This window comes from Hemiscyllium ocellatum, chromosome 18 (genome assembly GCF_020745735.1).
Source record: "Hemiscyllium ocellatum isolate sHemOce1 chromosome 18, sHemOce1.pat.X.cur, whole genome shotgun sequence".
In the NCBI taxonomy this organism is placed as follows: Eukaryota; Metazoa; Chordata; class Chondrichthyes; order Orectolobiformes; family Hemiscylliidae; genus Hemiscyllium; species Hemiscyllium ocellatum.
In genome coordinates, this window is record NC_083418.1 from 69,527,061 (window position 1) to 69,588,008 (window position 60,948).

The following is a 60,948-nucleotide window of genomic DNA, read 5'->3' on the forward strand; positions in this document are numbered from 1 at the left end:
GAGGTGAGAAAGCCGCCATTTTTCCTGTCTACAGTGTTTTTCTTAAATGAATTTATATGTGCTTTGCATTTCCGTTATTATTTCCACTGTTAAAGGCACTTGTTTCTTACAAATGTACAAAATGGAAAGACCAGTGCTGAACAGGGTAAGTGGAGACTGTAAAGACTAAGGAAATCCTGATATAACACAAGAATAAGGAACAAGTTTTCCTCTGAAGTGATGTCACTAGTTGGGCCAGTATTTATTGCCCATCCCTAATCACCTTTCAGAAGGTGATCTGAATTAGAGTGGTGCTGGAAAAGCACAGCAGGTCAGGCAGCATCCGAGAAGCAGAAGATGGTAATGAGTTGCCTTGTTGAACTATTGCAGTCCATGTCATGTAAGTTGTTGACTACAAATGTCCTTGTGAAGGGAATTCTCGGATTTTGACTCTGCCACCGTGATGAAATAGTCAGGATGGGGAATGAGTTGGAAGGGACCTTGCGGGAGGCGGGGGGGGGGGGGGTGGTTGGGGGAGGTGAGGTGTTCCCATGTGTCTGCTTCCTTCCGTATGGAAATGGTTATGGGTTTGGAAGGTACTGTCTCGGGATCTTTGGTGAATTTCTGCCGAGCATCCTGCAGGTGGTACTCACCTTGACAAGATTTTTTTTATATAAGTAACAGCTCAGGAAGGAGGAACGGAGGAAAATTAAAGTGGCCTTTATGTTAACTCTTCATGTTATGCTTTTTCTAGTGTTGTGCAGCGTGCCGTTAGCTTTGGAAGTGTGACCACTATAATAATCCCTCTTCAGAGATTGGGAATCAATTTGCCACAATATCTCACAAATAGTCTATATAAATAAATCATTCTTTTATTTTAAAAAAAAGCCTATATAATGGCCCGGAGATAAATGAAGACCGGGAGAAATCGCCTCTTGTTTGGGTGGTGTACCTGGGTCTGTAACATCCAGGAGAAAGTGAGGAGCGCGTTGCTACAAACTCCATCGCTCTAGACCTCCCCGCTCTCCCCCACCCCTCCCCCATCCCGTGATGGAAATTACTGGTGAATTTTGACCATTTATGGTACGTGCTGGTGAATAAGCCCAGTTAGCAATAGAGAAGGAGACCAAACGAATTCCTGTCGGCTAAACAGGAATTGGCTTTAATATCGGGATGTCTTTCTGCATCTAAAGCAATCGGCTCACGGTCAACATCCATCCCATGAGCAGATCCCATTCCGCTGTGGGAGACAGGGGTCGAGATCACGTGGTAACAACATCACGTGGTGAATGATCGACAAAAGCAATGTTATTTGCTAAACGTCAAGTCTTGTTTACTGCACAAGTCGAAATGTTATGAAACACGAATCTTTGTGTCTGATTGATTCCGTTTCAGATCTGAACAGGATAAATTGACGTTGACACTGATGTAACCGTCCCCTTAAATTCACCTTTTGTTTTGCAACTTGTTTGTACTAATGCCTGTTTAATGTCAGGATTCATCCCATGTCAATGTTCCAGAAGCAATACGGCGCAGATGGAGACCGTGCGGTCCATCCAAATCCTGTTGGCCCCCGTTGGCACAACCCAGTCAGCCCCCTCTTCCCCCGGGTACTGCAGGGTAATTTCCCCCAAGGGCCCATCCCAATGTCCTTTTCAAATTATTAACCGCGTTATTTCCACCCCCGAGTGGGCAGAAAGCCCCGGGTTATTACCACTCTCTGCTTTAAGAAGTTTTTCCTCACGATCCCCCTGCTCAAAATATTAAGTCGGTGTCCCCCAGCCCTGCACCAACAGCGAATAGGAAGAAGTTTCCATTATTTACGCCTGTTATCATTACCAATCCCCTTTCAATCCACTTTGTTCTGACGTGAAAATAAAAACTCAAGCTTTTCCAAACCGACGCCCCCAAGAACCCCCTTTGTAACTGACGCCCCCATGAACCCCCTTTGTAACTGACCCCCCCCATGAACCCCCTTTGTAACTGACGCCCCCATGAGGTAATATCCCTTCACCCCCACAAGGATCTTCACACTTTCCCCATGTGTAGTGACCAGTATTGAATTCAATATATGCCCTTGTTATTGGTTCATAAGATGTGGGTCTCTCTGACATTGCCTGCCCAACCCTAGTTGCCCAGGGGAGAGTTAGGTATCAAGCGTGCTGTTTTGGTCACATCTAGGCCACGCCAGACAGGGAAGATGGATTTCCGGTCACATGTCACCATTAGTCTTTTTATACCTGTTTTGGTTTATTCTTAAATTCCAATTCTGGTGAGATTTGAACCCATGTTCCCAATGACATTACCCCTTATCCATCGCCTCCCCTGGTATAACAGATCACAGTTCCTTTTAAAGATTAAGTTAACGTTCCTGCTTGTGCCCCCTGTGAACGACAATAATGACTGAAACCCAAGAACCCACGTAATTTTGCTAACCGTCCTCATAATGAGTCCAACGTTTTCAAATATCCGGGTACTGCATCTCGAGGTTCCTCTAGAACTGGCCCATTAAGTCTACATCACATCTCCGGTTCCTTCTTTCAAACAGTGCATCACCTTTCTCTCCTCAATGCTGAAATCTATCTGCCACTTGTGTTTGTCCAAGCTGCAAGCCTATCTATGTCCCATTCCAGTCAATTCGCATCATCCCTACCGTCCCCATGTCTACAAACTTGGTATCACGAATGAAAGGTATTATTGGACTCTGCATCTTAGAACGACGGTTTCCCGTCTTATGTTGTTGTTTTGCACAAATATTTCATTCTGAAAAAGAAGTGAAAATAATATATTTTAAGAGGTCATAAACCCAGACAAGTCCCCCGAGTTATCTAGAGCCGAGTAGAAACAATGATCATCGGCGGACGGCTTCAGCTGTAACGCGTTTACATTTCATTTTGGCAAACTTTCCTGACTCTTGTTAGGAACAATTTCTAGCTGGGCGTTCAAACCAAGATGTGTGTCCAATTCATTCCCAAACTGAAATCTTGACTAAGACTTGACAATCGAGTAAATTAATCCCATACATGGTTTTATTTCTCCTGCTCTTGAACCAAGCCCATGATAAATATACTATTCTCTCTTGTGTTCTCAATGCTGTTTTCGTTAGAGAGAAGGTTGAGGGGTGACTTAATTGAGACATATAAGATAATCAGAGGATTAGATAGGGTGGACGGTGGGATGTTTTTTTCCTTGGATGGTGATGGCGAGCGCGAGGGGAATTGAGGGGTGATAGGTACAGGATAGATGTCCAAGGTAGTTTCTTTACTCAGAGAGCAGTAGGGGCGTGGACCGCCCTATCTGCAACAATAGTAGACTCGCCAACTTTGAGAGTATTTAAATGGTCATTGGATAAACATGTAGACGAAAATGGAATAGTGTTAGTTAGATGGGCTTCAGATTGGTTTCGAGGGCCGAAGGGCGCTGTAATATTTTATGTTCTATGAGTTAGTACCAGCGCACAGTAGTCTTGCCGAATTAACTAGTGCATTTCATCAGCAGTTCTAATTTCCTGTATTGATACATAGGGATAGTGATACATTCAGAACACATACACAGTTGAGGAGAACATTGAAGTATCACAATTAGCCCCTCACCAAATGTGTTAGTGTGTCAGTCATTAATCCCTCAATATACATTTTTTTCTCATCTGGCTCCTCTTTGTTAGTTTGTGGATGAGCTTTGACAGTCTTGACATTGTTGATGGTCCATTTAGTAAGAGGGTAAAAGAGAGATAACCCCCTTGTATATTTTCCTCTCCTCCCCAAGTAACCGCCTGGATATGTGTCGAGCAGCTGGGGCTATGACCAATGCTCCTCTTTGTCCCAGCGCAGGCTCGGGGGCTGAAAACATCCAGATGCACTTTGGCCACAAGTCAAACCGTGCAACCTTCCTTGTCTCTCTATCTCAGGAGATAATAGACCACACTGGCTAGTGGGCCATATGGTTCCCTGAAATACATTTGTCAGGAGTACCCAGGGCATTGTACCAAATCATGAATATTAGCATATCCATACCTGGAGATGATGTGGAAGCAGACAGATTGCCAGTTGTAAAACTGCAGCATCTGCTCAAAGTATAGGACAGGATGAGGAACTCTGCGGCATTGCTGTGGACATGTGACAGCTGTCGGTGCAAGGCTAACTCTCTTTCACTATTACAGGTTGGTCAGTTTCGGTGGAAGGTCGGCTTTGTGTGTGTGTGTTTGTGTGTTTATGTGAGTCTGTGCGGCTTGTACATGTGTCTACTTGTGTCTATGTACAGTATATGTGTAGCTGTGTTTGTGTGCGTGTGCATGTGTGCCTATGTGTGAATCTGTGTGTCTGTGAGTCAGTGTATGTGTCTGTGTGTGTATAAATGTGTATATGTGAGACTGTGTGTATGTGAGTCTGTGTCTGTGTTTGTGTGTGAGCCTGTGCGTCTGTGTCTGTGTGTGTATGTGAGTCTGTCTGTCTGTGTTAGTGTCTGAGTCTGTGTGTGTGTCTGTGTGTGTATATGTGAGTCTGCATGTGAGTATGCGTGAGGGGTTTAAGGGAATCGGGGATCCGGCGGATCCGAACTGATTGTAACAAATGGCGGTGTAGGGGTCTCGGGCCCTACTGACCCGCTCTGGCAACACTTCCCGCACCACGTAGGAGAATGTCAATAAAACCATGAAGGAATAACAATAGTTACAGGGCCCAATTCAAATGTACGGGACTTTGTGATAGTGTTCCCACCTCTGACCCAGGAGGTCTGCGCTCAGGTCACCTACTCTAGAGGTAATTGCACTTCGGAATAGGTTGATTAGAAATTGCCGACAAAGGAGTGCAAGGCATTGGTTATCGGCCCCGGGTGGACAATCGCCTGATAGCTGTTCGGGGAGCCTGCAGTGTCCTCCAACCCAGGGCACCCTGATTACACTGTGAAGCTTGGAGAGCCGGGATCTCAAACAGCTGTTGTCCCAATTGACTGTGTTCACTTTTCATTCTATCCACATAATATATTTCCCCAAAAGATTCTCAGCTTGATTCTAAAGATCTTCGCCACCTATCACTCGAATGCTTCGCTTTCTTTTTTCGCAATTCCTCTGTGAATCTGAACTGCAGACCCTGGGAACGGAGTCACACCCTTGAATCTGACATTGAATCTTACTCAGAAATGGAAATAGGACATCAGCAAGGTCTTCGCTATGAGTTTAAGTAGATTAACTAAATATAGTGATGTAGCACTGCAAAGCTATGTTGTTAATCCATCTTCACAAATACATCTAGAGGTTTATAGAAAGCTGGGGCGAGCGCCCCTATCTTTCGGTTAAATTATTAATGCAGCAAAACATTAAAATGGGATTCTGGGGACCGCGGGGAAATAGAATCAGGCTTGACAATTTCATTGTAGGTCATTGACGATCAACATCTGTGAATGCAGGATTCAAGAGCACAAACTATTGGTTGTTGGAAATTGGCTGCAAATTAAGTCAACTTGTTGTAAACTCTGAATTGCTGTGATTATCCCTACTGAAGGTTTATTAAACACATCATTGTACAGAAAAAAAATGCAAGAGCAACATATAAAGATCATTCCCCTTCCACTCTTCAGTTTTACCTTTAAAATTGTGATCTCGGACAAGTCCTTAACGAGTTTTGTCTACGTCTAAAGTGCGCGGGAACATATTTATTTTTCATACAGTGTTTCTGTTGTTTGAGCAGCAATGTTCGGCTGCTCAGTGTGCAATTCTATCCTGACAACTTCTGGGCAAGTCAAGACATCAATGCTCCCCCAAAATCCTACCGGGATAAAGCTTCTACCGTGACACCCGTTATATCCTACCAAAAAGTGATCGGGTTCTGTATGTTACCACTAGAAATCAAACACAGAAGACACCATTTGCCAGAACGCCGAAACACAATACTTGGAAACATCTTGCATTTAAAACCCAACAGAACAGTCTGGGGAAGTCTTTACTATTGTTGTCATTGGCTACAGTCTTGTTTAAGCGATAGGCATTGTAACATTGAATGTAATTGCTAACTAACGACAATGATTCGAGTACACAGAAAGTCAAATCTATCCCGAAATATTAACGATTTATTCACACTAATGAAGCAAACGTCTTTAGAAGGACGTTTTCAGCTACTATTAGTGAACCTAAATTATCTAGAAACTTCAAAGTAAAATATTGAAGCATGTTTTCTATAATCCTGTGATCTGAAGGCTACCTGGCCTTTAGCAACGGAAGTGAACTTCAAATGACACTAGTGACCATATTCCAAAAGAGATAATCTGCAGGAAATCCTACAGGAGGGTGATCGCTGTTGAAGCCACGCCGGTTATTGTTTGACAATATATGCAGTACTTGTGTGTGTGAATTCACTGATCAGGATTGCCAAAGTAAAAATATAATAATGTTTATTCTACACAGACAATTAGTTCTGTGAAGTTGGTCTTTTAACAGTCAACAAAACAATGGACTCTTGAATAAGAGTCTCCAGACAGTTCCAAAGTCAAGGTATTCAATTTTGGATGTAAAAACAAGCTTTCAGAGAAACTGTTTGGAGTATTAATATACAAGCCAAAAATATCAACATTTAATTTTCATGTAAATATTATCTGCATTGTATTTATTGAATTGGTTCTGGTATATTTTTTAATCAAAGTCCATATTACTTCATTTGACAGTCAAACAGGTATGTTAAGGATGAGGAATACTTCACCTTATCCCAATCCTATGTCCCCCCCATACATACACATAGTCACAAACACACCCCCACATACTCACAATCATACACACACAGAATCATACATCCCCACATACACACACACATACACATACACCCCCACATATATACACACACACACACACATACACATACACCCCCACATACACACACACACATACCTTTCTCCCAGACACACATCCACACGAATAAGGACGAAATTTAATTTTACTTTCGAAATGTAACACACTGTGACCTAGAACAGGGTCCCTTCCACCACAGTCTATTTTAGGATGATTTTGTGATCTGCAATTCGGATTTTCAATTAGCTTATTTTCGCCACTCGTCATGAGCAGCCATGATTGAAGCCTGGGCGCGGGCTGTGTGCTGGAGATACCCCCAACTTCACATTCTAACTCACGCAATGAGCGTGATAGAGAAGTAAATAATGATGGAAAATGCGATTCCAAATTTTCAAATGCGAACAGTAAAACAAAATAATCGCCGGATAAAACAAGGACTTACAATGTGATTTCGTCCAGCAGTGTTCTCATTATTTCTAAATATCTTCCTGCCAATTTCATGAGGACCACAATCTACATTTTTCCATGCGGTCTGTTCTAGCAGGTAAATTCCAACTTTTCAGTGTTCCACTACAGACGTGTACAATCTTAAGAGTAAACATTCATTAAACATGAAGGACGCACACCATCAAAACCCAGAATAACTATATGCCAGTTTCCAATATTGATCAGATTAAATCTTGATGAAAGCTTGTGTAAATAAATCGTCAAGAAAATACAATCACTTGACGTTTGAAGATTCGAGGTTATGTTCCAATAGTCATGCCGTTTAATCGAAGTTTGTATATTTCATTCCCTCCTAACACGTATCATTAACCTGTTCTATTCCTGTCCCATTGTAATCGCACTTACAGAATCTTTAAGATAAACAAGTCTTCGAGGATCTTTTAAGCTCCGATGACAGTTTGGTATTCAGCTTTGAATATTTAATGAACATAATTTGTGTATTGTCAATGTTGGGCGAAGTTCAGAGGAAATACATTAAACGATACCTCAACCGTTTTCATGGCTGTTTTAAAGGAGGGAAGTTTCTTACAACATTATTTAATTTAACACCTTTTAACTATTCCTAAAACTGGTATAATCCGGTTTAATATCTAAGGTTTGTTAGTTAGGGAGAGAAGGATACAATCAGAGTAAATGTTTCTACTCTATTTGGCAACATGGTGAACCAGTTACCTCTTACATAACTTTGATCTATTCTGAGAAATTTGGCTCCTGTTGGGCCATTTTATCTGCTGAAAGCAAATCTTTTCTCTCTCTCTGTCTCTCTCTCCCTGCGACCAAATGCAACTTACCCTGTCCCATTCCCCTGGCAGTCATGTTGGAAGTCAAATGTCGAAAATAAATTCATCTCCCCGTCGGTTTGATAGCTTCCCTAGAGCGGTCAAGAGCCAAGATTATAACCAACTATGGAATATATTTAAGGAACTCGAAGAGTGATCATTTTGGGCACATTGTGCTATCCTCGAATGGCTCTTTTTATAGTATGATCTCATGGTTTAAATCGCCACTTTTCATTGTTTGGGTGTTGTCAGCGTTCGGACAAAACGAGTCAAGCTTCAATTTAAAGAAAATTTAAGACCCTCATCTTGTAGACAATGTTCCTGATTGTATGGCTGCTGGAGTTGTGCAGCGGATTATCCATGTGATGAACACTTTGATACATTTGTTGAGAAGGTCACAGTAAATATAAGATGTGTTGTATTGTTCTTTCGAGCCCAAGATATACTTGTCATACACAGAAAGTCCCTTGTCACTTTAATGTTATTTTAAAAGCTTATTGTGCCGACATATCTATGCGGTGTTTGTTCAGTCCTGACCTTCCGAGCTCTCCCTTTTCAGGCTGACATTGTGTTTTTCAATTGTATCTGTTTTGAATAAAGATATGAAAGCTCATTCAATTAAATTGCGATTCCAGTCAACAAGACAAGTGGCACGACAAACATTGTTTTTATTCTGATCCTTTCAAGCTAACTGTAACTCTGGCTGCATTATTTTATCAATTAGTCACTGAGTTTTCTCTGAGTGTGCAGTGAACAGCGAAAAACTATTGCTTAATTACCAAAACTGTGTTAAAAAAATTAGCTTCAGAAATAGTAAAAATGCCTCCCTTACAAGTGGCGAAGATTTATAGGTGACATAAAGAACAGATGTAATGTGATGGTTGCTTTGCCTCAACAAATGTACATTTGCCTAAAGGAATTTGTGCTTAAAAGATTGGGGCATGCCGTTTATAATGATATTTTTGAAGACAAGAACCTGATTTATGATTCTTTGCCCTTGTCAAAAAATACATTGCAAGTTACTGGATAGAATACTTAACAATTTTAACAGAAGGTATAAATATCGTTTACAGTGATGAGAAGCGAGAATATTTTAGGAAAATCACCAATACTAAACAGCGGATTCCATCATTTGCAGAGTTTGATATAGAAACAGTGACAAACGCCACACAAGTGCAAGATAAGCGGAGAATATTTAATTCTGGTAGATGCAACAAACACACTAAAGGTATAAACGCTCGGATAAAACTCCCTCGTGCGGAATTTCTCATGTGTCTTGCAATTTTTATCCTCCAGTTTGCGAGTGTGAATTTATTGACCAGTAAAAATAACTATCAGAATCTTCCGCTGCACTTTAATGATGTGAAAACAATCTGCTCGCCAGCTCCAATCAGTAGATAGCTCCATCTAAAATAGATTCAAACATTCAAGAAAGGATTTCTGCAACTTCGCCAATATTCACTTTGACTCTGCATTGTTCGCGTTGGAACACAAAGACATGTCCTTTTTTATGATTAGGTTATTACAAATACATAACTTTTAACATCTTAGCAAAAAGGTGGTCGCACAAATGATGTTTGCCAGCTCCCTGCAGGGAATTTGTTAAAACTGGCGCTTAACGGCGTATTGTCTGAGGGGGTAGAACGGAAGGAGTTTAAATCGGAACTTTTGAATTGGGTTTCATCAGCACTCGGGGATATGTAGGGCATCAAAAAGTGTTTTCTTTTAAATACAGAACAGGCAAACTCTCCCATCCCCGTGTCCGGTAAAGAAAGTTTGAACCGTTTCCTTAAACTGTTCTAATTTCCCGGCACTTAACTGAGTGTTGCCTGAGCGTGCAGAGAGCTTCCAACTTGCAGTGTTATTGTGTATTGTGTTCAAAAGTTCGATTTAAGAAATGGGGGAATCATTCCCCTGGTAAGTGACAAATATTTCGGAGAAGGTGATGCAGTGTAACCGAGAAACGCGTAAGAGGTGAGCACGGACCAGTGAACAGAAGTAGCATTTTGTCGAAATGATTTACCGTCCGTTCTGATCCGTGATATTGGCGGGCAATGATAGAATGTGAGGTCGGGTAGAATGGCGAGCGGAGAGAAGCAAAATTCCGATTTCAGTTTGTTTTTTGTTTTGCAAGCCCTACTTCGATCGCAGATGCGAAATGTCTATTTCTCGGGATAATGTATGCTCGTTTTCAAGTAAATATCCAGCTCAGAACGTATGCACTGACTTGTGAAGGACGGTTTGTTTTTGAGCAGAATTACACTCCCGCTTATTGGCGTGTTCCCTTATGCGGGCTCTTTTATCATCGTGCAAGCGATCCTGAAACCTAACTGGGGTTCGATGCACAAAGCCAGTACTCAGGAAAGGCGTTGCAAATCAACTGCAGCGTGCCCATTAAATTGGCCCCGGTTGGATTTTAAGATAAGGACAGATTCATCCCCTAATTACATTACTGTCATGTGTTTAATTGTCTCCCTTTTGAAGTATTTTGCGAGGAGATCTGACCTCCCTGTTTATCTGATCTACATATTAATTGGGGGGGAAGAGGTGGGAGACGCGGAGGGTCTGGGATATAGCGAGTTGTTACATCTACAAGCCCCTGCCTCTCACGAAATAACCCACAAACCGATTCGTGTTGAAGCCAGCTCCCTTTCTGTTGCTGTACGACTCTGCATTGAGCGCCAGCGAACTTCCCGCCCGCCCGCCTTTCACGACGGCTCTATCTTCATTTATATTTATACATATCACTCGAAACATTCTTTTGAGGGGATGAACGGGGAGACTTGCGTGTCCTATTGCGATATGGCGAGTATGGATTCATTTTATAACTCAGCTCCCCAGGAGCAGCAGTCTCCCTTCCGAACATTTCAGCCGAGTGACAAGTTTGGTCCCACCTTCCTGAACAACAAAGGCCAGAATTATGGGGAGAAGCCGAGGACCCCCTTCCAGCAGGAATGCGAGCCATTGGACAGCACTATTCAAAACCCCAGCGCCGGCGATAACGCAGTCTTTAACAAATATCTGTACATGCAGGGAGCGGGCAGAGCTGCCAAATCTCCGGCCCACACCAAGCTTCAAGAAAGCAGCCACAACGGCGCCTTGATTCCCTGTTACGGTGAGTCACCCTCGGGGAAGGGGCGGCCCGGGAGAACCGGTCCCGCGGTTCGGGAAAACTTTCCTGGGAGCTGGCGTGTCGGTGGCGAGGGAGGGGGAAGGGATCAAATTCGATTGAGTGGAACTAAAAAAGTTATGACTCTGACCGTGCTGCCTGGAAAGCATTACTTCTGGGCAGTCAACTCCGCTGCCCTGTCCAGCTCGTGAATTTTAATCATGTTCGTTATTTATCGTAGCGAGGAATGTACTGACTTTGTGTCATCTAACGGTACAGACCATCGAATGCATTTAACCCTTAGTTTTGTTTCTTTCTCTGGTGTTAAGTACACTGCGCCCGGCCGGCACTTGTGACTGCTAGTCCCGATACAATCTGTATTGACACGCAGTCTCTTCAATAGCAGTATTAATAGGTCCAATAAAGGGGTGTGTGTGTGTGTTTATGAGAGAGGGAGAGAGGAGGGGAGGGGAGGTTGGTGGGGTTTAGTATCGGGAACGGCCCGGACTGTCCGAAAGGACGAACTGCTGTTAGTGTAGGTTGAACTGAAAGACCATTCAGAATGCAACCCAAATGCTATCCTTCGGGCGCTCCGTCTCAGGCTGCACCTGTGCTGTCTCCCACTTGGCGCTATCTGGCCGTGCGATTTCCCATTGCGGGCAATAATTCAGAGAGGCCGAGCTGATGAAGAAGCGGCGCCCCGGAGTCGAGAGGTGCCAGGTTACATTAACAAACCATTCATCACTCGGCTGGGCCCGAGACTGGGGGCTGGAACAGCCGCGAACAGGCTCCTTACCTTCCACTGCCCTGGTAACTGCAGCAGAGATTCCGCTTCTCCCGCGAAACCCCACATTTAATGCCAACCACCCTTCTCCCCAAACCGCCCCCACAGCCTGCGCTGATCCACCACACCCTCAGACTTCAAACCGAACACAAGTGAGAAGTGAAAAACGGAGTACTTTTGACTGATTGATACCAAAAAGATTAACTTTGTTTTTGGAGCAACTTGATGATGTATTGAAGAGTGCAGATCAATCTCCCAACAGACTCGATGTCACTTTCTATTGATTGAGAGCCCAGGCTGTTGTGTTTTTCATTAGGACTTTACACTTTCATTATTCGGCAGGGAACTTATTCATTCAGAGATAGAGAGGCATTCGTGAGGGTTCACTGGGAATGTTGGAGAGCAGTATTCTTCCTAGACCCTGTGGGTTTCTGAGTTTCCATGGCCAGAGCCGCTGTTTAGTCACTGTTAGAATATTTATATGGATCGCTCATTCACAGAAATATCAATAATTCACAAGTGACTAGCACTGCGTTCTGAGCTGGTTGGAAACGAGTAACGCCGCTCTGATTTTGATATTCGATTCTCTCATGTGCCAATTCTCCTGAATGTTGTAATTTGAAATAAAGGACACCCCGCAGCCTAATTTCTGTTTTAATGCAGTTATAATTCAGTAATAGGGTTATCCAACATGGAAACAGAGACTTCAGTCAAACTCTCCTAGTCTCACATGAGAGGGACGCGGGTTTTGTTCAATACAGAAAACTCTGTCCATTTCCTGCGGAAAATTATTTTGCACTTTTCCCGCCTCTGCTTTGCACCAACAAAAATGTATTTGCATTGCGTTTTCTTGGTGGAAGTAAAAGATAGGGAAACGGGTTTGCTGTGAACGGACTAAGTCGAAACTTCCCACCCAGGCGGGCAGGTGACTGAAAAACTAAAGAGCACGTTTTTCAGGAGGGTCTTCAAGGAGATGAAGACGGAGGCGTTTGGCTGTGTGTGTGTGGGGGTGGGGGTGGGGGTGGGGGCGGGGGTGACTGGGGGGGGTGAAGTTTGACAGATAAGGTTCTCGAAGCATTTCTCATCCCCCCTTCCCCCCCCCCCCCCACACCCCCCATCACCCCCATCCTTGCAATCGAGGGGTGACGGGGAGTGGAGATGAATTCCAAACTGGAGGAGTAGAGATTCCCTGGAGAGTTAGGGGGGAGGATGGGAGATTGCAGACATAGGAGAGCGCAAGTCCGTTGGAACTAGCTGAGGTACTGAGATGGAGCTGCTGCTCAGGGAGTGGGATGGAGGGTCGAGTAAGTCCCAGCGAGTGCAGGGTCTGGGAGTGTGGGTGCGTGGAGGAGAATTCTGGATGAAGTCCTCTTTGTGGAGGGTGGGAGATGGGAGGTTGTTTCAGATAAAGATACAGATTGTAAAATGAGTCAATGTTACAATTTAGTGCTGGAGGGAACAACAGTGAGTTATGATACATACAAATCCCTGAATTCAGCGAAATTATGTTCCGAATATTGTCACCATGTCATTTCGCACATAATTTACAAGAATCAAAGGTTTCTTTCCTATTCTATGAAACAGCAAACGAGAACCTCCATTTCTCGGTCACAGCGGAACCACTTCCTTACACATTGCGCGGGTAGGAAATTGTCTTCCTTTGTTAAAACCAAGGGCAGAGTCAATGTGGCATTTTGGGATCCGCCAGTCGTTCTAGAAATATTCTCAACAAACCACTGTTGAATCACATTGGATCAAACACAAGATCCCAGCTCTTAATTTCAAATTAAACCCATTCGTGTTGAGATACAACACTAAACAATTGTGAGGTCACGGACAAACAAGACTGGACTACTTGGAAACTCGTTTGTGGCAATGACTTTTTTTATCGTTCCAATCTCTAATGGAGCTACCATCGGGGAATAAAAACAACCGATCCGATCCAATCCAATTCCCACACCAAAACATCAATACTTCCACAATCCAATGACTTTAGTCGGGAATAATTTAGGAGTGCATGCATTGAAGTAAATGCTAATGTGGACAGTCACTTTAACTATGTTTAACTTATACTGGTTTACATAAACTATTCAGTGTTAATTGCCGACAGCAGTCTGAATTGTTTGCAATTTAGTACCTTCTTAGAATCCCATTGCAATCTTTAACCGTTTACCGTTAACTACCTATAACTAGCTTCACCCACAATAGAATTGTAGCAAACTTGATTTGTCCAACAGTCTATTGCAACAAGATCTGAGTTTTTCTTTGCTGGTAACTGGAATGAATGCTCATATTGGTGATGCATCGAAACAGTGATAAATATTCAGGTTCCTTGGGAGATTCAAAGGAGAACTGAATTCTCGGAAACACGCGGTTAGCTGCTCCTGGCAATTTGGTGAAACTGCATCACCATTAACAATCCCTGAAATCTCCAGGTAACAGGGCCCACAATCACGTTTCTGTAGAAATTTCAAGGTCCCATCACCCCGACAGCTTGTCCCTTCTGGAAACCCATGATTGCTTGGCTTAGACAACAGTATTTCCACAGTTCAAGATGTGGGCTTTTATTATTGTTTCCCCGACTGCGCTGATCAACTAAACCTGCCTCCTCGGGTTATAACGCGCCGAGGATTGTTTTATTGAAAAAGAAACTTGACACAACATTGTTAAAATTGTGGTCATTGTCCCTATTAAATCTTATTACAGGACTGACACATTACAAGACGGTTTAATACATTCATGATGGCGCAATGATTCATAGATGAAAATTGCCCCGTTGGATGAATACCATACACACAAGCCAAATTATCTGCTCAACATTGAAGGGAGGCAACATAGTTCTCAATTCATGCACCATTACGTTTGGTAAAAGAGCAAGGGCGTTTTCATACCTGGGGTGATGTGTCAAGAATTTAAAACAATATCAGAGTCACTGATCCAACTGCTCTAGCACGTTTGGATGCGGCCAATTGTGCAGGAGGGATCATAGTGCATAGTGGGGTCTAATGCACTGGCCCCACTGCTCCTCTGCGGTTGGAGACCTCGCTAGTGCATTAGTGAGTCTTTCTTATTGATTTGGGACAAAGTGGTGTTTAAAGCCCAAGGTGACCGGCTCCAAGTAATTGAACCAAATAAATGTCAGTTGAAAAAATGCAGAAGCTCAATGCAGTTTCATTATCCATGACCAATGACTGTCTGTCAGTGTCAGCAACAGCAAGAAACCATTTAAGCAACGATAATATGATTGCAAATTTGCAACACTAATTATCAGGACACCCGAGTGCTGTTGTGAGACAGTGGTAGTGTCCCTGCCAGGAAGCCTAGGTTCAAGTCCAGAGGCACAGCTCTCAACAGGTTATTTAGAAAATATCGATCTTCAAACACTCTTATAGAGGGGCCTTCTTTTTTAAATTAAAATAAAAAAAGCCTGTTCCAATCTCCGAGTCGATAGACCTGGTTCAAGTCCCACTACTTCGGACGTATGTTATAACATTCCCTGAACAGATTAATTAAAGTAAAGTAAATGATTCAGAAATACAAATCCAGATGCCGCCATTATTTCCCTGCAGTCGGTTGGTGCAATGAGTGACCATTCAAATTCCATTAATTAGGGGGGAATAAAATGTTCACTTTTAAAAAAACATTTGAATCGATAAGGGAGTCGGGGATTGGAAGCTGCTGCCTTGACCCAGTCTCCACTACATAAGTGCGCCGTAATGTATTTGTTCCTAACTGAGCCCCCCGTCATGGTCACTCATTGCACCAACCGACTGCAGGGAAAATAATGTACTGCTTGTGGGGTCAGCTCCATGGAGGACAAGCACTTCCGAAAAATCACCACCTTCTGATGGAAAAATATTCGGAAGCTTAACAAGAAAATGATGGAAATCATCCTCATGTGTTTTGTGATCCGTTAGTAACCACATCTTTGATCAGTCCCTGTCATAATGAGCATGTGTTCGAAATTCGCCTAGCTGTAAGATTTTTATTTAACAAAATTATTGTCCTGCGGTAAATTTGGATTTCATTTCTCCATTTTCAATCGAAGTAACTCGACACGTCTCACCTTAAGCAGCGGTGGGTGACAGAAATGTTGTTATCCCTTTCCCAGTGCCACTCCCAGGGAACACAGTCGAACTTTCTTGATTCATGTAAACAGAAGTACATTTATTTACTTGGGTCTGGCTACATGTAATCAAGTTTGCTGAAAATGCATTCCACAAGTAGGCTACTGAATTTTCAATAACATGATACAAACCGCAGGAACTGCTGGGGATTATAATGTAGAAAGCAGGTAATTGTGAACTGCAATGTCACAGCAACAGCGCTTCTAACTGAGGTCAGTGCCAAAGGAGATCTGCTTTAATATTTGTGCATTGTCCTCCGTAAATTACTTTTTTATAAAACAGCATCTGCTACCCCATATTTCCTAGGTGGTCCCGTAACCCACTTGGGTACTTAGTGAATGATGGAATACATGCAATAACTGAGTGGCCATTTCCTGCTCCTAATTCATGTGCCTGTATGTTTGCATGACGAATAAAATGGATGTGTGACCAGGGTGTAACTTAATTCAAAATAACAAATCCCAGACCTGTAACTAGGGAGTGAGCCTGACAGGCCAGTTATTCTGGGCGAAAGTTAGTACTGCAGATTAGAGTCAAGATTAGAGTGGTGCTGGAAAAGCACAGCAGGTCAGGCAGCATCCGAGGAGCAGGAAAATCGTCATCTCAGGCAAATGGGTTTCCTGATGAAGGGCTTTTCACCGAAACGTCGATTTTCCTGCTTCTCCAATGCTCCCTGACCTGTTGTGTTTTTCCAGCACTACTCTAATCTGAGACCAATTATTCTACTGGTCTATATGCCCACAGATAAGGGAACTGACTATGGCCTTTGAGATGTAATTCTAAAAATGGGAAGCCATCCCACAGCAGTGACTGACAGCTGCTGCCTTAAGGCTGGTCTTTAGTGAAATCCTCAATTGATTCCAATTTATACTCTCAGATTTGAGTTAGTGTGCAGACAAAGCTATTTTACAAGGACACAGAAGCAGCACTATAACTGGCCATGGAAATATTTGGCCTCGATTAATCCCACTATCTATCTATTATATCAGTCAGTTCATGAAATTTGCAGAACAAAATGTATGATATTAAAGCTCCTACAAACACAGTTTAGTTTATAATGACTCATTGACAAGTTAAATTAAAATCTTTATCCTCCGTCACATTCTATGAGTGCAATTTTCACATTCAAATGCATCAGTATGACTGTATGTTTTGCCTAACATTTAGAATTCTAAATCACATGGGAAGGAGCAAATGTATGTGTAACAAAGAAATCCAATTGACAGACCTCACAAGTAAAAACAAATTGGCATTTTGAAGTAACTTTGCTTACAAGATCCTTACTATAGATTTTATCTTTCAGTTTACAAGAAATCAACCGACATTTTCTAAATATTAATCAGTTTAAGAGTTGAATGGTGGCAATCATCTCTTCATAATCTCTGCCCTTGAAGAAGAGTCAACTAAACATAATGTGAGGCGAGACAAGTATCTCAATTCTGATCTTTACTTTGAAATTTTTAGAAGATGGGGAATGGAATTCAAACATCTGTGTCAGTGGTTGTGTCAAAAACCCTGAGACCAGTTCAAAAACTTGGACACAAAGCAAATTCCCTCCACTCTGTCTTCACAATAGCTCTCTGTTCAGCCTTCTGAAAGTTTTAGCATTGGTGCAAACAGTGTGACATTTTTATCTATTAACAACACTGCCATATTTTATAAACCCATCGAGTAACAATTTCATGAAGTGTGGAGTACTTTTGTGCTGTAAGCACATGTCCATTAGGAATATATTTGGCATTTCCTAACTGTAATGCTCAGAAAATATTTACAGCTTGTATCCCTTCAGCACAAGTCGGCTTTCAACTTGGGTGCTTTATTAAACCACATTTGCCACCTAGCTTTTAAGGATCTGAGTGCATTCCTTCTTAAACTGCATTAGGATGCATTTCTGTCACAAATTACTTGCCATTCATGTATGCGTTTGATTCAACAGTTAGGTGTTACTAGAAAAATGTACTGAAATCTTTCACAAGTTACACATTAACGTATAACCACAACATGGACATGTGGGTACATGGATAATGAGCATAGTCGTAAACTTGCTAGTGAATAGATGATATAAGATGATATCACAGTTGGGAATGGTACTTTTCATTTCATGTTGATATTTCAGTGCTCCATGTAAAATGAACATACCTTGGGGAAAATCATATGGAGAGCAAGTAGGCAATAGATGGAAGCATGTGTCAATAAATTTCTAAATCTGCCTGTTGACTCAGTTCTACTCCCTTATTTGTGACATTTACTATGTATTGCAATTCTTCAATGTTTTAAAAAGTTTTCCTTAGGCTCGAAGATAGTCTTAGAGAACTGGAGAATTGCAAATATCACTTCCTTGTTCAAGAAAGTGTGTAAGAAGGAATCTAGTAACTACAGGCCAATTGATTTGATATCAGTGGTGGACAAGCTTTTAGAAATGATAATTAGAGACAAAATTAATAATCACTTTGATAAATATGGGTTAATTAAGAAAATCCAGGGCGCCTTTGTTGAAGGAAAATTGTGTTGACTTAACTTGCTTCAGTTCTTTAATGAGGTAACAGTGAGAACTGCTGAAGGTTTTTGCTGTAGATGTAGTGTACATGGACTTCCCAAAAAGTATCTGATAAAGTGACACACAGCAGACTTGTGAGCAAAGTTAGAACTCATGAAATAAAGGGACAGTGGCAACATGGATAATAGATTAGCTGAGTGACAACAAACAGAGAATAGTGGTGTACGGTCGTTTTTCAGACTGGCAGAAGGTTTATAATGGCATTTATAGGGAGGGTGATGGTGGGGGTGTGGGAGAGATGTTCAGTATTGGGATCAACTAGGAGGAAGTAAGGACTGCAGATGCTGGAGATCAGAGTTATAGAGTGTGGCGCTGGAAAAGCACAGCTGATCAGGCAGCATCCAAGGAGCAGGAGAGTCGATGTTTCAAACATAAGCTCTTCATCAGGAATGAGGGGTTGGCCCAAGGGGGCTGAGAGATAAATGGGAAGGCTGGGTGGAACTGGGGGGAAAGTTAGCTGGGAATGTGATATGTAGATGAAGGTGGGGGTGAAAGTGATAGGTTGGAGAGGAGAGGGGAGTGGTTGGGTGGGAAGGAAGATGGACAGATAGGACAGTTTAAGAGGTGGGTGCCGAGTTGGAAGATTGGATCTGGGATAAGATGGGGGGAGGGGTAATGACAAAACTGGTGAAATCGACATTGATCTCGTGTGGTTCGAGGGTCCCAAGGTGGGAGATGAGACATACTTCCTCAGGCATCATGTGGCTAGAATTTGGCAGTGGAGGTGGCCCTGGACTTGCATTACCTTGGTGGAGGTGGGAGGGGGAGTTAAATTGTTCGGTCATGGGGCAGTTGAATTGTTTAGTGCGTGTGTCCCAGAGATATTCTCTGAAACATTCCACAAATTGGTGTCCTGTCCCGCCATTGTAGAGGAGACCACATCAAGAGCAATGGACAGAGTAGATGATGTGTGTGGAAGTATAGGTAAATCTCTGTCAGATTTGGAAGGATTAGAACCGGATGGTGCGGGATTCCCGGACTATGAGGTTAGAAGCTGTTGGTGGGAGATCCCGTGTTGGTGGGTGATGAGGTTGTGGATGGCCTGAGAGATGATAGGGTTTGGTAATAGGAAGTGAGGTTGTGGTCAAGGGGGCAGTAGACCTGGTGTCTGCGAGTTGGCACCTGGCTTCAGCAGTGTAGAGGTCAGTATATCAAACTACAACTGCACCCTCCCTTGTCTGCGGGTTTGATGGTGAGTTTGGGTTAGAATGGAGGGAGTGGAGAGGTTGGAGTGGGTGAGGGGAATGGATTGGTTGAGGTGGGCAATGTCACAGCGGTAGTTGGAAATGAAGAAAATGAGGGGGGTAACAGAGCCACCCATGTTAGGATCCCCATTCTTCCTGATATGCATTAATAATTTAGACCTTGATGGATAGGCTACAATTTCAATTTTTTTCATGATCCAAAACTTAAAAGTATTGTGAACAATGAATAGGATAGCATGGATCATCAAAAGAACATAAATGGAATGGGCAGGAAAGATAAAATTTAATGTGGGAAAGTGTGAGGTGATTTATTTTGGGAGGAAGAATACAGAGAGACAAATACACAATGAAGGAAACAATTCAAAAGGAGGTGCAGGATCAGAGGGACCTAGGTATGCATGAAATTATATCATTGAAGCCTTTAGGACCATTTGAGAAAGCAGTCAGTAAACCAATTAGCTTCCTGAACTTTATTAAAATGTTCACAGTATATGAAAACAAGTGAGTTAGGTTTAGATTAGATTAGATTACTTACAGTGTGGAAACAGGCCCTTCGGCCCAACAAGTCCACACTGACCCGCCGAAGCACAACCCACCCATACCCCTACATTTACCCCTTACCTAACACTACGGGCAATTTAGCTTGGCCAATTCACCTGACCCGCACATCTTTGGACTGTGGGAGGAAACCGGAGCACCCGGAGGAAACCCACGCAGACACGGGGAGAATGTGCAAACTCCACACAGTCAGTCACCTGAGTCGGGAATTGAACCCGGGTCTCAGGTGCTGTGAGGCAGCAGTGCTAACCACTGTGCCACCGTGCCACCCGGTTAATAAACGAAACAGGCCTTCTGGCCCATGCCGACCAGGTTTCCTAAACTGATCCTGCCCCATTTGTCTAGATTTGGCCTGTTCCCCACTAAACTTTTCCTATCCATGTATCTGTCAAAACGCTTTTTAAATGTTATGGTTGTACTCACCTCTACCACCTTCCTCTCGCAGCTTATTCCTCTGACATAAAAAGAAAACACTGGAGAAACACAGCAAGGCTGTCAGCATCTGTGGAGAGAGAAACAGGGTTAATGTTTCTAATCCAATATGACAAGGCATTTGAGAGATTGCAGGAACGATTCACGAAAATGGTTCCAGGACGAAAAATGAGAAATTGGGGTAGATCTCCTTGAAGAGAAAACTGAGAAGAAATTTGAAAGATATGTTCATAATCATGAGGGGTCTGAACAGAGGACATAAGGAGAAACTGTTCCCATTAATGACAAACCAAAAAACCAGAAAGCACAGTTTTATAGGTAATTGACAAATGAGCAATATCAATGAGGGCAAACATTTTGCATGTATGTGTGGTTGAGATGTGGAATGCACGGCTGAGACTATGGTGGACACTGGATCAATTAAGGCTTTCAAAAAGGAATTGGATATTTATCAGAAAAGGAAACAGTTGCATAGACACAGGAAGAAAGCTGGGGAATAGCATGTGGATTGTTTCTGAGGCCCAACTAAAATACAATGGGCCAAAGTGTCTCCTTCTAGTCTACAACCACTGTGCTCTTTTAAACAAATAAAAAACAATAATAATAGTTTAGACAGAACCTGGTGAAAACCTTAACAAAAGAATCAAAATGTCACCGCTAACAATTTTATAGGGGAGGGAGGTGAGAAATCAATCAGCAGAGTTGGCTGGACAGCTGGTTTATAATGCAAAGTGATGCCAGCAAGTGTGGGGGTTCATTGAGGTTTCAGTGAAGGATTCTTTCGCAACCTCTTCCGTCACCTCAGGCATGGTGACCCTCAGATTAAAAGCACCACCAGTTCTGTCTCGTGAAGAAGGGTTACACCTGAAACGTTGACTTCTCCACCACCTGATGCTGCCTGGCTTGCTGTGTTCTTCCAGCCTCCTGCCTGTCTCCCTCTACCAAGAGAGCAGCCCTCTAGTCCACTAGAGACTTTTTAACTTCTAATGGTACCATAGATTTTTATATTATTTAATTGATTCATAAGCTAAGTATGTAATGAAAGACTTTGACAATGATTTAGCAAGCTTTTCCAGCGAAATCTCAACAATGTAGAACATGAATGTCTAAAGGTCGGTCTGCAGTCTGTTTTGACTTGGTTCAGTTAAGACAGGTAGCAGCCAGTGTGCTAAACTGGCAGCCAAACATAACGAAGATTGGTCAGAATTACTGCTCCTCATCACCATCTTCAATGCCACTGGTATAAGTGCAAGGACAGAAGTGCATTCTGTCACCATGGACATCCACTCACTGTACACATCCATCCGCCATGATGAAGGCCTCCAAGCCCTCTGTTTCTTCCTCTCATACCATTCCAACCAATACCCTTCCTCTGACACTCTCATCAGCCTGGCTAAACTGGTCCTCACCCTGAACAATTTCTCCTTCCAATCCTCTCATTTCCTCTTGACCAAAGGGGTAGCCATGGGCACCTGCATGGGCCCCAGCTATGCCTGCCTCAGTGTCGGTATGTGGAACAGTCCACCTTGCACAGCTACAACAGCACCATTCCCCACCTTTTCTTCCATTACATGGATGGCTGCATTGGTGCCATCTTGCACTCCCATGAGGAAGTTAGGGGAGAAAATATCTTTTTACACGGATGGTGCTGAACAGCTGAACGAGGTTGGCAGGAAGCAGATTGAGCCCAGGACAATGAAGATATAAATAATCACACATGCGTGGTCATATACCCAGACATAGGTACACACATGTTTATACATATTAATACACTAGATAATAAAATAGAGAGGGAAATATATCTATGGCAGTGGTGTCTACTTGCATGTGGCAGAAACAGTCGAGAATAATGCAATGTATCCAGAGGTTGGTGGGGTGGAAGGTGAGGACCAAGGTGGTTCATGGACAGAGGTGCGGGAAGTGGAGGAAATGTGCTGGAGGGCTTTGTTGACACGCGAGAGGGAAAATTGCAGTCTTTGAAGAAGGAAGCCACCTGGGATGTTCTTTGGTGGAAATGGTCTTCCTGGGAGCAGATGTGGTGGAGGCAGAGGAATTGGGAATAAGGTATGGTATAGTCCAGGTAGTTGTGGGAGTTGGTGGGTTTGTAATGGATATTCATGTTGAGTCGATCATCAGAAATGGAGGTGGAGAGGTCGGGGTGGGGAGGGGGGTGCGGAGTTGTCTGAGATGGTCCAGGTAAACTTGAGGTCAGGGTGGAAGGTGTTTATAAAGTTAAACTTTTCAATTCTGCATTTCAGAAAGACCATTCCTTCCGCAACTCCTGTGTCAGGTCCACATCCCCCCAGCAACCCACCCTCCCCTCCTCACACCTTCCCCTGCCACCACAAAAACTGCCCACACCTGCCCCCTTGCCTTTATCCAAAGGATCCTTCCATGTCCAACAGAAATTTACCTGTACTTCCACACACATCATCTACTGTATCTGTTGCACCAGATGTGGTCTCCTCTAGATTGGGTAGACAGAATACCAACATGCTGGTTGTTTCAGAGAATATCTCTAGGACAGCCACACTAAGAAACCCCACTGCCCTGTGGTTGAACACTTTAACTCCCCCTCCCACTCCACCCAAAACGTCGATTCTCCTGCTCCTTTAAGGTTGCCTGACCTGCTGCACTTTTCCAGCAACACATTTTAGAGCATGTGAATAGGATAGTGAGGAAGGCAGTTGCTTTCATGAGCCATGGCATAGAGTATAAGAGCAAGGAGGTAATTTTAGAGTTCTACAGAGGGTTGGTCAGGCCACAGCTGGAGTACTTTATGCAGTTCTGGTCACCTCACTATAGGCAGGATGTGATAACTCTAGAGGGGATATAGAGGAGGTTCACCAGGAAATTGCTTGGGATGAAGCGATTGAGCTATAAGGAGAGACCAGACAGGCTTGGATTGTTTTCTTTAGAGCAGGGAAGACTGAAGGGAGACATGATGGAAGTGTATAAGATTATGACAGATATTGACGGGTGAGTGAGGAGCAGCAGTTGAGGGGTCAATCACAAGGGGGCATAGTTTTAGGGTAAGGGGCAGGAGATTCAGAGGGATTTGAGGGAAGGGTTTTCACTCAGAGGGTGTTGGTAAACCTTTGGGAACGTAATAGAGGTCAGAAACCTTACAACCTTTAAAAAGTATTTGGATGAGCACTTGAAATCTCATAACATTCAAGGATATGGGACAAGTGCAGGAAATTGGGATTAGCACAGTTTTTGTGGTAGCTATTATCGGTGAAGACTCAATGGGCCTTTTCTGCACCGTATGACTCTATGAATCCATAATTGCAGAGTTAAAAAGTATTTACATGATCTAAAATTGTTGTTTTAAAAAATATATTTTAAAATCAGTGAAGCATTTGATCAATTTCTGACTTGAAAATCTAACAAGGGTTTATGAGGTACTTATTCAAAACTGTCCAATTGTTCCCATCATTTAGACTCCTTGGGTCCTGCTGAACAGTTTTATAGAAGCAAATGTCAAGACTACCTTAGATACTTAGCAAAGTCAACCCAGCTATATTTATATAAGTGATCTGAACATTGAGAGTGGTGACACTATAGGAAAGTTCAGTCAAAGCATTTCCAGGACATTGTGGGCAAAGGACTGCAGGGACAATTAGGGGTAGACAGAGGTGGGGGAGGTGGTGTTGGTTGGGGAAGTCTTATGGAAATGTACAAATGCAGTGGGTCATGTGGACTTCAATAACCTTTTGGCAAACAGTTGCGTTTGCAAACTGTCCATGTGCATGATTTATACATACCTTGGGGTGGGGTGGCGGGTGTGGGGGTGGAGGAAAGAGGATATCTTTCACATTGTGTGTAACATTTTATGTGAGCAGCCAGAAGACATTCTAGCACAGGAGGTTCTTCAGCCTTGGTAATTCATGCTAATCATCTAAGTGGATACTAATGCAAGGGACATTGTTGAAGCCCTGTGGTCTGAGCTTTTTGAAATCAGGGAATGATTTAAAAGACAGGTCCTCAAAAGACAATAATCCCCATAAAACTCCCATTGGACTTTTGGATGTACAGACTAATGTGCAGTTGGATAATATGGTGAAATGGACAGGCTTGGACTCCTAAGGCATTGCGTGGTGCTGGAAAAGCACAGCAGGTCAGGCAGCCTCTGAGGAGAAGGAAAATCGACGTTTCGGGCGGGAGCCCTTATTCAAAAATGCCTCCCAAAACATAAATTTTCCTGCTCCTTGGATGCTAGCTGACCTGCTGTGCTTTTCCAGCACCATTCTAATTTTGACACTAATCTCCAGCATCTGCAGTCCTCACTTTTACCTTCCTAAGGCATCTGGAAAGGTTCACATAGAGGCAAATAATTGGGGAGGAAGGTAAATCTCACTCAACATTTTCAGATATGTTGGGCAGAAGGTTCAAGGTCATGAAGGACATGTTAGGGGAGAAAATATCTTTTTACACGGATGGTGCTGAACAGCTGAACGAGGTTGGCAGGAAGCAGATTGAGCCCAGGACATTGAAGATATAAATAATCACACATGTGTGGTCATATACCCAGACATAGGTACACACATGTTTCTGCATATACATGATGCACACATACTAATACACTAGGTAATAAAATGGGAAAATGCTAGGGTTGTCCTTCTCATCAAATGGATGAATGAATCATTATCCCAACAAAATAAAACAAGGAATTGTAGATGCTGGAGGTCTGGAACAACCAAAAATTAAGAAATTGTTGGAGAATATCAGAAAGTCTGACAGTATCTGTGGAGAGAGAAACAAATGTATTCTAAATCGGTCTTGCAATGGATGCATTGGTTATGTTGTGCAGTTTGTACAGGGCTTAGGTGTAAGGGTTGGGAAGCTAGAGCAAATTAAGCAGGAATACTGTATACTGTTACTATGTTATTGCCTCTGGGAAGTGTTTGGATGCATTGAACTGTAGCATTGCTGTCTTTCCCAATGGTGATTTTATTCTTATACATCAAGCCATTGCCTGCTTGAGGGAGAGCAGGGCATGGATTACTGTGAGTGTGGGGATGTGATAGGGGTAAATTTTAAAAGGTGTGAAATTAAAGAAGAAATGCTAGCTGTTAGCATTTCTAGAAATCTTGTCTAAATGTACACAAGCTTCAATTACACAGAATATGAATATCTAAAAAACAAAATGCAAAATCTATACCTCACTAACGGTGGAGTGTAACAATCAAAAAGAAGTTAAGAAATGTCATAACACACCCCACTCCCAAAAAAAGAAACTCAGAGAGGAAGAAAAACTAGTCAGAAACCACAGTTGGGCTGGGGCGCATCTGATATGAGGACGTACCTGGATCAACTAAGGTCCTGTTCCTTATCTGATCAGCCAAACATTACTCGAGTCTGGGTTCATGCTAATTTTGTTTCTTGCCCTATTACCATGTACCCAACAGTCAAATCCATGTTCCTGGATTTATCCAGCCACTTTCCTGGAATATAAATTACTCCTGCACTCAAATGTGGTCGTGTACATTTAAGTGACTCTGAAACCTATGCATAACTGTTGAGCTTTGCAGCATCAATATGTTTGATGCTAAACTGGAAACGTCATTGGCGTTGACATTAGCTATTTGATTTCCCATTGGCTGCGATGGTGTGCAAAACGAAATGGAGGATTCTTGTAGAGCAGTGGTGATTCCCCCTACCCTCGAACCAGGAGGTCCAGTCCCACCTGCTCCAGAAGTGTGTAAAACGTCTCTGAACAAGTTGATTAGAAAACACCTACAAAACGAAATGTGGCTCAGCGGTAGCATCCTTACTCCTAGACAGGGACGCCCCGGGTTCAAGACTGCTCCCGAGATGTGTAATAACGTCTCTGAACAAGTGGATTAGAAGAATCTGCCCTCTAGGGGGAAACATAAAACTTAATTTTATTTTGGATTTGGAGAGCGGATCGTTAACTTAATTTCTCGTCGCAAAAGAAATCTAAAATCGAGGCGCCCACATTGTGCCGAGGCTGGAACTCAAAATGGTTCCAGATACTGTGAGGAGTTCATGGGGAGGGGCTGGGGGTGGTCTCACTATCCTGTCCCCAAAGCGCTGGAAAGCCAACTGAGTCGCACTCCCTGTTGACTCTCCAAGTTGGAGTGACGCTCAGCGCTGGGACATCCTAACGCCAGGCTGCTGGCAGTTATTTCTCACTCTCACACACACACAGTGTGGGGCATCTGCAATGAACTCACGTTGCAATGTGAGGAGTTGCCCGCTTCTACCTCGGCTGTCAATAGACTGACCTGGAGGGCCTGCGGGCAGGTAATATAACCTGGATCCGCCAGGTTCACTCTCTACAGAAGGCCTTAAACCAAAAGCATTCTTGCTTCGGGAAATAAAATGAGTTAGTGTCTCTGATGTAAATCCGGTATGTGCCTTATACCAGCAGAATGTTCAACAGGTAACAAGGTACCGTCTGTAAAAGGTTTACAGTTAGATTAGACAGCACTGGTGAATTTTAAAGACCAAAACAGCCCGCACTAATAATAACTTCCTCTAAACTTGTTAAAGAAAGTTGGAGTTCTCAACATGTGCTTAATGTTAATGGGTTCCTGGCTGTGAATCCCCGTTTTACATTGTGCTGAGGGATACTGGAAGATGAGAGTTTGCACGGATCGACAGATATTTATATCACCCACCATTCTCTCCCCCTCACAGAGCCGTGAATCAGCTATTACAACACATTTAGGGATTAAAATGAGTAATCGTCTTCGCTTGTGACCGTGTGGCTTCAATAAGGATTAATTTCCACTATTTTATTGAAATTAACCACAAGATTCCTGTAGTGGATTCCTGTACACTTCTGACAGGAGGTGACCACAGTACCTCAGCCCGGCTTGAAACAGAATCTGGTGCAGGAGCACATCTCAGTCACTCCGACTGGCAAACACAACCTCTCGGTACAAAGGGATCGCATTAAATCCCACATTGTATCTGATCCCAGGTAGCGAATTGTTGGTGGAATTTCCTTTTCGGAAAATTACAGCTCGGTTTTGGGCTTGTGTGTAGAGGCTAAATTCCGTGGGACATCGGGGGAGTTTGCTTGAAATAGTTTGCAAACTCTTAGCTAGAACCCGGCTGCCTTTCGTTAAGAAAAATATACAAAACCGTTCGATTTTTCCCCCATTTGTCAATGCTGAGCGTACCAGTTTGAGAAATGGAAACCTTGAAACGGCTCCCTCTCTGGCTCCTTCCCACTTATGCGGGATATTTTAGGGAGACGGAGGATACCGGGGGTTGGGGATGAAGGGGTGGGGGTGGGGAGGGGGATGACGCATTTGCTTTTGGCATTTTCCGCTCCTTAAGTCATAGGCGGGGAGAGAGTTCCCAGCATCACTTTCACTTTAAGGAAAACGCTTGATAAAACTCATTTCACTCCAGCTCGCTTCGCCCAGGGATTCCTCCATCGCTTAGCCAGCACTCTGCTCAGTCAAAAAAAAACACTCATAGGAGGAATTTTAAAAACGTGCGGGGAAGCCTCAGGCGAGCGGGTCGGCGGGGGAATCTTGACTGGTTTCTCTTGGACTCTGGGGGAGAATTGCAAACCAGGACTGCGAGGTAAGGGCTCACTGTACACACAACATGAAGTTGTGCACGGCAGAAAAGTGTCGGTGGTTTTCCTACTCCCTCTCTCTCTCTGTCCTTCAGTCCGTTTTGTCCTGCGAGATTATCCTTAGACCCAGACGGATATAAACTGCAGCGCGACAGACTGGAAACTAAAACAAAATTGGTCCAAATCTGAGCCGTTTCAACGGACTCTGTGTCCCACTGGATGACACTGTCCTGGGTCGCTTTCTGCCTTTATTTCCCCCACCCCACCAATGCAAGGTCACAAGGGTCATGAAGATTTTGGGGTCTGCTAGTGAACGTAATGGAGCGGATATCAGGAAAGGAAGATGTGGAAATTGTGTATAGTTCAATGACTGAAAGCTCAGAAGGGGGAGTGGAGGGTGGGGTGGAAATGTTCAAATGCTCAGGTCATTTTGTTTGAATCGCCAGTGACCTGTACCTGTAAAAAGATTCAAATTCTTTCCCCGGGAATGTGGAATATAAGATGCGGACAATATCCCCTGCAAACGGGCACGTTCTGCTGCCTCACTCGCCTATTCTCATGTTGCTCCAACATTACAATCAGTATCAGTTATTGCTAACTGCAAATCCTGGCTCTGTTAGTAAATATTGGTTTTGTCTTCTAAAATAATGTTCAATATAACTCATTAAACACATAACGCGCGCTCCTAAATTGAGAAGACACGTCGATGGCATTTACCTCGAAATGACACACTCTTAGAAAGATTAGTTTCTTCTGGTGAGTGAGGAAGGGATTCTCTAACAGTGACGACCTGCTACTGGGAGTGTGTCCGAGTACAGGGAGGGTTATGGAAGCATGGCTCTGTCACCTCTATACTGCACATGTTTGGGAACCCGCTCTGTTGTAGACAATGTAAACGCATATTGGGTTTAACAGGAAATGACGTTTCTTGGTAAATAACAAATTTATCCAAATTTTTTTTAAGAAAGGTCAAAAACGAGACAATTCTTGCCATCCACGGTTAGGGCTCTCCCACCACCTCTCGAGTTGTTAAAAAACATGCTGTAATTTTTTTGTTACACAGAACAAAAGTTCCCGAATACAGATGGATCCCAAAACCGATGAGATAATAGATAGTGATAAATGAATCTTTTGACTGGTGTGAGTACAGCGAGCGGTCGAAATTTGCATTCCATGAAAAAGACACTGTCATTAATTCATGGAATAATTCAATCACAACCAAGAGGGATGGGATCTAATCAACAATTTACTCTGCACACCGGGACGGAATAGACTCGGAATTATAGATCACACACACACGCGCACAGTCTGAGATTTACAGAGAGATGTGCACCCTTCAGATTGTAGCCTGGAGTGTCTCTGATCAGCTGCAGATCAGGAATCAATGTCCAGCGCAAGAGAAAGCGGTTCCTCTCTCGACTAAAAGCGGCAGTGAACCACTGTCATACCTGCAGTTGAAAAAGGCAAACACATTACAGTACTTCGAGATTACTATAGGGTCAGGAAGGTGCAGCGCTTTGAAGATTTAAACCACTTAACATAAAATGTCCAACTAATTAGGAGCTAGATGACATTGCCAGGACAATTGTATTTACAGCCATTCCCCCACCCCCTACACATACACCCCACAGGCACATACAAACCCAGATAAAAACGATTTGGAGGAGCCGGTGTTGGACTGGGGGGGACAAAGTTAAAAATCACACAACACCAGGCTATGGTCCAACAGGTTTATTTGAAAGCACACACACACAATCATTGTTTTAGCCGAAGTAAGGTTTTAGTCCGGACCGCTGTTGTGTTTTAAATCTCAATGGGTCCGCGGGAGCGATCATTCCGAGTCGGAAATATCTCGCCCTTTCAGCCGGCGGCTGTTAGTGAGAAGTTTTACTTTTTTCGTTTTGGTGAGTTCTGGGCCTGAGCTGAGAGGGCTTGGGGGTGGGTGGTAGGGGGGGACTGAGCGCTATGTCCGCAGAATGGTGGTGAGCAGGTTTTAAAAAGGACCAGGTTTGCAGATCAGCCGGGCCGCCCTTTCCCGATTTCGGACCAGAAAAGATCCAGGTCAGTTCTGCCGGTGCCTGATCCCAGTTTGTACAACACGGAGTGGGGAGGGACAAACCGGATTCACAATGGCTCTAAGACACACCGCACAGAGACACTGAGGGTGGTGGTCATCTCAGTCTTGTTCTCAAACCTGTTTTCTTTTGTTTGCACTGAAGGCTTATTTTCACGGGCCGAGCGGTTTAAGATTTAATTAACACCCAACGACAGTGTACAAGAGAGGAGCTCTGGGTTTGTTCCTTTTTGAATAGAAGCGGCTTTATGACAATAAGAGATCCTCCACCGCCGACCGCTCCGTGCTCTCGGTTTGAAAACTGCCCCCATGTCTCCATTAGCGGTGCTGCGTGATCCCAGAGTTGGAAATCTGATGAGTTAATTCAATACGGTCAAAAACTAACAGGAGATGTTGCTCAGGATTCAGTCAGTATCATTTGAAAAGTATACTCCAATTATAAAGTGTGTACAACGCACCGAGATGTTCGATGGTGTCTGTATGAGCTGGAACGAAAACAGCAAACGGCAGCTGTACAGTTGAACCTTGTTCACTGCTCCGTGTGGAACAAGCGGGGGTCGGGGCAACTTCAGTCAATGTTCACTTCGGGCGGGAGTTGGTGCTGAGGGCAGTCGGTGAACGGCTCGGGCAACGGGACACCGAACCAGGCGCCGTTTGTCTGAACATCCAGAAACACGGTGTTTAGAGACAGTTAGACCGAGGGGGGGAGCCGTCCCGACAACAAAACACAAAGTGAATTGACGTTGTAAATCAATCAAGGCTTCGTGTCAGATATTTTCTCTGTGGGACCTTTTTCTGAAGCGGCTAGAATGGGTAGCGGGGTTTTTGGTACTGAGTGCTGGTGGTTTTATTCAAAGGAAAGTGGAATTTCTTATAAAAACCGAGGGGACTGCTGTAAATCAGAAAACCAACAACAGGAGTTGCTGGAAAAGCTCAGCAATATCTGTGGAGAGAAATCAGAGTTAATGTTCCTGGGTCGAGTGGAGTTTCCTATAAAGAGGAATGGAAGTTAGCGCCGGAGAGGGTTAAGTGATTGTAGGATTATTAAGCGTTGGCTGGTGCTGTCAAGTCTCACTTTTGGTTTGTTTTTTGCTCTTGTTTGTGTTCAGCTAAAGACAGCCCACTGGGAGAGTCAGACCTGCCCCAGAGCCCTGACCCAGCAGTGATGGAGAGTTCCTATCTCAGTGTGAAGGAGGCCGCAATGAAAGCAGCCAACACCGAGCTGCCGGGCGCTATGGACAAGGCAGAGAGCGACAGCAACAAAGGCAAGAAGCGCAGGAACCGAACCACCTTCACCAGCTACCAGCTGGAGGAACTGGAAAAAGTTTTCCAAAAAACTCACTACCCGGACGTGTACGCCAGGGAGCAGCTTGCACTGAGGACGGATCTGACTGAGGCCCGTGTCCAGGTAAACAGTGAGGGGAACGAGGTGGGCGTTAGTTAAAGGCACTATAGTCCCATTTATTTAAGCAGGGATACACAAACGCTAAGATCCCTCCTTCGGGAATCTCCGACTGATTAAAGGCTTCCCCGAGTAAATACTGAGGGTTTATTAATCATTCCCCCGCATCAGCTTATTAACTAATCGGAACTGGAACCTTTCCACTTTTACCTGTCCCTCACTGAGGTCATCTCCTTCATAATGTGAATGTCTGACTGCGCTAAATCCATGGCCACTCGGGGGGGGGGGGGGGGAAAGGCAATTTGGCCTTGTCTAGTATTCTTCTTAAATTCTGTCCAGAAATGCCTCGTTGAGACCAGGGTCACTGAATCCCAAATGGACAGAATCTTTTTTTTAAAAAAAGGACTTTTTTCTAATTCGTTTTTGAAACGGTCTCCGCAACTTTTCATTGTATCAGTTACAAACTCACCCCCTATCTGTTTTTGGAACTTTCTTTTTGTAAATACAAACATAACCAATCTAAACATTTCTCATAATTTGTGGATCACGAAACCTGTACTGTTCAAAAGTCAACGGTAAAGTGGCGCTTAGTGTAAACATCGAAGGGAGATTTTTTTTATTAAAAAACACGAGATCTCAAATGTGAGGCACACAGAATTCCTGCAGATGTTGTTTCGGAGCAGGAACTAACCGGGAACACCAGTCTGAGCTGGTTCTCGGATGTGACAGGAAAATGAAGCATTAACATCGACACCACACTGACCCTGGCCCTCTGACACTGTCTGCACTAGTGCAAAGGAGGTTAACGTGTTGGTATGTTCAGCAGGACAGATGAGACAGAGCACCACCAACTCCCCATGCCAACCTGGAATTGTCAACAGACACAGAAAGAGAGAGTATAGAGAGTCGGGCCGTCGGCAGGTCATCTCTGGAGATGACATACCTCGACAGCGATTCTTAGATAAACCCTCGAGAACTGCTGAGGGTTGGGACGAGAAGGGAGCTTTTTCCCCCAAACCATCGCCTTTCCCGTTCGGCGGGAAATTGTGAAGCTGTCTGACGACTGCATGGATTAGATATTCCTTCCCCAACTCAGTTGCAAGATTAAATGCAGGTCCTGTCTCGCCCTCACTCAGGGGGACTCGCTTTGTGCGGCTCCCACCGAATATTTTGTTTTGTTGCAAAGCTGCCTCTTTCCCAGAGAGAGAGAGAGAGAGAGTGGTGGAATCAGAGGAGCCGCTGTGAGGAGTACACCGTCTCCCGGTCTATGGGAGGGAGGGAGCAGGACATTAAAGCGACAATGAGAGTCACCGCGCCTTTTAGACCCCGCCATCAGCTCCACGCATTTCCAGCCGTTTTTATAGATAAAACGGATCTGCTTTAAACTTCTGAATTTGGCCTTTCAGAGATTCAGGACCAACCCCACGGTTTGTTAAACAACGTCTCAGAGTTCACGACTTCTCATCAAACCGACAACTGAATCTTTACCGAATAGTTCCTTTCACCTCTTTGTTGTTGTCCCCACTGAGATTATTTACAACAGGAACGCCCTAACTCCCATCACAATACAGACCCGGTGATCCATTATAGAGTGTGATCTCTCTCTGTAGCTCTAATACTATATTCTCCGTTTTGTTCTGTTACCCTGGTGTATTTATGATTAACCTGGATAACATTCAAAGCAATATTTCTCACCGTATCTTGGTACGTGACAATGATAAGTCAAATCAAAACTGAGGACCGTTTAGCGCTGAACAACACATTCACTGCGGTACCATCCTGTAAAAAAACCCCAATATCCCAACAGGTTTCGCCGCCGCTATGATCATCATTTTCCTTTAAAAAAAACCAAAACGAGCCCTTGAAGTTAGCGGGAGTCTTTCTTGTTTTCTCGCTTTGATTTTGGAAAGGGGCAAACACAGTGATTCCAAACTCTAAAAACTTCAGGAGCACACTAAGTCAGAGTTTGAACAGCTCATGGTCACGGCACGGGATGGTGACTGAGAAGCTTTTAAAACTAGCCACCGGAGGAGGCAGTTGTAATGTTTTACCGGTGAAGGGGTCACAGCTCTCCCCAGTGTGCCTCCCTACCCTGGTAGTACTACTACAGTTTATTACTCACTGGAACTGAGCTTGTTCAGTCAGGAACCCCAGCAGCTCCCAACTTGCAGCCCCCACACTCCCCCCAAGAAAGTTGGGACAGCGATCCGGTTTCACTCGCGTTCAATTCAACATTTACCAATCCAGCCAGTCAAACTCACTCAGACTTTGCATTTGTCTGGTCTTTATTCTGGTTGTAAAATGGATCCTTTTCCGAGACAATCGCATTAGCAGCGTTATCTTGTCATCTCCAGTCTTGTTTCATACTGCTGGGGGTGGGGGTGGGATAGAGGAGAAATAAAAGGCATCTTTCAAGATACTGAGGCCGAGAGAGGCGGTTACAACAACATCTTTCTCAATGAGGGCAGCTAACAAACTTCAAATGCTATCGATTTGATATTTAACTCGTAGCAATCATGATTGGTTTCCGATGATCTCTTCGCAAACTCACTTGGAGGGCTTTTGTGCCGCAGAGGTAGCGTCGCTACCCCGGTCTAGGAGGCCGCCTGCTTCAGAGGTGTATAATAATAACCCTGACCAAGTGGATAAGTAAAACAGCTCAATTAAAAAAAAGGAAGGGTTTACAGCTGAGTTAGAATCTGATTACAAGCAATAAACTCAGTGGAACAAATTTAAATGTGTTTTTATTTGCAACTCAAAGATTTGACCTCTAGTTGTTCAGTTCGTTCATGTTAGAGGACTGGCCTGGTGAAGCGCCTGTTCAAGTATCACATACCTTGAGGTGTGTGATAACATCTGAACAGGTTAATATGAGGGGAATTAAACTGTGGGAAGATAATGAATTCACAATGGCATTTCAGCCTACTAACGATTAACATCTTTCAGAGGTCATTCTATCTGTCTAGATTTAGTAAACGTTTACCCATTTACAAATTTTTTTGGAGCAGTAAAATCCATATTTTACATTGTTAATTGATAAAATAAAAATACTACACCTTTGCAGAATGACTCATCTTATTTTGAAAACAAATTTTGCATTCTGTTGTATGTGCAAATTCAACTGTAGCACCTCTGGGCAACTTGTTTAAAACTCAGAAATCAATATTTCAATGATTAGATTTTCAGCTTGCTGCATTTCATCTGGGGAGCCAAGGCATCAAAGTAAAGTTAGAAAATTCAGGTCCAAAATAAGTTCTACCAGCAATTTCTCAAGTCAGAGGTGTAATGTGGAAAAATATTGTCTTGAGATTGAAGTATTTGTCAAATCCCATTCAAAAGTGTCCCGCCGAAAATGGAAGCAATTGACATCCTCTTCTTTGCTTGGCTTTAGGTTTGGTTTCAGAACAGGAGAGCTAAGTGGAGGAAACGAGAACGCTTTGGACAGATGCAGCAAGTCCGCAGTCATTTCTCCACTGCCTATGAATTACCTATTTTAACCAGGGAGAACTATGCACAGGTAGGCACCACATCTGCTGTTGGAAAGGAGTTTCTGAATAACCTGTGACCAGTTCAAAGCATACAGTACACACTGAGTTGCCTGGAAACAACCACATCATTGATGTTCTGTGCTGTTTTGTTGAAATGATTTAGGGAATATGTTCACCTGCGTATTTCAGAAGGCATCTTGATTTTGTGAAATGTTACAGGATTGCCATTATTCGCCTCTGACCTGGTTTGAAAGTTAAATACAAATGCAGTTGATTTAATAACAGCAACCAGCAGGACTTTAATGTTCAACACCAGCATAGGATGGAAGTTGCAAAACTGTAGCATTTTCACAGAACTGCAGGAAGTTAGCAGGAGTAAGTTAAAATTACAGCTCAGTGTAAATTTTGAACTCAAGGAATGGGGAGTAATGTCTGTTTTGGGAGATGGACAGTTTTATCTCTGACAGCCTGTCAGTATCAATCATTTACAAGGAGCAGTGACTGTGAATAACAAGTGGTACTTTAAAAACATTGTAAACAGGGGCATTAAAAGTAAAGTTGTATAAAATTCACATGACGTAACATTAGAGCAGCTGATGTAAAAGCTTCATCAAAGAGTTAGGTTTTAAATTGTGGTATATATATATATATATATATATGGGCTTGCATCACACTTTGGCCAATAGCGAAATTTGAATTTAATAAAAATCAGCAATGAAAAAATGTCAGTCTAATGTCAACTATGTAAGGACTGTCAATTGTTGTAAACAAAAATCATCTGGTTCACTAATGTCCTGCAGGAAAAGAAATTGGTCATCTTTACTGGTCAGGCCTGCAGGTGACTCCAGAACCACAGCAATGTAGTTGTTTCTTAAACTCCACCGAGGAGAGTTAAGCATTATTGAAAGGATTTGAAAACACAGATGAGAATTTAAAAATAAAACACACTACAGAACCACCAGCTATTGTAGGTAATGAGTAAACAGAACTTGGTAGAAGTTAAAACACGGGGAGCAGAATATTGGATGACACAAACAGAAATTGCTGGAAAAGTTCAACAGGTCTGGCAACATTTTTGGAGAGAAATCAGAGTTAACATTTCAGGTCAAGTGAAGTTCTGAGCAAGGATCACTTGACCTGAAACATTTACTCTGATTTCTCTTCACAGATGCTCCAAATCTGCTAACCTATCCAGCAAATTCTGTTTGTGTTTCTGATTTCCAGCATCCGCAGTTCCTTCAGTTTTTATTGAGTATTCGATGATTTCTGATTTACAGAGTTGGGAGATATTATGAATATGTGTGATATGTGGTCAGAATCTCACCTGGTGAAATGTGACACAAGATTGGATTAATTGGATCCAGCCTCTGATAGTTGCCAGTGAGAATGATGGACTTGGTGAGGGAACCACATTTATGGTGGGAGCAGGGACAATGGTTTATGTTTTCTCGACACTATATTGCTTTGAATTTTGGTTTATCCAGCACAGGGCTTTAGTGATGGTAGAGAGGTGGTGGTGGGCTATGACTGGCCATTAGCAGCACACGGATGGCAATTGACATGTTTTGGATGATATTACCAAACTGCAGTATGTTTGAGCAGTCAGTGACATAATGGGGATGTGGTGTCATTGGCTAGGCCAATGTTTATTGGCCATTCTAATTGCCTAGAGGGCAGTTAGGGGTTAGCCACATTGGTACTGTTACTGGATTATTAATCTGAAGACCCAGCTAATGTTCTGGGGATTTGAGTTCAAATCCTGCCATGCAGATGGTGGAATTTTAAATTTAAGAAAAAGTATTAAAATTAAGAATCAAATGATGACCATGAAACTATTGTTGGTTCTCAGGAAAACCTGAGTAAAAAGTGAGGTCTGCAGATGCTGGAGATCAGAGCTGAAAATGTGTTGCTGGTTAAAGCACAGCAGGTCAGGCAGCATCCAAGGAACAGGAAATTTGACGTTTTGGGCCAGAGCCTGATGAAGGGCTCTGGCCCAAAACATCGAATTTCCTGTTACTTGGATGCTGCCTGACCTGCTGTGCTTTAACCAGCAACACATTTTCAGCTCTCAGGAAAACCCATCTGGTTCACTAATGCTGGTTAAGGAAGGAAACTGCCATTCTTATCTGGCCTGGCCCACATATGACTCCAGACACCAGCAGTGTGTTGCCTTTTAACTAATTAGGCATGAGCAATAAATACTGGTCTACTCACTCATGAGACATCCTGTGAAACAATTGAAAATATTGCATGGTGTTATAGCTAGGCCAGTTGAAGAAAGAAGATTTCCTTCCTTAAAGAGCAATTAGTGAACCAGGTAGGTTTTTACAACAATCAACATTGGTTTATATGGATGCCATAATACCAGCTTATGATTCCAGATTTTTTAAAACCTGAATTCAAATTTCATTATTTACCATGATAGGATTCAAACTCATTACCCTAACCATTGGACTTGTGTTCCAGATGACTAGTTCAGTAACATTACCATTGTACCACAAGATCCTGAGCAGGAAGCCATTATTGGTAACTCTCTGGCTTTGGGTCGACAAGAACGAAGCCCCACCCTGCTGCATAAAATGGGCAAGGACCTGGAGGAAGATGACATGATTAAACCTGTGAAAAGCTTCAGACATTCTGAGAAGAGTGAGAGTGAGCATTTACTTCATCATTGTCACATTGAATGTCATTTGTGACTTTGATGAGAGCTGTTTTGGTATTGTTACAGAACCCAAAACCTAATTAAGGATTAAACCATGGAGTTATAAAGATGCGTATGAATTTGAGAGGTGACAGCATGTTCCAGGACTTGAGAGGAAAGGGAGATTGGGGTTGGGTGAATGTTTGCAGGGATGGAAAGTTTAATTATTCTTTTTTGTTGAGGAGATAGGGTGGTGAACGCAGAAGGAAGGAAGGTGAACAATGTTTTAGCGGAGAGGACTATTAACTGTACCAGGAAACATGGGAGCCTGGGAGAGAATCTGTATGTTCAGCAATTTAGTCCGAATTGGATCCAGGGAGCAGGAGCAGGGCCTTTTGGAAAAGGTGAGCTCAGAGAAGAAATGCAGGGAGATTGGAGAAAAATTAGAGAAACTTAGGGAAGTGTGGAAGTTTAGCCAGGTGGGATGGCTGAAAGTTGGGAAGCAGCAAAGACAGCTCACCAAATTGACAAAGAATCCATGAGCTCCTTGCACTTTGTGTTGGAGGTCAAGGTGGAAGAGATAGGGAGTAGGTTATTTAGGAAGATGGCATGCAGTACAGAAATGAAGCTGTGGTTACATTGGATTCCAGGACGATTTTGGAATGGTGAACAGTCTTAGTAGATGACAGCAAGGCCAAAAGTACTTTATGTAATGCAGTCAGCTCAGGTATTGGATGGTTACCATGCAGGATGAGGCCTTCATCCCTTAGATAGATGTGCTTGACTCTCAACTGTACTCTGAAATGGCATAAAAGTCACTCAGTTTAAGTGAATTTGGTAATTGTAATCATGCCAGCAATGCAAACATAGGAGAAAGTGAGGACCACAGATGCTGGAGTTTAGAGTCAATAAGTGTGGTGCTGGAAAAACACAACCGGTCAGGCAGCATTTTGAATTCTGATGAAGAGCTTATGCCCGAAAAATCAACTCTCCTGCTCCTCAGATGATGCCTTACCGGCTGTACTTTTCCAGCACCACATTTTTTGACAACAATGCAAACATCTCAAACAATTAAAGACATAATACTTGGCTCCTCAAGGCTGACTCACCATTTGGTAAAATTATGTCTGATCCTTAACCTCAATTTCACTGTCGAACTTTAATACCACTAAAGAGGGTCACTGAACCCGAAATGTTACTTCTGCCTTCTCCCACAGATGATGTATGAGCTGCTGAGTTTTTTCTACAATTTCTGCTTTTGTTTGATTTCCAGCATCTGCAGTTCTTGGTTTTATTCTTCCTCCTCCTTGGTTTAAATATCTTGACACTATGTCACCCAGTTATGGTCTCCAAACTGTTCAAATTTTGCTCCTGTACTTCAAGCTCTGGTAAAATTCAGTTTCAATCAGATTACCTCTCAGCTATATTCCAGAGAGTATGGGCATGTCCTACTCAACCTTTCATCATGGGAAATTTCTCTCACTACCACCACTCCACAAACTTAATCTCGTAAGCTTTCACTGCACCACTTAAAAGTCAAGTACATCTTTCCTTAGATAAGCAGAACTGCATGGTATTCATAGAAACATAGAAAATAGGAGCAAGAGTAGTTCCTTCGGCCTTTCAAACCTAGTCTACCATTCATTATGATCTTGTTTGATAATCCAACTCAAAAGCCTGTTACTGCTTTTGCCCTTTACTCTTTGATCCCTTTAGCCTCAAGTGCTTTATCCAAGTCTTTCTTAAAATGACACAATGTTTTGTCCTCAACTGCTTTCCATAGATGCAAATGCCACTGGCTCACCACTCTCTGGGTCAAGAAATTTCTCATCTCTGTCCTAAATGGTTTACCCCATGTCCTTAGATAGTGACCCCTTGATCTGGTATCCACCCAAATTTGAAACAACCTTCCTTCATCTATCCTGTCTGGTTCTGTTAGAGGTTTATAGGTTTCCATGAGATTTCCATTCATTCTTCTGAACTTCAGTGGATGAAATCCTAACCGATTCAACTTGTCCTCATAATCCACGTGAAAAAGCAACAACAATGTTGAAACTTCCTACCTTCACATTCTAAGATATAAATTCTCCTTACGTTTACATTCTGAATCCAATTCTTATCCCTGATACAAAGATAGTTAACTGACATTTTCATGGATTTACAGTTCTGTCAGATTAATCACACTACTTTTGGCACTGTACTGCAGTAAGTGGTACAAGGGAATATTACTTTAGTAGATACATTAAAACTAGTAATAGTGCAGAGGAAGCCTTTTATACATTTTGCACTGCATTATTTTCTATGATTGAATAGAATGTAAAACAGATTGCCAATGGAAAGCTTTTACCTGTCTTCAAACTATTCATTACTCTTCCACATTATCTGGCCATGAAGTTATAGAGGTAAATTTGCCGTGCTCTATGCATAAAACAGTTAAATTCATGTGCACATTCTTCCTCCTAAGCTCTTGCCAGGAGATTCTTCCATGCCCACCTCCCCAAACCCACCCTCAACTCCACTCTCTACGTTTCCACCCCCACAATTCAGAGGGTTCAAGTTATCTATTTCCCCCCAAATGATGAATGCTTAAACATGTCCCTGGAGTCTTCTCTCTGCCAAAGTAAACAATACCAGACCTTCCAATTCACCACCTTCAACTCCTGACTCCTTCTAGCTGAAGTGCTTTAAGCTTGCTGGTTGAATGCATATGCAGATGTCTGGTCATCACCATTGAACTGCCAGAGAAATATTCAGGATTGCAGAAGAGCTGAGAGAGCTTTAGTGGTTAACAAAAAAAAACTTTGCAGTTTGTGGTTGTGCAGATACTAATGTGAAGCTGAAGTAATGTAGTCCAGGTGGTCCCACACCCTAAGCCAAATGCAGAATGGAACATGTTAGGCTGCAACTTCCATGTGGCCTTACCCAACGTTTAGCATGAAAGTGAAATGATTGGCTGCAGCTGGGTGGTTGCTGAAGAGAAGTCTGAATTTCTTTGCATAGTGTAGATCCAGTCTTCAGGTTTTAAGGGTCCGGACTGAAATGTCATGAAACCATGCAGAACTGTAATGACGTCAAATTAACCTCAAAACATGGCTGGAGTGGAAATATCTTCAGTGTCTGACTCAGAACCTTTGTAGAAATGGGCACAATTTATGTTGGCACTTAATTAAAAGAAAAACAGATCCCACTTGACTTTGTATCTTGTATCTGAATCCCAAAACCTCAGTTCTTGTGTTTCTGCACAAATGTTTCAGCTTTAAAGGCAGACACAGAATCTAGTGTAGCTTAACTGGTGCTTCAACCTTAGAAGATAGGCTTACATTTCCCAATCTGATTTGAACACTACAGAGCATTTCTTCTTTTAAAAAAAACCTCCCACAATTTTTGAACATTGAGGCATTGAACCCCATATGCCACAACTCCATATAGGAGAATGATCGACAAAATCAGGCAATGGAAATGCCAGTGTGGCCTATGATTCCCAACAATCAACATGCCTGCATTGTCCAAGTTTTCACAATTGCAAGCTGCAATGTTAATGAAGTTATGAAGTAAATTTTACCCTGAGGACAAGCAGTAAAAATTATCTGCACAAATAAATATCATGAAATGTAGAAATCCAGATGGATACTCATCCTAAACATTCTAGGATTATTCAACAATTTGTGGCAATGTCACAGAATATTTGAATGAATCAGCAACAAAACTGGTAATAAATGGCTGGAAAAAGTTTATTTTAAATGACCTTTGTTCAGTATATAATAACTGAATGTGTCCATTTACACTGTAGCTCCCTGTCTTGAATTAATAGCTGCAGTTCAGCCTCCAGTCAGAATATTGCTTGGCTTACGCCTTGTTGAAACTCCTATCTGGAGGAGCCCTGGGAGCACACAAGTCTCCCAAAAGTTTGGAATTTAAATGTCAAGAGTAAATGCTCTGTTAACATTTAAATTAAGATCAGATATGTTCACCAACCCGAGGCCCAAATAACCCCAGCCACTTTGTCAGAGTTGACACTGCATTGGATTAATGGAAAATTGTTGCTCTGCAAATCCACTAATGCAACACCTGTACTGCCAGCACTAATGTTAAACTGCAAAAACTTATATGTCAACTACACCTCACTCTAAAAGATTACTTTATCTGGAAAATTTCACTGTTTTTATCCAGTGATAACTGGTCAGGTCCTGAAACTTAATTCAGTATCTGATTAAACTTCCTGCAACATTAAGCCCTATGTATTGTGCCAATATAACAGTTCTGACGAAGGGAACTTTTCTCAATCTGTGTGGTATCAAACTGGAATGGTGCAAAACAATGCCTCCCAAAAATCTCAATATATTGGTAGGTGCTGGTTCTGTCTTTAGAGGATGCACCATCACTAAAACAAAAGTGGGTTTTCTTCAGACCAGTGCAGCAGCTCCAAGGTAATGGAAGCCAAAATGTCAAATCTCACCAGACATAAGAACAAAATGGAATGAACCTACATGAATGATAGAGACCTCCTCTGCTTTCATGTCTTTATATATAGGAAAGTAAGACTTAGGAGCAGGATGGAGCCACTCACACCTGCCAACCTGTCTGCCATTCAATAAGGTCATGGCTAATCTGGTTGAGGTCTCACTGTACATTTCTGTCTGCTGATCCATAGCCCTTAAGTCCCTCGTCAATCCCAATCCCAATCTCTCTCCAGATAAAACAATATACCATTTTTCTGTTCCTACCAAAGTGGTCTGGTTCACATTTTCCCACATTATACTCCATCTGACAATTCTTTGCCCACATACTCACCTTATCTATATCACTTCGCAGACTCTCTAAGTTTTCTTAGCAACTTACTTACCTAGCTTGATGTCATTTGGTATTTGAACTTCAACACTTGAGTTGCACTGCACAAGTGTATTGTCAGTGCAAAAATAAATTTGCTTCATACCAACATTGAATTTGGATGGTTAATGAACCCTTACAATGCCAATTTGCATTGTGTATCTCTTTATGCTGTATGTTATCTAGGTTAAGCAATACAGACAATGACTCGCAGTGTCATTTTACCAATGGTATGTTCAAACTCAGACTTAAGGATATATTTTTGGTGCAAACTGTAAGCACTTGCACAAATATCACAATTTAGTATCAACCAAAGGGAGGTGGATTAGTGGTATTGTCACTGGGCTAGTAATCCCCTGGATATGTGTGTTCAAATCTTGTCATGGCAGATAGCAAAAATTGTATTTTAAAAAAAATTAAACCTGAACTAATGGTAACCATTATTGCAACTCTAACTCGAATGGTTCACTGATGCTCTTTGGGGAAGGAAATCTGCTGTCTTTATTTGGTTTGACCTACATGTAACACCAGGCTCTTACTCTCCTCTGAAATGTCCCAGCAAGCCACTCAAATCAAGGGGTAATTAGGGTGTGGGCAACAAATGCTGGTCCAACCACATTCCAGGCGTTAATAAGTTGTTTTCATCAAGAGTAAGAGCATACAATAGAGGCTAATTCATCAGTGCAATTTTCTTTGAAATCATTCAATTAAAATCACAGGCCACATGCTTGAATTCTTTAATTTCATTCATCCTACAAGTCGAAGGTGACCATATTCTTTGTCTGAGGTGGGTGGGAGGCACATTGTCAGGCTCCAGTGTATACATAGATTACAGCTAAAGTCGATCTGTGCCAAGAAGGTTCTGCTACATGTAGGACAATATACTACAGATGATTGGATTTTGGATGCATTGCTGGTTCAGGATGTCCACTCCTTGCTCTCTCAAACCCTGCTTTCAGGGACGGCATCATTGATTTCATATTTATCTCTGCCAGCAGCAGTGACTTTGGGGAAGCATTTCCTGGGACTCAGGCTCAATTCCAAAACTCCTTAAAGAAAAGGCTTTAGAGCATCCTTTTAGTTCTTCCTTTGACTACCATTAGAGCACCACACAGAATGATTTGCTTCAGGATCTGGCCCTATGATGAGTTCTTCAATAAGTCATCTGCTGCAGACAAGGCTGCACTGATGAAGATGGTCTCTGAAAAATGAGCATTGTTTGAATACAATTTGAATCTGCAGTCAGGGCCTGATCTAAAATTGGAGCAAAATGGAACACGGTACCCATCTTATTAAACATTGCAGTCAGTTCAGGTTCTAATACAAACTTTCAGGGAAAATTAATTCCATTTCACATTAACATGAAACAAACAGTATAAATGCACATTTAAGAAACTGTTCACAATAATTAAACAAAATTCCTTACACAATGATTTATCCTGGGACAGCACACATTAATGTTATTATCGTGTGACAGAGTATTCCATAATGAAGGATTTTTGGTGAATTTAAAATATTATACTCCTTCATCCTGTGAGACACTAATTATAAAAGCTGCATTCACAAATAGTTTGAGATTTGCAATTCAGGGTTAGACCACAATGTCCTGGGGTTAGTCTGTCAAACTTGGATATCACATCTATTTGTTAGAATGCATGCTCATATACCAAGAGTAGGTCTTCTGCTGAATTGCAGTAGTGTCGCCATTGCAAAATAGCTGAAAGTGACTGAACTAGTGCAAAAGAGCAGGGAATTTAAATTCAACTTTGTATCAAGTGCAAATTGGATTGTCTTTGTGTGCTATTAAACTATTTTATGAAAGGCATGTCCCCCACAAAATGGGTCACACCCTAAATGAAAAAATGACCGCAGGAAGCTTTCACTGTTTTGGGGTCATTAATTGAGCTTGTTTTTTTTCCCTTTGAGCAAATACTAACATTTTTATGGTATAACATTTTATGTAAGATTTTAAAAAGACAATATGTACTAAAATTGACTAGTGGATATCAAAGAAACTAGTCAATAGGGTTTCATTAATTCCAGTAATTTAACATCATGTTACTCACAAATGGAGGCCTACACATAATAAATTGTTTTTTGTGTAAACCATTTTCAACAGTATTGATAAACTGCAAAAGCTCTTAAACATACAATTTTCGCTAATGTCAAGAAAAAAGTTACATTCAGTTACGCTGATTCTTTGAAGATTTTATTACGAATGTGAATTTGGGGGAAAATTGGATTGCACCTTCACAGAAAAACAACTTGTGATTTGCACCCAGTTTTCTGGTGAAGTTCTACCCCACCATCTATAATGTTGCCACAGTAAAGTGTGAATGTTAAGAAAATTATTGCAGCTGCATTGAGTGAGGAAGGGACCCAGCTGTATGACAGTGGCATGCTTCAGTCAGTAATAATTTACATGTCGGGTAAGAAAATAGAACACTCAGAGTTTCAATAAATTTAACACTTTTTTGGGGGCCAGGTAGAAGCTAACTGAAAAATTACACATAAAATAGTTGTGCTCCTGGACAGCTGATAAATCAAACACTTTTGCAGGTTCAGTTGCAGTCCACAGATATACTTTCCCATTATCAACACTGATCATGAAATGTACCAATTCATCTGAACACAGTATATTTGAAAACAATCTTGCCTTTTATTGTTAGTATTAGCAACAACCTATTTTTAAATATATTGTCCAGATACATAAAATGGGAACCGGTATTTCTAAATTGTTGATAACTATTTTTATGTAAAATGTGCTGCAGCCAAATACCCATGCGGTACAAATGGACTAATCTGTGGAAAACAAAATCATGTTAAAGTATTCTGGAAAACTGTCTCTTTCGGAAATAGCTGAACATTCTAATAGTGATTTCATGCCAAACAGATAAAGTAATGGAGAAGCTGTGCATTTGTGGATATTTTAATCCAGATATTTGTCAATCTAATTTTCCTGGATAATATGATAGCAATTTTCTGTCTAATGAATTGCAGCATTTTGCAATCCGGTCCAATCTTCAAGTCCATCTTTCTACTTCAGACTAAATATTCAGAATAATGAGTAGTTTAAAATGAAAACCAGCAGAGCCAGTGCAACGATGGAGCAACTTTGTGAAAATAAATTCGCACCATGGTAAATGATATAAGAATGTGATTATATATTTCATTAGGGTTTTTAAAACGACAGAATCTCTGGCGTTACGATAGAACAGCAACGCGCAGACCACGTATGTTTTTGATTATGTAGGACGGGGTGTTTCTAAATCTGAAATAGTTTCCTGAACTCCACAAGGATTTTATTTTGTCAAATGCGCAGTCTTTCTTACCATATTACTTTAATCTTACTTCTCCCCCTCCCCCCAAACAACTATCTAACGCGTAAAAGAAAACGTAAGAAACGCGGCGTGAGGATATAGAGTTTATATTTTGGGTGCACGAGGAAAATAGGTTTCACTTCAATCAAATGCATTAGCAGTCCTCAAGCTGCAAATACTTAAACTTTTCAAGATGCCTCTGGTCTGATTGACAGTCAGGAGTTAGCGTCGGTGCAAATACAGAGTCATATCGCCTCACGTAGCAAGCGTTTTATCGAGTATGCTGGAACAGGTGGGCTGACGGGCATATGCAGGGTAGAGTGGCTATTTTAGAAGCATCGTCTACAATTGGAGAAAGGATCTAAATAGCAAATCCTACTTTGATGCCTGAAGATCGAGATTAGCGAATTCTGCAGCTATAAACAGACTGAAGCGAAAGCCATCCACATTTTCAATTTGAGCATGGTTAAAATAATTGGAGTTCAATAAACACCTGCTAATGATCTTGATGGTATGTGTTTTATTTTGTGCAGAGATTGAAAGAAATGGGGGTGGTGAAAATGAGCTAAATTGAGACTGATGGCAAACACTATTAACATATGAAAGATGTTTATTTTTCCAGAAATATGGTTAAAGCAGCTTACTGCTCGACAGTACAAAAATAGTCGACCGCTTGTCGAATTTACAATGATGCATGATCTAATGCTTTAAACGAAAACGTATGCCTTCAGTCAATCACAAACCGCTGGTTTATTTCAATTCTTCTCTAATCGCTCTCCCCACCATCTCTCAAAATGTTTAAAACAAACGGTCAGTCATACAATTCAATTTGCCTCCTGAACACTAAATCTCACGATTAAAATCAAACGTTGTATTTTCTCATAACGTTTGATAAAGAAGTCTGACAGTTTGCTGTCGGTCACAGTTGCATGTTTAACCTCATCTCCCTCTCTCTGCTGTTCAGCATCTGCAGTGAAAAGATTGGCCGCAGTTAGCCATCAATGTATCAAAGGAAACTGCATCTAAGTAAACCAATAACCAAATCAATGCTGCTGTTAAATTGTCGCTCCCACTATTACATTGCGCACTTAAAATTAATTTCTTTCAGGTCAAAGTTTACAATAAGAACAAAAGGCAAATGCAGAGGGAATTGTGAGGAATGCAAAAATAAAGCCTTCAAACAAATTGCATTCCTTAGTGGCTCAGTCTGGCTGTACTTTACTCCCCTGCAAAGGCCCCATTTTTTTTCAGAGAAATGCTAGATTAATAACTGTCTTTCCCCTGAGCTATGCTGGTCAAAATATCGTCATTTAAAATTTTTGTAAGTGTTATAATAATTCTATTTACTTCCGTAGTATCCCTCTCATACCCCAAGTCAGATAAATATATACTTCCTGGAGCACCAGCTTCTGAAAATTAAAGAAAAACAGAGGCACATGAAGCTAAGTGACATTGGAAAGACTGGACATAATTGTCCAATGAGGTGAAAAGCTGCATTCTTTAAACGTAAATTAGATGATTGTAAAAAAGGAACATGGGAAAAATAGAAGCAACAGGGCTGCAGGTTGAATGTGCATAGCCCTGGGTAAGAGTTGTTCACAGGTCAGGTGGGGTGGACTACTTCCTGCCCTGTTTATTATATCATAAAGGCCCACTAGGAACGTTAAACCTTTGCTGCTGCTTCTTCCATTTTAATACTCCAAAAAAAAGGAAACCTTTTGTAGCAAACTAACATTTAACTGGTGACCATAAGACATAGGAGTGGAAGTAAGGCCATTCGGCCCAGCGAGTCCACTTCACTATTTAATCGTGGCTGATGGGCATTTCAACTCCACTTAGCCCTTAATTCCATGTGACATCAAGAATTTATCAATCTCTGCCTTGAAGACATTTAGCATCCTGGCCTCCACTGCACTCTGCGGCAATGAATTCCACAGGCCCACCACTCTCTGGCTGAAGAAATGTCTCCGCATTTCTGTTCTGAATTTACCCCCTCTAATTCTAAGGCTGTGTCCACAGATCCTAGTCTCCCCACCTAACGGAAACAATTTCTTAGCGTCCACCCTTTCCAAGCCATATATTATCTTGTAAGTTTTTATTAGATCGCCCCTTAACCTTCTAAACTCCAGTGAGTACAATCCCAGGATCCTCAGCCATTCCTCTTATGTTAGACCTACCATTCCAGGGATCATCCGTGTGAATCGCCGCTGGACACACTCCAGTGCCAGTATGTCCTTCCTGAGGTGTGGGGACCAAAACTAGACACAGTACTCCAAATGGGCCCTAACCAGAGCTTTATAAAGTCTCAGTAGCACATCGCTGCTTTTATATTCCAACCCTCTGGAGATAAATAACAACATTGCATTTGTTTTCTTAATCACGGATTCAACCTGCATGTTTACCTTTAGAGAATCCTCGACTAGTACTCCCAGATCCTTTTGTACTTTGGCTTTATGAATTTTCTCACCGTTTAGAAAGTAGTCCATGCTTGTATTCTTTTTTCCAAAGTGCAAGATCTCGCATTTGCTCACATTGAACTTCATCAGCCATTTCCTGGACCACTCTCCCAAACTGTCTAGATCCTTCTGCAGCCTCCCCACTTCCTCAGTACTACCTGCCTGTCCACCTATCTTCGTATCATTGGCAAACTTCGCTAGAATGCCCCCAGTCCCTCCATCCAGATCATTAATATATAACGTGAACAGCTGCGCCCCAACACTGAACCCTGTGGGACACCGCTTGTCACTGGCTGCCATTCCGAAAAAGAACCTCTTATCCTAACACTCTGCCTTCTGTCAGACAGCAAATCCTCAATCCATAGATACAAACAATGACTGCAGATGCTGGAAACCAGATTCTAGATTAGTGGTGCTGGAAGAGCACAGCAGTTCAGACAGCATCCAAGGAGCAGTAAGACTCGATTTTACTGCTCCTCGGATGTGCCTGAACTGCTGTGCTCTTCCAGCACCACTAATCCAGAATCCTCAATCCATGCCAGTAGCTCACCTCGAACACTATGGGCCCTCACCTTACTCAGCAGCCTCCCGTGTGGCACCTTATCGAAGGTCTTTTGGAAGTCTAGATCTTCTACATCCACTGGGCTTCCCTGGTCTAACTTACTTGTAACCTCTTCAAAGAATTCTAACAGGTTTGTCAGGCATGACCTCCCCTTTACTAAATCCATGTTGACTTGTTCTAATGTTCTAATCCGACCCTGCTCTTCCAAGAATTTAGAAACCTCATCCTTAACGATGGATTTTAGAATTTTACCAACAACCAAGGTTAGGCTAATTAGCCTATAATTTTCCATCTTTTGTCTTGATCCTTTCTTGAACAATGGGGTTACAACAGTGGTTTTCCAATTATCCAGGTCTTTCCCTGACTCTAGTGACTTTGAAAGATCTCAACCAATGCCTCCGCTATTTCCTCAGCCACCTCCCTCAGAACTCTAGGATGTAGCCCATCGGGGCCAGATTTCTCAATTTTAACACCTTTTAACTTTTCTAGTACTCTCTCTTCTGTAATGGCAACCATACTCAACTCAGCCCCCTGACTCCCTTTAATTGTTGGGATATTACTCATGTCTTCCACTATTAAGTTCTCCAGCTATTTCCTTATCTCCCATCACTAGCCTTCTAGCATCAGTTTGAAGTGGCCCAATGTCTACTTTTGCCTGTCGTTTGTTCCGTATGTATTGAAAGAAACTTTACTATCCTTTCTAATATTACTGGCTAGCCTACCTTCATATTTGATCCTCTCCTTCCTTATTTCTCTCTTTGTTATCCTCTGTTTGTTTTTGTAGCCTTCCCAATCTTCTGATTTCCCACTGCTCTTGGCCACTTTATAGGATCTCTCTTTTTCTTTGATACATTTCCTGACTTCCTTTGTCAGCCATGGCTGTCTAATCCCTCCCCGGATAATCTCTCTTTTCTTGGGGATGAACCTCTGTACTGTGTCCTCAATTATACCCACAAACTCCTGCCATTTTTGCTCCACTGTCTTCCCTGCTACGCTCTGCTTCCAATCGATTTTCGTCAGTTCCTCTTTCATGCCCTTATAATTACCTTTGTCTAACTGTAACACCATTACATCCGATTTTGCCTTCTCTCTTTCAAACTGCAGACTGAACTCTACCATATTATGATCGCTGCTTCGTAAGTGTTCCCTTACTTTAAGATCTTTTATAAAGTCTGGTTCATTACATAGCACTAGGTCCAAAAAAGCCTGCTCCCTTGTGGGCTCCATGACAAGCTGTTCCAAAAAGCCATCCTGTAAGCATTCCAAGAATTCCCTTTCTTTGGATCCACTGGCAACATTATTTACCCAGTCCACCTGCATATTGAAGTTCTCCCATGATCACCGTGACTATGCCTTTCTGACACGCCTTCTCTATTTCCCGGTACATGTTGCGCCCCTGGTCCTGACCACTGTTAGGAGATCGGTATATAACTCCCATTATGTTTTTTTTGCCTTTGTGGTTCCTCAATTCCACCCACACAGACTCCACATCATCCGACCCTATGTCATTCAGTGCCCTAGATTTAATTTTGTTCTTAACTAACAAGGTCACCCCGCCCCCTCTGCCCACCTCCCTGTCTTTTCGATAAGTTGTAAATCCTAGGATGTTTAACTGCCAGTCCTGACCCCCCTGTAACCATGTCTCTGTGATGTCTACCACATCATAATCATTCACGATGATCAGTGCTGTTAGTTCATCTACTTTGTTATGAATGCTACGAGCATTCAGGTAAAGTGCCTTAATGCTAACATTCTTATCATTACAGATATTGGAAGTCATAAGATGTCCTAAAAGTTATCCTTCCTTTTTGTTGCATTCCTAATCTGCCTCAAGGTTAAATCCACCTGCACACATGCTATCCTCCTGCTTATCTTTCCATTTAACTCCATACTCCCTGTTGTTTTCACTTTCACTTACCCCCCAACTCAGAATTTAAAGTCCTACTGACCACCCTATTTATCCTCTTCGCTAGAACACTGGTACCTGATCGGTTCAGGTGGAGACCGTCCCAACGGTACAGATCCCCCCGGTTCCAAAACTGATGCCAATGCCCCATGAAATGGAATCCCTCTCTCCCACACCAATCCCTTAGCCAAGTGTTTACTTCCCTAATTTTCTTATCCCTATGCCAATTGGCACATGGCTCGGGCAGTAATCCGGAGATTATGAGGACCTGCACTTCAATTTCCTTCCTAGTACTTGATAATCCCCAAACAGGTCCTCTACCCTAGCTTTGCCTATGTTGTTAGTCCCAACGTGGACCACAACAACTGGATCCTCCCCCTCCCGCTCCAACATCCTTTCAAGCCGGTTGGAGATGTCCCGCACCCTGGCATCGGGCAGGCAACACACCATGCGAGATTCCTGATCTGGCTTGCATAGGATACTATCTGTCCCCCTAATTATAGAATCCCCTATAACAACAACTTGTCTTTTTGCTCCCCCCTCTTGAATGGCCTTCTGCACCATGGTGCCGTGATCAGCTGGGTCATCCTATCCGGAGCCCTTTTGCTCATCCGTACAGGGAGCAAGAATCTCATACCTGTCGGACAAGGTCAAGGGCTGAGGCTCCTGCACTCCTGAACTCAAGTTCCCCCGCCTGCCTCACTTATAGTCACACTCTGATGTCCTTGATCACTAACTGAATATGAATTACTTAATCTCCCAGGTGTGACTACCTCCTGAAACAAAGCGTCCAGGTAACTCTCCCCCTCCCGGATGTGCCAGTGTTTGAAGCTCAGATTCTAGATCATCAACTCTGAGCTGGAGTTCTTCCAGCAACTAACACTTGCTGCAGATGTGGTCACTGCCATTCACAATGGGATCAGCCAGCTCCCACATCATACAGCTACAGCACATCACCCCCCCAGCCATCTCTGCTTAGTTAATTACTTTATTACTTTGTATAGGTTTGAGTTAAAATACTTTCTGATACCTCTCTGCTATAGTCTTTTTCTAAAAAACCAATTAATAGATAAACCATAAAAAGTAATTTTTTAACCGTTCACCGATAAAGAAATAGAAAATCCTTACCTTTACAAACCAGAGTCCTATGTTTGGTTGTGGGTGGTGGGAGACACAACACGTGTAGTGTCTCGGGTTCAGCCACTGCCCAGATATATTACCGGCTGACCCCTTGTCGTCGCTCCCGCTCTTCCTACTTATTAACTAGGTTAGAGGAGAAGGGTGGGTGGGAGACACTACAGTTGTAGAGTCTCGGGTTTAGCCGCCTTGCTGATATATATGGTCACTGTTTTCCTTCCCATCTGCCTCTCCCGTCCAGATCACTTCCTCCACTGCTCCCGCTCCTTCTCTGCTGCTGCTCGCACTTAAAAATCTAACCCAATACTATCAAAATAAAATACATCGAACAGTAAGTCTGAAACAAAATAAATTAGTCCTAAAAGTGATTAGCACAAAAATAACCACAAGAATACATTCAGAATGTTCCAGTTACCAGAAAAATTATAATCACTCGCTTGTCCTGTGGCTGATTAATTTCATAGCTTCACCTTTTCTAGTTCCGTAACTGATTACCAAAAGAGAGGCCCAACAATTTCAATATGAAGCTATTCAGTATGAAGCTGATGTGAACAAAATATTAACAAGAGCTCAAAAGAAAAGAATAATGTTAAAAATCAGTAAACCAAGGGAGTCATACAGTTCAGCCATGATCTGATTGAATGGTGTTAACAGTCATCAAAGCTAAACTGGCTGACTCTTGTTCCTTCGTAAACCCTTTCAAGGCTTTCAGAAGCTTGTGATACCCTCATCTTCCACATTGCTGAAATATTGCTTCTTTTTTGTCTAATGATACATCACCAAGACCACTTCCTGTTCTGTAGCCATGTTGCATAAAATTGGTTACATTTTGTTGTTAAGGTTACAAGAAGCAGTGCTTTGGAAAACTAACCCAGACTTTGCAGATTAAACATTCTGTAGTCCTCTCAGTTCAGGAGTTTTTTTTATGTGTAGAACAAATTCAAACACAATGTGGCAGGAACATTTTAAAAAGTGCAATGCATTTGTGGGTCATCTATTGCAGTTTAAATAAAGTAACATTACAAGGTCAGCGTGAAAAGTCTTAACAAGCCCCATATTTCTGTCCACAATCGTGAGAGATGAGCAGATCACAAGCCAATTTGCTAAATGTTAATCATTTCCCATTTCCAAAGCTTTGGCATCATGAAGAAGTTTAAAACTCATTTTTTTAACTCGCTTTTTTAAAAGAAATGTCACAAGTATTTTACGGAAAACAAAATTCACTCGAGTTACTGTAATTAATACTGTGAGCTAAATTTCGGCACAAAACATCAACTGGGTGTTGCCGTTTCTTCCCACAGTCAAAAATTGTGCAGGTTAGGATTATCCATGCTAAATTGCCCATGGTGTCCAGGTATGTGTAGGACAGGTGAATCAGCCATTGGTAATGCAGGATGCTGTTTAGAGGGTTTGTGCAGACTCAGTGGGCTGAATGGCCTACCTCCACACTGTAAGGATTCTGTGAATAATTTACAAAATATGAAGTAAAGACATTTCAAATACAATACACCTGATCAGTTGCTTATGCGTATTAGCAAGAGCAGGAGTAGGTTGTTTGACCCTTCAAACCTCTTCCACCATTTAATAAGATCATGGCTGATTTTATTAGAAATTTAAGTCCACATTCCACCCAATAACTTTTAAACCCTTGCTTAGCAAGAGTCGATCCACTTCTGCCTTTAAAACCTGCTTCCAGTGCGTTTTCAGGAAGAGAGTCCTGAAGTTGCAGTCTGAACCTTTTTTTAAACCATATCTCTTTTGAATTTACGACCCTTGAATTTACTTTGCATCAGAGTTCACTGAGGAATGGGAGGTTTTGAATGCTGAGATTAGAGATAGAAGTTTGTTTACTCTGGATCATGTTGACATAAGGAGGGAAGATATGTTGAGTAGACTAAAGGATATTAAGGTGGACAAATCCCCAGGACCTTATGGGATCTGTCCTGGGTTGCTGAGGGAGGCGGGACAGGAAATATTTGGGGTCCTGACAGATATCTTTGTAGCATCCTTAAACACAGGTGAGGTGCCGGAGGACCGGAGGGTTGCTCATGTTGTCCCTCTGTACAAGAAGGGTAGTAGGGATATTCCAGGTAACTACAGACCAGTGTGCCTGACGTCAATGGTGGGAAAGTTGCTGGAGAACATACTGAGAGATAAAATCTATTTATATTTGGAAAAGAATGGGCTTATCAGTGAAAGGAAACATGGTTTTGTGCAGGGTAGATCATGCCTTACCAACTTAATAAGAGTTCTTTGAGGAAGTGTTCAAGTTGATAGATAAGGAAGGGCTGTAGACCTCATATACATGGACATTAGTAAGGCGTTTGATAAGGTTCCCCATGGTAAACTAATGGAGAAAGTGAAATCACATGGTGTGCAGGGTGTTCCAGTTAGGTGGATTAAGAACTAGTTGAGCAGCGGACACAGATAATAGTAGTTGAAGGGAGTTTCTCGAAAAGGAGAAACTTGACCAGTGGTGTTCCACAGGGATCATTGCTGGAGTCATTGTTGTTTGTCATATACATAAATGATCTGGAAGAGGGCATTGTTGGTCTAATCAGTAAGTTTGCAGATGACACGAAGTTTGGTGGAGTAGCAGAAAGCATAGGGGACTGCCAAAGAATACAGGAGAATATAGATAGACTGGAGAGTTGGGCGGAGAAGTGGCAGATGGAGTTCAATCCAGGCAAATATGAGGTGATGCATTTTGGGAAGTCTAATTCAAGAGTAAACTATACTTTAAATGGAAGAGTCTTGGGAAAAGTTGATGAGCGGAGATCTGGGAGTTCAGGTCCATTGTACCCTGAAGGTGGCTGCATAGGTGGATAGAATGGTCAAGACAGAATATGGTATGTTTGCCTTCATCAGACGGGGTATTGAATATTAGAGCTAGCAGGTCATGTTGAAATTGTACAAGACTTTGGTTCAGCCGCATTTAGAATACTGTGTACAGTTCTGGTTGCCACATTACCAAAAGGATGTGGACGCTTTGGAGAGGGTGCAGAGAAGGTTTATGAGGATGTTGCCTGGTATGGAAGGTGCTAGCTATGAAGAGAGGTTGAGTAGGTTAGGATTGTTTTCATTAGAAAACAGGAGATGGGGGCGGGGGTGGGAGCTGATTGAGGTCTACAAAATCACAAAGGGTATAGACAGGGTAGATAGAGATATCCTGCTCCTCGGATGCTACCTGACCTGCTGTGCTTTTCCAGCGCCACTCTAATCTAGACTCTGATTTCCAGCATCCGCAGTCCTCACTTTTGCCTAGAGATTAGCTTTTTCCTAGGGTGAGGGATTCAATAATGTGAGGTCACATGTTCAAGGTGAGAGGAGAAAAGTTTAAAGGGGATATACGCAGCAAGTACTTTACACAGATGGTGGTAGGTGTTTGGTATGTATTGTTAGTAGAGGTAGTAGAGGCAGGCAAGGTAGATCCATTTAAGGTGCATCTGGACAGATGCATGAGTAGGTGGAGAGCAGAGGGATACAAATGCTTAGGAATTGGGCGATAGGTTTATACAGTGGATTTGGATCAGCTCAGAAAATGAATACTGTATATCCACAAGTTCCCCTTTACCAACAGCATGTTATTTCCTCAAAGAATTTGAGCAGACTAGTATGATTTGCCTATTTCAAAATGATTTTGACTCAAGCAAATTATCATGAATTTTAAGCTTCCAGCTAGAACATCTTTAATAAGAATTTATGATTGGAGACAGAAAGCAGGAAATTACTCCTATCATTTTTGAATAAAGGAATTATATTGGCTATCTTCTAATCTAAAAGGACCTTTCACCAGTCTCGAAAAGCATGGTGCTGTAAAAAGCAGAGCAGGTCAGGTATTATCCAAGGAGCAGGAGAGTTGATGTTTTGGGCTGGACCCTTCATCAGGATGAGTGGTTAGCAATGCTGCCTCACAGCGCCAGAGACCCGGGTTCAATTCCCGCCTAGGCAACTGTCTGTGTGGAGTTTACACATTCTCCCCGTGTCTGCGTAGGTTTCCTCTGGGTGCTCCGGTTTCCTCCCACAGTCCAAAAATGTGCAAGTTAGGTGAATTGGCCATGCTAAATTGCCCGTAGTGTTAGGTAAAGGGGTAAATGTAGGGGAATGGGTCTGGGTGAGTTGCTCTTTGGAGGGTCGGTGTGGACTTGCTGCGCTGAAGGTCCTGTTTCCACACTGTAAGTAATCTAATCTAATCTAATCTAAAATGTCTAGCATCTGCAGTCCTTACTATCTCCTTTCCCCAGTTTACTTAGTTTTAGAGAAACAAAACCAAAGCATTAAAAATCAACTAAACACTTCTTTTATGATTCTAGGATGAAATCTATCAACTTCCGGACATTTGTCAGCTAACAAATTCCACAGTTCCAATTCTCTTGATTGTAATTTTTCTGAGTTCCTTCCCTCTTCCATTTCCTGATTTATCATTGTTTCTGAGATTTTCTTATCTACTCTATAATGAAGACTGATGGAAAATACCTGTTAATTCATCTGCCATGCCTTTACTTTTCACTATCAATTCTCAAATTCACTCTCTTTTGGAACAACGTTTATTAATATTTATTAAAAATCTTACAATCTATTTTTATATTTCCAGTTAGACTTTTCTTGTATTCTAATTTTTCACTCCTTTTAAAGCTTTTAGCCATTCTTTGCTGTCCAATCTTTTGACCCACCCCTTTTCTTTACACAATTATATGGTTTTAATTAAATTTGATGCCTCTATTACCATTTCTACTCAATCACAGATGATCGATCTGTCCTTGGAATTGTTTTCTCTCCTTAGAATGTATCCACTCTGATTTTTGAAATATCCCCTCAAATGTTTACAATTGCTTCTCTGTTGACTAATTCCTTTACCTAAGTTTCCAGGTCACTTGAGCAAGCTCTGCTTTCATGCACACACAATTCCATTATTGAAGTTCAAAAATTAATTTCAGACCCACTCCTCTCAATAGGAATGTAAAATTCAATCATATTATCATTGGTCCTACCTAAAAGCCCACTTTCACTTTGTGTTTATTACTTAAGCCTATCTCATTGTACAATACCAGGTCTGATATAGCCTGCTCTCAGGTTGACTCCAAAACATGTTATTTTAAGAAACAATCCCATTCTATGAACTCACTATCTGACATATTCTTTCCCAACGGATTTTTCCAAGCTATATGTAGTTTAAAAGCTCCCACGATTATCACCAAGCCTTTCTGACAAGCTTCCATTATTTCTTATTTTAAGTTTCACATTATCATGTGGTTACAGACAGGTGGTCTATACACCACTCCCACAGGTCCTGTCTTGCTTTTACCATTTCTCATCTGTACACAAATCATTTCTATATGCTGGTTTTCTGAACTAGGGTCATCCTTCTTGTTGTGCTAATACAATCATTGAAGAGAAAGTGAGGACTGCAGATGCTGGAGATCAGAGCTGAAAATGTGTTGCTGGAAAAGTTCAGCAGGTCAGGCAGCATCCAAAGAGCAGGAGAATTGATGTTTCGGGCATGAGCCCTTCTTTGGGAGCCCTTCTTCAGCTCATTCCTGAAGAAGGGCTCATGCCCGAAACGTCGATTCTCCTCCTCTTTGGATGCTGCCTGACCTGCTGCGCTTTTCCAGCAACACATTTTCAGCTCTAATACAATCATTAACTACCAGAGACATCCTTACACCATAATAGTAAAACAAAGTACTGTGGATTCTGGAGATCTGAAACAAAAACAGAAATTGTTGACAAAACTCAGTAGGTCTGGCAGCATCTTTTGGGAAGAAAGCAGAGTCAACATTTCAAATCCAGTGACTATTCATCAGAATAGTTGGCAGATCAAATTTGATCCCATGCCCCCCTATTTAAAATCCTCTCTACTTCCCTAGTTACATGGTTCACCAGTATAATTTAGATGGACAGCATCCTAATGATATAGATCCCACTTTTTCCAGAACGATGCCAGTTCCCTTACAAACCAGAACTCACTTCTCATTCATCAGTTTTTGCACCACACCATCTCTAATCTGATTTGCGCCCTATGCCAATTTTCACTTGGTTCAGAGTAATAATCAGGAATTGATAACCTTTTTGAGATTCTGCTTCTTAATTTGGTGTCTAGCTCCTTACATTGTGCAGAACCTGATTCTTTGTCCTGCATATAACTTTGGAACTAAGAGTGTAATGATAACCATGAAACTAATAATTGATGGAAAAATCTATTTGGTTCACCAATATCCATTAGGGAAGGAAACTGCTGTCCTTGCCTAGTCTGGCTTACATGTGACTCCTGACCACAATGTGATTGACTCTTAACTGCCCTCTCTGGGCAATAAATGCTGGCATAAGGAGTGATGCCCACATCCCATGAACAAAAATGGACTGCACAGTAGATCCCCCTTCTACTGCAAGACTTTCTTTATTCAAGGGATTTGGATGTCAATGGCACCAGATTTTATGGGCTCATTAATACTAATCAGTTGAGAAAGTGGTGTTGAGCTACCTTTTTGAACCTCTGCAATACATGTTGTGAAGATATTCACAGAGAATGTCCCAGTATGGAAGTTCCAGGAATCTGCAACTTCAGACTGCAGTAATATAGTTGACTTAATGGTCCTCTCTGATCAGTTAAAGGGCACTTAGGATGGGTAGAAAATGCTGGTCTTGCCAATACCTTCTTCATGGCATGAAATAGTAAAAGGGAAGCAGCAATGCATATAGTCCTGTTTTGCAAATGCTATGTTGGCACCTTATTGTCAGATGCTTGGCATGCATCCTGGAGTTTTGGTACTGGTGAACTAAAAAGATATTCAGAGCCATGTGTTCATAATGTGGTGGAATATAATTCTGCCATTGTTGATGGTCCGTGGATGCCCATCTTTGTGTTACTTTATCAGTGCTGAATTAGTCCCAGTTGGCATGATGAAAATACTTTACAACATGATGGATTTACCGGGACTGTGTAGGGGCTATTTGAACCAATAACCTAAGACTGAAGCATCTACAATGGTTAACTTGCTGAGAATGAGATCGTAGTTTTTCCTTTTGTTAGCTCTCATAACTTCTGTTGCAGGTTCAGTCCATTGACTAGGTCCTTCAGGACTTGACAAGTTCAATAGTTTTGGGCGGCACAGTGGTAATCACTGCTGCCTCACAGTGCCAGAGACCCGGGTTCAGTTCCTGCCTAAGGTGAATGACTGTGTGGAGTTTGCACATTCTCCCCGTGTCTGTGTAGGTTTTCTCCGGTGGTCCGGTTTCCTCCCACAGTCCAAAAACGTGCAGGTTAGGTGAATTGGCCATGCTAAATTGCCTGTAGTGTTAGGTGAAGGGGTAAATATAGGGGAATGGGTCTGGGTGGGTTGCGCTTCGGCAGGTTGGTGTGGACTTGTTGGACCGAAGGGCCTGTTTCCACACTGTAAGTAATCTAAAAATAGTAGTGTTACTGAGCTCCTCCTCATGATTGATAAGGGGGTCTCTCACTCAGGGCACATTGTGCCCTTATCTGAATGTAATAATATAAAATGTACAATGCGTTTTTCAATACTGTTGGAGGCTACACTGGCATAGGGTCCACAGACTTTTATATTAAGTGGAAATATTACTTTGTAGTGGACATACTGGAAACAGACTGTGACCCATACTAACAGAATTGTGAACAATTAGTTTTGAAAAGAGATTAAAATGTATTAAAATAAAACACTTGGAAAACTGACTAGAGGTATAGGAGAAATGAAAACACAGTAGGAATCTCAAACAGGTTCATGAAAATTTTGTGTTCATTTTTCTTCCAGATACAAAACCCATCTTGGATTGGTAATAATGGTGCCTCCTCTCCTGTACCAGCTTGTGTTGTGCCCTGTGAAACGGTAACATCTTGCATGTCCCCACATGCACATGCACATGCTCCAGGTGGGGTGTCTGACTTCCTGGGTGTTTCTGCCCCAGGCAGCCATGTGGGACAGACACATATGGGTGGTCTCTTTGGCACCACTGGGCTCGGAGCTGCTATCAACGCATTTGACATCAGTAATGAACCAGATCGAAAATCGTCCAGCATTGCAGCTTTAAGGATGAAAGCCAAAGAGCACAGCGCTGCAATATCTTGGGCCACATGACCGATATAACAGTATATATTCAAACACTGAAAATACTACAATATTACATAATGCTGGACTAAGGACATAACGCAACATGGAGATTTATAAGCAGCACTTTTTCTATTATAGGTTGGTAGGATTAGAAATGAGGTTTACTCCATCTTCAAAATATTTACATTATACCCCTCAACATACAAGAGACACACTGAAAAATACTCAAAATCCAATGTTTCATTTGAAGTTGATATCCTTAGATTTTAGGCAAACTTGTAAACTTGACAGTAAAATGGCAAGTGAAGGCCGAATACATAATTAGAATTCAACAAGCTTCATAAGAAATTGCAGAGCTCTCTGCATAATATTGGTGTACAAGTGCAGTCATCACTGACCATGAAACTTAAAGTAGATTATAAAAAAACCTATTGTATAGAACATCTTGTAAATTAATTCAAATAACACACCAGCCAAATAGATTAACAGAACACTGTTCTGATGAGAAACACAAGGTAAACACATTTGGGCTCCAGTACCTGTTAGAATGCAAAAATATAAATCTCTTACCTTATTCCATATAGTTTTGAACTATTTCAATTGGCTCCATTTATTGTGAATGCCACCATTAGGTGGCACAGTGCCTGAATATGTGAAGGAACATAGATTTACAATGCCACATCACTGTAAAATGAT

At 42.2% G+C, this 60,948-nt stretch overlaps 1 protein-coding gene across 1 annotated transcript; it reads left to right on the forward strand.

Annotated features, from left to right (window-relative positions):
• Positions 1 to 10,809: 10,809 nt before the first annotated feature.
• Positions 10,810 to 60,368, forward strand: LOC132824265 (homeobox protein aristaless-like 4). The gene is made up of 4 exons (XM_060838597.1): positions 10,810 to 11,159; positions 15,360 to 15,376; positions 35,263 to 35,366; positions 59,956 to 60,368. The coding sequence occupies exons 1-4, from the start codon at positions 10,810 to 10,812 to the stop codon at positions 60,277 to 60,279; spliced, it is 795 nt and encodes a 264-aa protein (XP_060694580.1). The 3' UTR covers positions 60,280 to 60,368.
• The last annotated feature ends 580 nt before the right edge of the window (positions 60,369 to 60,948 follow it).

Bases quoted from the DNA above. Each gene is read 5' to 3' on its own strand.
- LOC132824265 (XM_060838597.1), top strand. From the start codon at position 10,810: ATGAACGGGGAGACTTGCGTGTCCTATTGCGATATGGCGAGTATGGAT. The intron at 35,367-59,955 runs GTAGGCACCACA...TTTTTCTTCCAG, and splicing joins CCAGGGAGAACTATGCACAG to ATACAAAACCCATCTTGGAT.